Source organism: Pelobates fuscus, chromosome 13 (genome assembly GCF_036172605.1).
Source record: "Pelobates fuscus isolate aPelFus1 chromosome 13, aPelFus1.pri, whole genome shotgun sequence".
NCBI lineage: Eukaryota > Metazoa > Chordata > Amphibia > Anura > Pelobatidae > Pelobates > Pelobates fuscus.
The window spans coordinates 38,147,113-38,208,377 of NC_086329.1; the positions used below are offsets into that span (position 1 = coordinate 38,147,113).

The following is a 61,265-nucleotide window of genomic DNA, read 5'->3' on the forward strand; positions in this document are numbered from 1 at the left end:
AGCCGGAAGACCGTTTGCTTATGAGAAAGCACTCTGCAGGTTTCCAAACGCATTAAAAGAACACTTTGAGGTACATCTTACAGATGACAAAAATAAATAAATGGTTGATCACAGCTTATCCAATACATGCCTACTAAACTGAATTAAAAAAATGTGCCAATTATAATTTAGAGGGGATAGCTTATCTCCTATCCTCTTAAAGAGTGCCAGTGTGGAGGTGTATCCTGGTGCTCCCCCATTGTAAGTAGTTAGAACATTTTAGGTTAGTTTGCCTTCTTACTTGGGATCTGCTGGCCATTGATCCCTGCTCCCACTACCATCACTGCAGAGCCTGAAGTTCCTGCTTAGTACTCGCTCTCAGCCAATGAGCTTAGTCACGTATTGCAAGACTTACCTCTGGAGACTTAACAAGTTCCTCCTTAGGAACTAAAGATTCTGCTCTCTGTGTTTAAATGGCCTGATCTTCCCATTTTGATTCAAAATAGTGAAAATATAAATTCGTTCTTACAAAGGAATTGCTGAACCCCCACCCACATCAGGTATTTTTTTTTTTTTACTGGAGAAATACCATTGGTGTATGAGTTTCTGCTGTTTTCCTGCAGTTTGCCTAACCAAAGAAGGAGGAACCCTTCTGCTGTTTATATAGAGTCTGTATATGGCTCCGTATCATGTGAATTTGTTAACTAGTTAACCCTTTAAGACCGGAGGGCGAACAATTACGCCCTATTTTAAGCGGCTCTAAACGCCGCCGGGTGTAATTGTACGCCCTCCGGTCTTTTCTTACTTACCCCCGCGGCAGATCCGACGTCCTGGGAAACCCCCGGCCATGTGAGAGTGAGGTCCTTGCGAGGACCTCACAATCACATGGCCGGGATAGCTGGCTGAGGCATTGCCAGCAGGGGGACTAACTGTAATGACAGTCCCCCTGCTGGCTGGAAATAAAATAAATGTTAAAATAAGTGTAAAAAAATATATATACTTAGATCATATACTATAGGTCATACATATACACACACATACACTGTCTAGGTGTATTTTACTATTTATATATAATTATATATATTAATATCAAATTACACGTAGACTGATACTGATTAAATATATATAGTTATTGTTATATATAATTTAAAAAAATATGTATATATATACATATATACCATACATACATACACACACATATATATATATATATATATTAATATATACTAATTCTACACATATATTTATGTAATATTTTTACATAATTAGGTATCTTAATTAATTACAATTAGCGGGACCTGCCTGACAACCCATGCCGAAAGTATAGGGAATTTAATTTGCTAGCACTATATTTAACCCTATAACCTGTACATGGGGGGGTACTGTTTTACTCGGGAGACTTCGCTGAACACAAATATTAGTGTTTCAAAACAGTAAAATGTATTACAACGATGATATCGCCAGTAAAAGTGAAGTTTTTTGCATTTTTTTAAGCACAAACAGCACTTACACGGACGATATTATTGCTGTGATACTTTTTACTGTTTTGAAACACAAATATTTGTGTTCAGCGAAGTCTCCCGAGTACAACAGTACTCCTCATGTACAGGTTTTATGGCGTATTCAAAAGTTACAGCGTCAAATATAAGGCTTGAGTTTCATTTTTTTCACATTAAAATTCGCCAGATTGCTTACGTTGCCTTTGTGACCCTATGGTAGCCCAAGAATGAAAATTACCCTTATGTTGGCATAGCATTTGCAATAGTAGACAACCCAAGGTATTGCAAATGGGGTATGTCCAGTCTTTTTTAGTAGCCACTTAGTCACAAACACTGGCCAAAATTGGCGTTTTTTTGCATTTTTCCACACACAAACAAATACTAACGCTAACTTTGGCCAGTGTTTGTGACCAAATGGCTACTAAAAAAGACTGGACATACCCCATTTGCAATACCTTGGGTTGTCTACTATTGCAAATGGTATGCCATTATGGGTATAAATTTATTTCCTGGGCTACTATACAGTCTCAAAGGCAACGTAAGCAATCTGGCGAATTTCAATTTCAAATGGAACGTGCTATATTTGACCCTGTTACTTCCCAAAACACCATGAAACCTGTACATAGGGGGTACTGTTTTACACGTGAGACTTTGCTGAATACAAATATGTGTATTTTATTGCAGTAAAAGCAAACAGTATTATGACATTGATAGTTAAAATGTCATGTAGACCTAAATCAATAAAAAAATTCTTATTGTCTCCAATTTTTTTCATATTGAATTATGTTTCATAGCTAAATATTTGATATTAAATGAAAGCCCTGTTTCCCCTGAATAAAATGATATATAATAAGGGGCGGGGGGTGCATTTAATATGAAAGAGGTGAATTACGGTTGGACAGACATAGCGCAAATGCCAGGTTTTGTTTACGTTTTGTTCTGTTCACAACGTGTACATTTGGCTCCGTCCTTAAAGGGTTAACCACTACTGTATTCATTATATGGTGCTTTTTATGCAGCACTATGAATTTTTATTTCTTTCAATGTGTAAATGCCACGTGTTAGTGTTCCCAGAGCTGTGTAAGAGGGAGTATTTTTTTTTTTTTTTTATTCTTTATTTTTGTAGTGCAGAAGCTTTTTACAGACGGTTGTGAGGTACCCCAAAGGCATTCCTCCAACTTATTATAGACAGTTGAACAAAGAGGTACATGAGAGATAGCTAGCACTAATTTTATAATTAAGTAGTAGTTGAGTATGAACATGGTAGAAAGCAAGCTTAGGTAACATCATGCTGGGTGTCGCTGTTCAGTCGTTTAAGTGCACATCTGGGTGTATGCTTAGAGCGGAGTAAATTGCTATGCTAGGGTGCATATTGTGTATACATGCTAAGTCTAAACAAGATTCTCTTTAAGTGGTTTAAGTAATTTGAGTAAGTAGAATTAACATATCTAAGTGTCGTTTGTCTAGAGGTGTCTCCTGTTCCGTTTGTCTAAAACGGTGAGGTACAGAGTTAGACAGATGTATGGCAGTTGTGAGACCAAGCTAGGGTATATGGGGTGGCTGTGTGCCCCGAGAGATGTTGCTCGATTTTTAGTTGGGGTCGCTGGAAATGTGGACTGTTGGGGTCCCATACATTTAGAATAGTGGGCAAATTGCAGAGATCTGCTTAGGGTGCCCGGGATAGCCCATTAAGTGTGATGGTCAAGGGTCTTTATAGTGGGTTCAGTACAGATTTGACAGGCGCTTATGTAGGGCCCTATTAGGCCATCTCTCTGGGTAATCGCAGCTATGTGATAGGCATCAGGGCAGAGCATAAAACAACCAACAAGATTGAAACTAAACGTAGGGCATAATGGTTATGTACTGGGGGCCAGATTCAAACCGTGTGTGTCAAGTCCTGGATCTAGAGGACAGCGTTCAGCTTAAGCCTACTCCTAGGCTCGGGAACTTGTGGGTGAAACTTGGAGTCGCGCTCTTCTGCATGTCTGTGCGTCTCCACCTGCTCCCATGTCGTCCACTCAATTTCGCCTTATCTGCCGTCGAGTAGCATAGCCCTGGAACCGGACCTGGTCCACCGGGTCTTCTCTGTGTCAGTAAATGGTGCTGCGGTGTGTGGCTAGTCTGACGGTGTGGTTTGGGAGCGTGGGGTCGTTCCGTGCCAGATCGTTGTGCAGTGTAGCGGCAGCGGGATAGGGCGGCGGGTGTGCAATGGCGTCCTGCTCGGGTGGTTGTGGGTGCTGGGCGGCTGTCGGTTCGCTTGATAGGAGTGGGTGGGTGATGTGCGCTTTGTAGGAGTGGGAGGCCGTGGTGAAGCAGTTTGAAGAAGCTTACCCTCCAGCTTCCTCCAGAATGCATCGAAATGGCCTTGTATTCGCACGAGGATATCGTGCGAGGCGTCGCTTGCGTTGTCGGCATGTGTCTGCCATTTTAGGTAGGTCTCTGGTAGCTTTTGTTGGCGGTATTCCTTTTCTCAGCAGTCTCGAGGTCGCCACCCCAGGGTGGACCGGGATCAGGGCTTGTTTGTGCGGTGAGCCGCTTCAATGTGCCTCCGGGTCAGGGGAGCGGCCGCCTCCCCCGCCCTCAGCATACCAGGCCGCATTTTCGGTCGTGGGTTTAACTGACCCCGATCGGGTCGTATGACATCCCGTTGTGTGCCCACTGTCGTGGATGGCAAGTGGGTGTCTGGGATTCTCGTTTGTGTCGCTTGAATGGGCCATATTTTGGGAGCTCGTGGAAAACACGACTCTCCGCCATGATGGTCAGGCCCCGCCCCCCAAGAGGGAGTATTTTATTGATTATCAATTAATGCGGAGTTTATTCTTCACTCTTATTAGAATTAGAACAAAAGATCAAAGTGTTAGACAATTTTTCTCAGCCTTCCTTGCTCATATTTACAAAGGGTGCCATTATTAGTGGAGAGCATTGTAGATATAAACTTCAAACGAATGTGCTCAAGCTTTGTATATGGCAATTATAAGAATCTTAGCCAGCATATCAAATATATACAGTTTAATTTCTGAATTATTTACAGTGTCTCCAATGACTTAACAATTGTCCACTTGCAAGTTACCTGGCAAATCAGATCACAGCTTTCAGACAAGTAACCCTGTACGTTTTAATTACACAAAGCGATAAAAGATGCAAATTTTAACAAAGCGTTTAAGTTATGCAGGAATTTAAACCAATCCCCACAGACGTTAAAAACTGAGCATTTATACACAGACAGCTCTCACATGCCTACCTTTATACTCCTATTTAGCAATCAGAAATCTCCGATATTGAGGATGATATACGTAGGTAAGGAACCCTAGTAGCCAAAGGACAAAATGTAATTCCAGTCAACACTCCAGCAACAAATTTAAATAATATCCCCAGAACATTAACAGGGCTATTGAATAGTTAGAATTCAAACTGAATATCAAATTTAAGGTTACAATAGCCAAAGTGGAAATAGTCACTAATTCAGCTGTGCATGCAGCTGGATTAGTGAACATTTGGCCGTAAATTTAAAATTCACGTTAAATTCTAACTTTAGTGAAAAAAAAACCACGTGTAAACGTAACCATGCCTATCGAAGGATCATTGCTGGTAGTTCTAGTTAACATTAAGCTTTGAGGGAAGGAGTTTAATTAACAGCATTTTGTTGTTTGTAAAGGACCCATATTCAGATTTGTCGTGTAAAACCACTTTAAATATCCTTCTTGATCATGTCACATGGCATCTACATTGTAGAAGCCAGAGCTATATAGTTAAACTGGCTCTGAAGTTTAGTATGAACTGAAATTGGCAAGTTCCAGTTTCTTGGATCCAAATAACTGAGCATCAAAGGCTGAAATCTCCTGGTCAAGGTTCCAGGTATCCAGACTTTAACCTAAATAAGTGATGGCTAAACTTGACATACCAGGTGTTTGTGAAATATTTTTATTGGTGCTAATCAGTTAGACTTTAGGAAAACATAGTTGAGAAAAAGTTGCTTCAATTAAAAGTATTAATACATAAATGGCAATACAGTGCACGAGAAACAAAGGCAGAGGGGGGCTTTCACAACAAGCAATAAGTATAAAACTGTACAAATTATTTTTTCAGCAATATACTTTTTTGTTTGGATTGCTCACAACTGATTTGAGGTCATTTTCAAACCTTTGGAATCTCACAAAAAATTGTATCTCTGTTGCCGAGGTTAACCATCACTGATCTATTCAATAGTCACAAAATACTTGCTCGCAATTTCTTGCAGTATAACAAAAATAATGCCCTTCGTTTGAACTTTTCATGGGACTATTTGAACAATCTAAGTTATAACATTAAGAGCTAGACCAGACAGTGGCAAAGTAGATCTAGATTTGTTAAAGGGCTACAATCCCCATGATGCTTTGCCAGTCTCAAGTTATACTTGAGCCTTTTTTGGGTGCTGATGGACTGAAGTCCTTTCTATGGTTTAGATCACTAGTGTAAATCGAAAACCCAACTCTGCTCCTCAATAGACTTTTGCATTGCAGTGTCACGGGTCATGCACAACGTTTTAACAAAGCAGGGAAAAGGAGGCCAAAAAAAAATCTGTTCAACCTAAAAAAATGTAACTACCAACATACAATTATTCAAATTGTGGGAGCTGAAAATGCAACTCAGTATGATGTCAATATTTACATATATTTAAAAAAAGACAAGGCAAAGAATGCTGCACTGCAGCAACATAATTTAAACAAATCCCCCACAAAACGGCAAGGTACGGACAGTATGATTTCAGTTACGTGACAGCACAAGTGTTGTATCGATGTATACGCACCAAATAAAATTTGAATAAAAATAAAAATTGACAAAACAAGTAAAAGGGAATGAATGAGAAATACAAAATACCCTTTTACTGCCTTCCCTGTGGATTGAGGATTTTAAGGAAAAATAAATATATATTAGGTAAAATGTTTTTTGCGAGCTGGAAACTAGATGCTGTGTATCACATGATACAGTGGATTTGTCAGTATCAAAGTTGAAGACATCAGTCTAGTTTTTTTTAACACAGGAATACCATCAATGTATATTGGTCACCATGAAGACCATCTGGGACATTATGGTTCCATTAAACTGCTGTGTGTGTTCTGTTGTATCCTCACCTACATAAAATCTTAAATTTTGCTGCAATACCACTCAAAAAAAAAAAAGTGGAGAAATTAAAAAAAAAAATTGACATTTTTTGTTTTAAACCCCAAGATCACAAGTGAGAAAACAAGTACACGTATTTTGATGTACAGATATTGAACATTAAATGCAAACACATAGCGAAAAGTTGAGATTTTAATATATACAAGAGCACGGATGGGCAAAAACACAAAGGAGCCACTGTACAATTGCTGTAGTTTTTAAACCGTTCCAGCTGAGACACTGGGTTACTTTGTGGACAAGTTTGGTGATGAGTGAGAGCCTTTAATAAGGGAGAGATACGGGACAGAAGAACTGGAGAAGAAAAGGAAAAAAAATAGGGAAAAAAAGATGAATAATCACATTTTCTACATAAAAAAATATACAGATTTCACATGTCCCATGACAATTTAGAATTAACAACTTTGCTGTAACTTGGAACTGGAACATAAAAATCATGTTTCAGTTGCCCTGTACACAGCAAAGCCTTACAAGGAAAATAAATCACTTTTAAAAAAAAAAATGAAAACCAAAAATGTTAGAGCCACGACCTTATTGGCATTGACCAATACCAAATTCTATTTGCTTGGAGCAAAAGTGCTATAATATAAACCATAAACATATATATGAAATTTGCATTCTAAGCACATATTTTAGACCCCTTCCTGGGCATAAGGCATCATCCTAAATTTTCAAACAGACGCAGGAACTTTCTTATGGCTCTACTGTGTTAGCGACACCAATAAGCTTTTTGCGATCCAAAGTCACAGTGGTGTTCCGTACTTCCATTATACAGTGCTATGCAACACTTAAAGTCTGGGAAAACTAAAATTATTCAGCAGCACAGGTAGGACTTTGTCAAATTGATTAGCTCATACAACTGTCGCGAATACACAACAGTACTTTAAGACTAAATTAAGCCCGCCCGTTTGATCCCAATGTGTTAGGCTGAGTACATGGACACATATGTTACAAAGACCACATCAGAACATTGACATCGCTAATACAGATGAAGAGGAAAAATGTAAAAAAATTCCTGTTGAGTGCTTAAAAAAAAAAAAAAAAGGAAGGTGTATTATGCCAGGAAGGGATCTTCATAAACTAATTTATTTTTAATTATGCCACTCCTACACACAGTAACATCACGTTAGTGAGCGTGCGTGCATGCATGGAGGAGGTGGGCAGTGGCTGTAACATTTATTAGTGATAATTCCCCTTGACGCCATTTAATTTATAAATTAAGCCATTGTGCTCAAATTTACTTCACAAGACCGATCTTCTTTGCTTCCGTTTCATATATTAGTAATCGCCACATTTTCACTATAAAGACTTCGGCTTCTTCATCCAGTACCTGAATAGTAAACAATAAATAAAATAAAAATTAAAGAAGCTATAAGTACACCACTCCAACACATGAAGGTCATAAGGATTATTGTACTAGCACTAATCCTATCTATTCTGACCGTCAAACTGCAGAGAAAATCTGAGAAGCACCTTTTGCACTAAATCCTCGTCCTGTTAAAACCACTGCCATTCATAAAGCTGTGCTATATCCCGATTCCAGAATGGTCACCTAACCATTAAATGCCACTATCATTATAAGACTCCTGACACTATATCAAGCACAACCAAATAGTGTTCTAAAACATTCAACACCCAATAAATAGGGTGAATAAACCCTATTCAGCTGGCAAAACGTGTTAGTGTTTTACTGTGTTTTTACTATTAATAAAGAATACATATTGTTTTGGTTTTATTAATCCTGGACCTTCCTGTGCTGCCAGCTGCCTTCTGGATCCAATTGACTTGGTGGGGAATATACAAACAATATTTGCACTGTTTACTTAAATAATTTTCCATTTATTTGAACACATTTTTTCCAATGGTGTGCACTATAAAGTTCTGTTTTCTGCTCCATATCCACGAAGAATACCTGAACCATCCACATTTGACTCTACTCTGTATTTTATGAGCTACTTTAGGGCTCTGATAAATGTGAGTGTATATCTATTTATTCACACAGTAGTCTATTGCAGAATATACTACTCCATATTGTATTATTATTTCATTATCATGTGCCACTCTACCATGTATCGTATAGAATAACCATTTTTTTAGTGGTATAATCCCCACATAATAGCTCCTCAAAGTGTAAGTGCACTCTTTTCTCCTTATTCTATCAGTGACCAATACATACTACACAGATGTAGTGCCTTCTACCATTCTTGTGGTTTCATATTCAACAAGAAAATTTAATGTACTACACCAAACTGCCGCCCCCCCCCCCCCCCCCCTCCCACTACATTCATGTTATGTTTTTACTTGTATCTCAATGAATGACAAACCCTAAAGCAGAGCTGCAAAATCCAATAATTAGAATGACAGATGTGCTTTTGAAATTCCTAATTGTTCAATATATAAAATAGTGTTAACCAAACAGCTAGAAAATGTATTGGTCAACACAGCTAATATCATTGAGGTTCAGTCTGACATTGAGTTGGTGTCCTATGCACTCAACTCAGAAAGCAAATTATTTCAGATAGACATGGAGTAGAGGGGGTCAGGTGCACACTGAAGAAAGAAAACTATCAAAGTTCTCAATATCTGCCTGTATAAATCCTTATGCTTTTTGGCAAACAAACCATATAGATTAAATCATTTTAAGGACACGAAATGTGACATTTTATGAAGTCCCTTAAATGTAAGATTTCATACAGCAATTCGTACATTTAATGATCTAACATAGCTGAAAGTTGACAGTCAACTGAACAGAGGAGGATGCCTTGTCCACTTATTAATTCAGTTAATTATAGCGTATTACAAGCTGAGAGCTAAAATAAATGTAAAAAAAAAAAGTTACCATAGCGACATCATCAAGTATGCTCTGTGGGGAACTGTGTGCCATAACCTAGAATAGGAGAGAAAAAGATGGTCAGAAATGGCATGGCAATCATTATGGTTTATTGATAGCAAAAATAATTACCCAGGATGAGGATATGCTTTCTAGACTTATTTTTAATGTAAATTGTCCCACTGCCAGGAAGAAAAAAAAAAAAGAAAAAACAGGCTTACCTTGGAACACACAAAATCAACCAATGTGGCTTCTTCTTCACCTATATATTCTATAATTTTCTTGTTAATCCACGGCCTTATTCTTCGCTCCATTAGTGTCTGAAAGTTTATAGAAAGTTTATATATAAAAAAAATTTAATAAGCAGTAGACGCTGAACTCAAAATTAATTCAACCTAATGCAGGTATTCAAAAGGTATCCTCTAAAGCGCAATCATTTTAAACAATCTTAAAAATGAAGTGCCCTAGAATAGAGCAATGTGTACTTTTAGATATACAGGTCATTATCCTGTGCCGAATGCCATCATGCTAAAACATTTGAACCATAAAGACTACCAGGGTCGCCAACAGTAACATCCAGCAAACATGGGTGGGTAATTGGCTTTTGATGTATGCCAGAGGTATCAAGCTACAAAAATAATATTTTTTTTAAATATCAGGAAAGGTAAACCTCAAATTAAATATTCTGCAGATATGTATTTTCTGGCCATTCCTAGGAACCAACATCTACTCTATAATACATGGAATAGGCTATATAATGCTGTATATATACATAATTAGCACTTATCAGTATTCTTCCTAACCAATCATTTAGCAGTTTGATACAGCTTTATTTTCAGAGGAGGGCGGGTACAACAACTTACAGTGTCCACAATCGACCAGTCCAACGGATAAGCAAATAGCTCCGGCTTAGCAGTGGGGATTTTCTCTATAAGACTCTTGATATGTTTGCGTTTCTCTTCTGTGTTCACATTGTTTTTGGCTGAGGATTTGTCATCGTCCCCATAATCCAATGGCACCAGTTTCCTTTTCCGGGGTACCTCATCACTGTCTTCATCATCAAATTTATTAAAAACACTATCTACAGGCAGCTTCTTCCTCTTTGCAGCATTCGGTTGACTTGGACTACTGGATGCTCCTAGGTCACAAAAAAAGTTATTTGTACATTTGCTTTAACCCCTTAACACCGCAGCCAAATGTACAAGTTGTGAACGAAACAAAATGTAAACAAAACCTGGCATTTGCGCTATATGTCTGTCCAACCGTAATTCACCTCTTTCATATTAAATGCACCCCCCCTTATTATATATCATTTTATTCAGGGGAAACAGGGCTTTCATTTAATATCAAATATTTAGCTATGAAACATAATTTAATATGAAAAAAATGGGAGAAAATAAGATTTTTTTTATTCTACATGACATTTTAACTGTCAATGTCATAATACTGTTTGCTTTTACTGCAATAAAATACACATATTTGTATTCAGCAAAGTCTCACGTGTAAAACAGTACCCCCTATGTACAGGTTTTATGGTGTTTTGGGAAGTTACAGGGTCAAATATAGCGTGTTACATTTGAAATTGAAATTCAACAGATTGGTTACGTTGCCTTTGGGACTGTATAGTAGCCCAGGAAATAAATTTACATCCATAATGGCATTCCATTTGCAATAGTAGACAACCCAAGGTATTGCAAATGGGGTATGTCCAGTCTTTTTTAGTAGCCATTTGGTCACAAACACTGGCCAAAGTTAGCATTAGTATTTGTTTGTGTGTGAAAAATGCAAAAGACGCCAATTTTGGCCAGTGTTTGTGACTAAGTGGCTACTAAAAAAGACTGGACATACCCCATTTGCAATACCTTGGGTTGTCTACTATTGCAAATAGTATGCCATCATAGGGGTAATTTTCATTCTTGGGCTACCATAGGGTCATAAAGGCAACGTAAGCAATCTGGCGAATTTTAATGTGACAAAAATGAAACACAAGCCTTATATTTGACGCTATAATTTTTTAAAACACCATAAAACCTGTACACATGAGGGGTACTGTTGTACTCGGGAGACTTCGCTTAACACAAATATTTGTGTTTCAAAACAGTAAAAAGTATTGCAGCAATAATATCGTCCATGTAAGTGCTGTTTGTGCGTGAAAAATGCAAAAACCGTCACTTTTACTGGCGATATCATCGTTGCAATACATTTTACTGTTTTGAAACACTAATATTTGTGTTCAGCGAAGTCTCCCGAGTAAAACAGTACCCCCCATGTACAGGTTTTATGGTGTCTTGGAAAGTTATAGGGTTAAATATAGTGCTAGCAAATTAAATTCCCTATACTTTCGGCATGGGTTGTCAGGCAGGTCCCGCTAATTGTAATTACTTAGGATACCCAATTATGTAAAATTATTACATAAATATATGTGTAGAATTAATATATATATAATTAATATATATATATTTATTTTTAAATATTTGTATTTATATATAGGTATATATAGTGATATATACGTATATATTTATGTATATAGATATATATATTATTTCGTTCTACATGTATTTTGATATAAATATATATATTAATATCACAATACAGTTAGAACGAAATAAAACACATCTATATATTTAATATTTTATTTTTAATGATTTTTTTTATTTTATTTGTTTACGTATTTACATATTTTTTTATATTATATATAAATATATATATAACAATTATATATATGTTTAATCAGTATCAGTCTACGTGTAATTTGATATTAATATATATATAATTATATATATATTAAAATACACCTAGACGGTGTATGTGTTTATTTATATAATATATATATATATATATATTTTTTTTTTTTTACACTTATTTTAATTAATTTGAATTTGATTTCCAGCCAGCAGGGGGACTAACTGTCATTACTGGCATTGCTGCAGCCAGCTATCCCGGCCATGTGATTGTGAGGTCCTCGCAAGGACCTGACTCTCACATGGCCGGGGGGGGGGGGGGGGGGGGAGGGGGGGGGGGGGCTGAAGAGAGCAGACGTGCCACGGGGGGCTCCCTGGGAGTCCCCCCAACCGCGATCGCCGGCGTGGGATCGCCGGCGTCCGGGTAAGTTACAAAAAAACGGAGGGCGTACTATTACGTCCTGCGGCGTTTAGAGCCGCTTAGAATAGGACGTAATAGTACGCCCTCCAGTCTTAAGGGGTTAAGAGATCACAGATTAAATAAAGCAACTTTACAAGTTTTGTGTTCTAATATGATTGGCTGTAAATTATGTTAAGTTTCAATGAAAATAAAAGCAATAGTGGAAAATCAAACATTTTTGGGGAGAAATAAATGAGTCTAGAAGGGAAGATGTGCCCTATATGATAAAGGTGAAGTTAACATGCAGAATAAACTAATTTTCAGACTCACCTAATTTTAAGCTAAGTCCTATTTTTGGCCTATACTCCTCTTGAGGCTGCTGCTCTGGTGAGTTCTCATGGGGGATGATAATCCCACATGGAGACTCGTCTCCTGGAGAGTTGGGGGTCGCGTTGCCACTAGCAGACGAAACTGATGGGGCAGAACTGATAGGCCTCAGGGTAGGTTTAAGGCAGGGTTTTGGCTCCGGTTCTTCTTCCTCTTCTATAGGTTCTTCTACTTTCTCCTCTCTTATTGGTTTCACCTCCTCTTCTTCTTCCTCATATACTGGCTGTGGTTTAATCTGCGGGGGCTGCCGGCGTCGTTCTGCTTCCTGCTCCATCTGTTATGATGAGAAGAATGAATTAGTTTGTCTTATGGAATCTTTGGATTGGGTCGGAAATTCTGTGAAATTTCAATGTCTCCATCAGTAATCGAAAAGCGACAGAACCACTTTAAAACAATTGTATCTGGTTAAGCATGGCCATCTGTTAATGATTTCTTAAATCATCTCTTCAGTAATGAAACATATAATGGTTCACTAGGATAAATGATGGGATAGCTGAACAAAATTGTATTGCTTAAACTGTTGTCATAATTAATTATAATGTTATAATAATCAAACCATAACACACCAATGTACAAAAATTAGTTTAGCGCAGCTTAAGTGCATAGCATTAATGTGATAACACCATATTATGCAATTGTTGATGTATGTGCTAACAGAGCAAATTAAGTATAACCCTTAAACCCACCAATATTAAAGGAAACCAAAAACCCAACGTTTCGGGCTTGACACCTTTCTCATACTGTCTCAAGTAAGTTACTCACTAATTTGTCAATTTAAATATTGACACAAAGACATTCCCTTAGAACAGCTAGTGCTCTAGTGAGCTCTGATTATACAATCTTTTTATTTATATTCATATTCAATTGAGTAACTTATTAGATAAATATGGAAGCCAAACTAGTTCACAAAATGTGACTGGTGTCCAACTATAACATTTATAACTAGTTAAGCTTAAAAAAAAAATCATCTCACCCTCTGAAGCTCTGCATCAGGATCAGGGTGGCCTTCTGCTAATAAACGCTGTCTGATTTCTTCAAGTTCTTCTTTCTCGCGTTTCCGGTCACGTTCATCTCCTTCAATCTCCTTTTCTCGATCCCTTAATCTTTTCTGAAGTGCACTACCCCTGCGTAATGCAAAAAAATATTAATTTGTATAGGAAGGGCGGGTGTCATAGACTACATAACAACTTTGAGTCCATACCATTCCAAAAACAAGATGCTGCATAAAGTCCAGGTCATGGCAGAGCTCTTGGTATAAGTAGCTTCTGTTGTCAATGTTTTAGTAAAGCAAAATGCATGACCGGCCGAACCAATCTTAAACCATTTCACAATCCCTTTCCACATTAAAGGACCACTCTAGGCACCCAGACCACTTCAGCTTAATGAAGTGGTATGGGTGTCAGGTCCAGCTAGGGTTAACTAATTTTTTTATAAACATAGCAGTTTCAGAGAAACTGCTATGTTTATCAATTAGTTAAGCCTTCCCCCTATGTCCTCTAGTGGCTGTCTCATTGACAGCCGCTAGAGGCGCTTGCGTGCTTCTCACTGTGATTTTCACAGTGAGAGCACGCCAGCGTCCATAGGAAAGCATTATGAATGCTTTCCTATGTGACCGGCTGAATGCGCGCGCAGCTCTTGCCGCGCGCGCAGCTCTTGCCGCGCGTGCACATTCAGCCGACGGGGAGGAGAAGAGGAGGATCGGAGGAGGAGAGCAGGAGGAGATCTCTCCGCCCAGCGCTGGAAAAAGGTAAGATTTAACCCCTTTCCAGAGCCGGGCGGGAGGGGGTCCCTGAGGGTGGGGGCACCCTCAGGGCACTCTAGTGCCAGGAAAACGAGTATGCTTTCCTGGCACTAGAGTGGTCCTTTAACATGTCCAGGGAAATGATCACTTAATCAAAAACAACCCCCCTGACTTCCATTCCACAAAAACAAAAATTAAATGCAACATATTAATGGAACCATGTAACATACACCTATTTCTACAAGAATACACATTTAAACTTCACTACAAAATCTTGATTTCCTTTAGGAAAGCCTATGAAAAATTAATTTCTCTGGCCGGAAGTGCTTCAAATGCATTCCTAAACATCATATTTACTTTTAAAGGCATCACAAAATAACTAGCTGTTCTTGGAATTCTATGGGGCGATGCCTCCTGATTTGGTAAGCGTTGATGTGCCTGCAAAGCAGTTCCTAATATATAGGAGTAGGGCAGTGAGCTGGGTGTAGCACCTCGCAAATGAGCAATGTGGACAGAGCAGGTGTAGTTTAATAAAATCTAAAATAATGTAACACATCAATGGTAAGGTAATCTATAAAAATGTGGTCTATCAAGACAGGTTTACTTTAAAACTTTCTTATTTCGGTACTGAGCTAATATGGTATCTGCATGTAGAGTGCTGCATCCAAGATAGAGAAGAAACTCCAAAAAAATTCTATTTTTCAACTGAGCACAGTGTCTGGTTGTGTCTGGCATGGCACACATACAGACACCATACCATTCAATTTAAAGTGATTACCTGAGAAAATCCATTGCAGTTTTAAAAGCATCCACTAAACACCAAAACACCTTTGACCCATTGTAGCGGTTTATGGATCCTGCCCCCTTTTCAATTCTCTGCTATTAAGTAGTTAAATCACTTTGTGTCACACCTCCTTGCATGTAACGTGCACAGCCTTCCTAAACATTTCCTATAAAGTGAGATCTAATGTTTATACTTCCTTTATTACAGTATGCTGAATTGTTTTTTTGGGGTTTTTTTTTTTATCTCCTACATTGTTAATAGCTTGTTAGACATTACAGGAGCCTCCTGAGTGTGGTTAAAGTTCACATTACACAGCAGAAGATAAAAAAAAAAAAAAAAAAAAAAAAAAAAAAAAAAAACTTATAAAGCAAGTTAGCAACACCTTTTTCATGCAGGTTGCATGTGTCACAGCCAGGGGAGGGGTGGCCAGACAGAAACAAAGAGATTTAACTCTGAAATGGCAGAAAATTGAGCAGTGAGGCATGATATATACACCAAAACCACCTCACTAAGCTAAAGTTGTTTTTGTGACTATAGTGTTCCTTTCAGGCAAGTCTATCAGAAATACCTGACAACAATTAAATGCAATATGTTTATTCTCTAACCAGAGAACCAGATAATATCCAAAATGGAAAATTACTTAAACAGGCTGTCAATTTGGAATATTTCATAAAGTTAAAGGAATTACACTTTACAACCAGAGCCCAGGCTTACAAAATACAAAGCTTCCACCAATTTCTACCAATTACCTGCAGCTGTCTCTAGCTATGGGAAAAGGATTTTGTTGCGCATAGCACAAGTAGTTCTGTGGAAGATTGTGCCATATAGTGACTCCTAGCATGACCAAGATAAAACACAACAGAGAAATTGCAGCTTTACAGAATAACAGCATCTGTGAGTGAGAGCTTGATTGATGTGTTACCTTCAGTATGCTTCTCCCCTAGGCTGCAGCAAACCAAGACATACCATGGGTGCAGTAATCGCATAAATAACGATTATGCATCAGCTCTTCTAAATGTGAGCATACTTGCCAGCAAAATAATTTCAGGACATTTTATTTTACCTGTAATATTTGGGATCATCTCGATCATCATCATAATCCTCCAAAAATTCTTTTAGTCTTTTGGCTTCTTTGGCCTGATGTAAAAGCAAGTAAAAAAAAAAAAAAAAAAAATTCAAATTAAAACCACCACCGTAGAAGGCTACTTTACTTATACATGTTACACATCTGAATAATAAAAAATACAAACCATGTCCCTTCGCCTTTCTTCTTCCCGTTCAGCTTCCTTCTCATATTCTCTGGCCTTTTTCCGCTCTCTTATCTCCCAGTTCTTCAAACGCTTTGGGGGGAAAAAAATCGTTTACATTTACATAAAGCTTGAAAACACAAATGCAAAAAAGACACATAAATCGAACCAAAGGGGTGAAGCTTGTAAACCAATAAGTAAACAAAAACAAAACAAAAAACAATGCTGTTGTACTCTTTTTTTTGTGGAATTTCACTTTTTTGGAATACTTTATTTAGGACAGACACCAACAAAGCACTTAATTACACAGTGAACATCACCTGTAGTACCCCTTTGACAATGTAACAGTAGAAAACTAAAATATAAATCATAACATTGAAGTTACAACAGCAGAGGACATTATTAACTGGGCAAAAAGACTACCCAGTAGCCCGTTATAGGTGGAACACCACAGTGGCCATCCTGCCCTCTAACATGTCTGTATGTCTAAGGAAACACCCCAGTCTTTAGACATATCATAAGGCTGTATAGACATTGTAGGTTTCTCCTGGGATGTAGGAATAGGCAGTGGGCTGCCAACGCCCTCCATGTCTTCTGAAGTGAAAAGCTGGAGACCTGAAATAAAACTACATGTAACAAATAAAAACCAGACCCAATAGTTTCAATATAACCAATGTTTCCCATACTGTGGTTTCTGAACAGATGGAGTTACATATTAGTGATGTCAGACCACTCTGCCCTCTTCCCTTCTCAGGGGCTTTAAAAAACAAGTAGAGCTCTTTGCTGCTGCCTGTCTGATCCCGCATCGTAAAGCAAAACCTCTACGTTGTATATTTAGAAAAAATATTTTGGATGGACGTGGGATAAGTCTTTAAAAGACACCAGTTCTAAGTTTCTGTACAAATGTTTCATTCTTTGAAACTTTGCTCTCTCAAGGCCTACAAATTCACTAGGCAACATACCTGGAGGGAACTCCCTGTTCCGCAATATGGGAGTCATTGGAGACAGGTCAAAGCCCATCAACACGGACTCAAGATTCACTCAGTGTCGCACATCTGGAGGGTCATGCCAAAGTACCACATGTGCCATTTGGCCTATCACATAGTACATGTTTAAATTGTGGATACACAGCCCCAAAGTCTAGAGCATTACAGAATTTGCTTTGTTATTCTAGGTCTTTTTCTACCCCATATGAAATAATCAATAGCGGTCTGTAGGCTTGGCAGGTCGCTCTTTTAAGTAAAACTGGGAGGGCATGGAAAACAAAACAGAAGGTGTAGCATTACATTAATTTTTATAGCGTGCACAATCCCATTCAGGAAATTGGATTACAGTTCCAAATGGTCTAGATTTGCTTTAAGGGCGTATGTTAAGGGGCCAGAGATCAAGGGGAAAAAAGCCTTTTGGGATCTGTTGAATGCCCAAATATCTGAAGGGCTAAGTTTAAATATAAAAAACAAATGGACCGGAGCAGCACCACGTCCTGGGCGCCCATGATAAAAGGCATAATACAGAATTTATCGAGATTGACCTTGTATCCCAACAAGGACCCGAAATGATTAAGGAACTCTAGTTCAGCGACCCATGCTCCCTTAGTGTGGTAATAGTGGAATATAAGTAAGATGTCTCGCATTTGCTCTATAGAAGACACCCAGAGGGTGTCTGGTATTTCGGGGGTAGTAAGCAGAGGAGCCCCAGCACCAATCTTACATGCCTCCCTCGCTGACCTTCTCTGGAAAGCCTCGAAGGCGCAAGTTGTTGCAGTGGGACAGGTCTTCCATGGCCCCTTCTAGCTCCATGATCTCCATGAGCTGGGTCTGTAGTACAATCCACCATTTGGCTGTGGGCATCCACCACTTTCTCCAAACTCTTCCAGCTCTGCCTCTCTCTGGCTCACTGCTTTGACTTCCTCTTTGATCTCCTTTGCGCATTTGGAAAATAATTAAGCCAAAATGGATTTTTAATTCTCCCATCTGTTGGAGTATGTGCTGATGAAATAATCATCGCTCAGATTTGTGTGGATTACAGGTGTTCACAGTGGAGCTGCTCGTTCAAGATGCCATACGGCACAAGGTCCAAACCACTCTGCCATTTTCACACTTAGAAAAAGTACTTCAGCTTGCTTGATGGGTGAGGAGTATCACATTGCAATGGCACTATATAAAAATGGGTAAAAGTATTGCTGCTAAAAACTAAACAAGTTTTATCCCTTCAGAAAGGGTAGGTTTTGAGGGGACCAAAGCAAAGAGTGCAAACATGCACATAACGGCACAGGAACGTTGACACTAGAAACCATGCAAATATTTAATAAGCAGAGGCTGAAGTAAAGCAGCCTTTTGTGATGTCAGTTTCCAATTGGGTGGGCTTATAGCAGCAGCAATTGATTAAGTTAAAAGCAATTGTGAGGCGCCCTCCTTGCACCAACCTATGCAAAATATCACAGGTGGGTATGGTGCTTAGCGTGAGAGGTGGGGCTACTCAAGTTGTTTTCCCCTTCTCAGTGCCCTTACACCCACGTTTGACAATATAACGTGGAGGTGACTTTTTAGCCTAAAGTACTACTGTTGACATTTTTCCTATCTCAGGTCGAAAACCATTAAAACTCAAAGGTTACTCTAATCATCATAACCACTACCCTGGTGACATTCCCCGGTAATGGGGCAGACTGTTGCAATGGTTTGCCAATGCCACCAGTCATTCTATGGCTAAAGGCATCAGCTGATCGCGCCTCAACCAGTGAATTTGACGTTAGCCATTCTGAAACTTGTTCCAGGATGGCCAATGACTCTGCAGAAGGTAGAGTTACACCCCTTAATAAAACAAATATGTATGTGCAATGTTTCTTAAAGAAAGAAACACAGACTCCAAGAACAATAACCACTTCAAACCACTCATGGTGTTTAAAGTAACTTTAATGCAAATAATTACCTCTTGATATGCAGCTTCCTTCTCACGCAGTTTTCTTTCTAGCTTTCGTCTCTCATACGCTTCTTCCTCGTCTTCCTCCCTATCTCTCTTCTTATCCTTGTCTCTATCTCTTTCTCTGTCCCGTTCTCTCTCTCTTTCACGCTCTCGCTCACGCTCCCTCTCTCTATCACGATCTCTGCTTTTCTCTCTGTAAAAGGAAAAAGTAGACAAAAGCATAAAAAGAAAAGATCTCGTAAACAAATCCTCACAAGCATGCATATCCAAGCAGGAACTAAAACATCACGGCCACATTTCCATTGCAATGTATACTAGAAAAGAGGGAAAATTATACATGACTTATATCCATTATTTGTCTCAAACATTAAAATGGATTTAATTTTCACTATACTAACGGACTTCATGCTTTGTAGCAAAGAAAAATACTTATTTAGGACAAATTTAAAGTGACAGTATAGTCACCAGTACAACTACAGCTTAATGTAGTTATTTTGGTGAGTAAAATCATTCCCTAAAGGTATTTTCATGCAAACACTGCTTTTTCATAGAAAAAGGCATTATTTACATTGCTACCAAGGGACACCTCCAGTGGCCAGTCCCCAGATGGCCACTAGAGGTGCTTCCTGGTTCAGTGCTGCACAGTGTTCCTGTGCATAAAGATGTTGAACTTTACTCATAGGGAGGCATTGATTCAATGAGGAGGTGCTGATTAGTCAAACTGGGGTTTGGTTCCGCCCCATCCCACCTCCTTGATGATTTCAGCCAATCCAATGCTTTCAATATAGGAAAGGATACGGATTGGGGGTGGGGCCTGCGCCGGCAGACACACTGAGCTCTGAAAATAAGGTAGGTTTAAAGGAGGCTAAGGTAAAGTGGGGGAGGGGGTGACGGGAAGGACAGGCCACCTAAATGCTGTTTTATTTTAGCACTATAGGGTCAGGAATACATGTTTTTTGTTCCTGACCCTATAGTGGTCCTTTAATCTGATAAATCTAATGTAAAGTATACAAATCAAACTATTGTATGTCTGAATTCCAAAGTTAGGCGGTCAGAAGATGTTCTGCAGATAATCAGTGGTACAGAATTAAATGCATATTGCGATTACACTTAATGAACCAGTTTCCTTGACACAACGTGTGAGAAGCCAAAGCAATTCAACACAGAACAAGGCTCGCCAATAGTAGGCGAGAGAAGAACAGCCAATTCTTACAATTCATCTTGTAAGAATCTAATAAAAAAAACATGAAATGCTGCTTTCTTAATTTTGTTATAAACATTGAAAAGGTTACATTTAAAAACTAGGTGTCTTTAATTGAGATTTTAAGTATACAACACAATAGGACCAACTACACAATAAGGAATGAAGATAACGTATACCCCCATCCACTAGGTAGGCTAAAACAAGCATAACTAGGGATTTACAGGAAAACTATGAGCGCTGTTTTCGACAACTTTTTGTTTGTAGTTGTTATGGTGTTATAAGCGATGGTTGCAGGCAATCTGGATTTAGTCAAACCCTTTTTTATTTTATGATGTATCAGTCTTTGATGTCTAAGTTCACAATGGGCTCATGCATTACTATATAAATTTAAAGTGCACATAAGAAATTTTCCCAGTGTGAAGATGCTAAAGTAACACATCTGCTTTCTTTAACATGTTGCATCACATTACAAACCTTGATCGACTCCTGTCTTTACTGTGGTCTCTTGCTCGGTCTCTGTCCTTATCACGATCTCTGTCTCTATCCCGGTCTCTGTCTCTGTCGCGGTCTTTTATCCTGTCACGATCCCGCTCTCTTTCTTTCTCCTTCTCTCGTTCCTTTTCCCTTTCACGATCTCGCTCCCTTCTTTCTCGCTCTCGTTCCCTCTCTCGCTCTCTGCGTTCCTTCTCTATTTCTTGCCTCTCCTTTTCTTTTTTGCCTTTCTCCTCCTCCAGTTTCTAGAAAACCAACAGAATGGCGGTGTTAATATCACGTATAAAGAGACATTTTTCTCAAAACAAAAAAAAATTTAAAAAAAAGAAAAAAACTAAACAAAAACGGCAAAGAGTACAAATAGGTGTAGCAAAAAAATAAAGGCACAAGACTAATTTTCGTGCAAGAAGTACATATGGAAAGACCACTAATCTCCAACCATGGCATTTAAAGAGGTCAGAGTAACATTTCATGTGAGATTTGTCGGAAGTTCGGATCTCAAAAATCCCTTGATTACATCCAACAAGAAAGTAAGGTGTATATTTTTAGCCATCTAATACACCTTGCTACTAAATATGGAACTACAATGGACTGATCCCAAGGAAAGAATAAAAAAAATATAAAAATAAGTACTATTTGGATAAGTCTTTGTGTTACTGGGAAGTATACAAGACAGAGGCCCGGTCTTTACTTTAAGCTCGGAAGACTTGGGTTTAGAAGGTACCAAGTGCAAGTTTATAATTCAATGCAGCTTTAATAAAGATGGATCATGTAACAATGCACTGGTCATTAGAAGGACTTCATGGCACAGCAATATTTGCCTAAAACAAACATTTAGATGGGTCATCACTGTTACAGTGAACTATATAATATGGGCATGAAGATATAAAAAAAAAAACACTGAATACATGAATTTTGCAAGGGGGTAACAATATCAAATTTCACTGCAATGGCCAGAAAATTATTTAAAAATGAAATATAAAGAGAGAAAAAAAAAAAAAAGTGTCTACACCCAGAGTACCTTGAACACACTGGAATTAAAACATCCACAGATCATCCTCGTTAGCAATTGTTTTGAATTAACTTACAGATGTTGTGCTAGGACATGGACCGCCAACACTGGATTTACTTTGCCTACATGCTATGATTCTGGGAGGAAGAGCAAGTACATTGTTCAAGACAAAACAACACCAACACCATGTTAGGCTCACATATGCCCAAGTAGCACACGGTTTATACTGCATGGCATGTATAGATGATAAAACACATTAAATTCCCTTCAATGTCACATATATATACCATTGTTTGAAGTGAAGATTAAGTGTCAACTGCAGCAGTACATACAGTGCAAGTTTATTTTCTTCTTTAACAATACAATTAAGAAAAAAAAGTCAACTTTAAAAGCCATCTTACCTGGCAACAACAGCACCCGAATTCCAGGATGTAGAGGTCAGAGTGTGACAGGGTGTAATTAAAGAGATAATGTACAAGGAAACGTGTGAGCATCACTGCAGGAGGGTTTTAGCAAAGGGCTGTGTGTGCTGGGTACTGAGACAGACAAGAAAGCACAGAGGGGAGATATGTTTATAGGGACAGGAGAAAAAAACTGCACTATTGACTTGGTGGAAGAGACGTAATCTACAACTTACCTCCTTTGAAAGATTATAAAAGAAATGTTTATCTGCACAAGTGTAATACTTACAATACTCTCCTGAATGTCCAAAATATTTTACTTAAAAAGGGACAATTTAAAAATCTTGATCTCTAAAGAAGTAAAAAGTAATTTTTACAATGTGCTCATCCACCAATTAAAATACACAGGGGACATTTCATAATCCATGTGCTATGAAGCGCTTTTGATTGATGGGAAGAACAAATAAATATCAATTTTACTGCACTTAGACACAGAGGTGAGAAGACAAGAGGGAAATCAGAGAGAGAATATGTGAAAATTAAGATGGTAGAAACGTGAATTGCTTACCTTATGGTCTTCAGAATCATCAGTGCTGAAAATGGACACCCCCTACATTGCTGTTACCCTGACAGCCAGAAGGTGGCTGCAGTGTTAAATTTAGAAAATCCTACCAAAACACGCAAAGGTTTACTGTGCTCCACTGTCCAGTTCTGGCAAAACCACGTGGGCCAAGTAATTATGGCAAATTCATGTACTGTATAGAACCCTCATCAAAAGGATTTTCAAAAGACATGTAGGACACTGTAGCCAGTTTTTAGCTATTTTAGTGTACCCCAAATAATCTAAAAACACCCAAAAAGATAGGTCTGTCAAAAAGAAATGTTACAACAGAACTACCAAGGAAATACCATTGAGACTTTAAATACGATGGCTTAAAGTATTAAAAGTGTCACTGAATATTGGCACAATCTTTTTGTAAGAAACAAAGCAGTGGTAGCTTCCTCAAAACCAAATTGGTGGCACTTATGGCTACTATGAAGGGAGCAAATATTTGCACCATCTGCAAAGGTGGACTGTGTAGCATCAGAAAGGAGGCTTAAAACACAGCCAAAACACGGACTTGACCCAAAAAAAAAAAAAAAAAAAGGACACAACCAGCTCTGCAAAGGAAGCTACTGGTAGACATACTAGATGGCAAAATGCTGATCAAGCCAGTTGCCCCTTTGCATATTTTTCAGAGGGGGTATCCGAAATATATAGTAAAAAAACAGGAGCTCATACTTACATTGTATTCCATGTTACTTTCCAAGCTGTGAGATTCATCTTGCATTAGTCACCATATGATCTCTATCATAATGGTGGGGTTCAATGAATAGATTAGGTTTAAAGGGAATTACAATTTGTCCATGCATCTTAACTGTGGCACATGTGGTAACCACTTATCTATTTGGCTTTTCTAAAAGCACGTGTGAATGAAGATATTTGACTCCACTTGATTATATGGCAAAGTGAGGAGCAGTTATACTAGACACGGGTAAAACGTATTAGAAACACTAAGGGTTCTGGGTTGCAATCAGTTTCAAATGTAAAAAGGTGACAGGTGAAAACATTTGTTTAAAAAAAAAAATAAGGAAGACAGAATTAAGTGCTGACTGGTCAGCTCGGAATTTTTTTTTCATTTCTTCACATTACAGAAAAATTTATGGGTGTGCAGTAAGAGTCAACCTCTGGCTCGGCAGCTGCTACAAGTCTCAGAATCCTTAGCCACACAGAGGGAGACTAAAGATTGAGGGATATGGCAGTTTAAAGAGCAATGCAGGGTCACAGGTTGACCATAGCTGGTGTAGTGCCTGAGCCACTGGAATGATTGGTTTATTGCAATGATTTTATTATAGATCTTCTGACATTGGAGTGCTCAGTATGTTACAAGCTATGTGATTCTGTAGAAAGTTACTCTTGTACAGGGGAAAGATAAAACAGAAAGACTACCTTGTGCGTATCCCTGAATTTGCTGATTTCTCGGGAAATCAAGTCCCTCTTATCTTCCTCCATTTCTATTGCATTTATATCCTCCTGCAGTAAAAACATTTCTGATATGGATTTATCGTTGCGGAAACCTCGATCATGCACAACATCAAGCCTTGTGTTACACTGGAATTAAAGCGCATTCATGAAAATCCACAGTTCACACGCAGAAAGCCAATACATATAACAGTACACACATTAGAGTGCAGATCAGAGTTTTAAAAAAGCAACTGTTAAATACACACTATAATATACAACTGTGCAAAATCTGTATGAAACTTGACGTTAAAGGGGGAAAAAATTTAAACAATGCATTGCCACAGAGATTAAGGCGGACAGAAAATAATGGAGGATTGTGGTATTTGTATTTCTGGAACAAGCTTCCAGGAGAGGTATCACAGGGTACTGCCATACTCCATTATAAAGTTATACGCTTAAATATATCGACTTAGGGGTCAGTGGAATTTCCTGTCACCAACACATACTGGTTCACACAGAGCTATTGCCAACATGAGTTGTCCTGCCTATAAAACATTGGCATTACTTTGCAACCCTGCCGTCTTTAAATTTGCAAGTTATTCTCTTTTCTAATAGGATCTTTTAACACCATATTTAACGATGGCACGTCAATAACAGTCCTTAAGGGAATATGAAAAGGGTGGTGCCAGAGAGATAATAAAATGAAATATAAGCAAGTAGTAATATATAAAAAATAAAATAAAATAAATGACATTAATACAGAGAGAGAGAACAATCTTTTTGGACTGTTCTATATGTAGTGTTTATCCACTTGAGAAAGCCCTAAGGAGAGAAATGCGTTGTGGAAATTTTTAACTATTTTAATAAAGGTATTTTGGCCACTTTTTCTTTGTTGTGAGTTAGCCGTTTTATCTTTTTTTTTTTACCATTTTTATTAATTTTACTACCTGGCATCTGTTTTTTACTTGTTCCAGAGAGAGACTATGCCAAAGCATCCTTGGTGGGGATTATACCACTAACGCCCTATCATTGCGCAGTGCGTCTGCCCAATCAAATGTGAGTTACCATTTGGTATTTTTTTATACACTACTGGTTTTATCACAGTGAGCACCATTGTTTTTTTGTCGCCCATCAGACGAGATATCTACTTACAACACTCCCTCGCGTTTCCCATAAGTGGGGATTATAGCACTGTACGCTGTTTATACTGTATACTAGAGCTAGTTTTTAGCTCTCAAAAAAGTGAGTAGGACCATGTAGACCTCTTATCAGCTGCTACCCATTTGGGTTTTATAGCACTATTAGATTTTCTTTTCTCTCATACGGATCTCTCTACTCCAGACGTCTCTACCTCAGATAGAACTGTGATTGTTCTCTCATCCAAAGGTTTTACTGAACTCTTTTGGGACTGACATACATACAATATATATATATATATATATATATATATATATATATATATATATATATATATATATATATATATATATATATATATATATATATATATATATATATATATATATATATATATATATATATATATATTTTTTTATTATTATTGTTCTCTCTGTATATGTGTCATTGTTTATTTCTATATTACTTGCTTTTATTTTATTTTATTATCTCTGTGGCGCCACATTTTTCTCTGATCATTTTGTACACTATTCACGTACTTAAGGGAATACGAGCACACAGATTTAGAACAAAATTGCTGAAAATATACACACTCTTCTGTACTTGCAGAACACACAAAGCTGAATTATAGAATACCTCACAAAATGTTCAATTAAAACAGACTGCTAATAGCTGTTAGAATATATATATATACACACTTAGGTAAGCAAGGTCCAGGACATTTATAAAAAAAAAAAAAAAAAACACACACAGGGAGGGCACGGTTACCAGACCCTTTAGTGTGACTGACTATACTATGCAATATTGTACCACGTAATAACCCATAAATTAAGCTGAAAATTAAGCTAAAAAGAGTTATGAGGCATTGATACCCTGGGCACCATCATACTTTACAGTGTTAAACCACCCAAGATCTGTTCCTGGATGCACCTCACCAAACCACCTCCCTCCTCTCATTGGCTGTGCCAAGCCAATGGCTCCAAGGAAAAGACAAATTTTGTTTTGCAAATAGCAGAAAATACGTTTGCCATTATAATCACTAGGAAATGTATGGATTGCGATTTGCCCAGATAGTTAACCAAGTGTTATGAGAGCTTGTGCCAATACAAAAATTGTTCCCATTTTGATTTCACTTTGTTACACAAAGATTGCACTACAGCGCAAGATTCTGAATGTGAGCTGCAATAAAATATTAACAATTTGCATTTTTGTACAGACAAGACACACCAGATAGCTGCCAGAGTGGTGAGAAATGCTGCACCAGGCAGTTCCTCGCATGTGGGAGTAAGGCAGAGTGTGCCAACTGCCTATTTATTCCATATCTGTGGTCTATGGCAAATTATTGAAAGCTAAGGAAATCCGTACAAAAAATAAAAATTTACAATGGAAACAGGAGAACATGAGGCAGGAGGATTAGGCTATTGGGCTATTAAAATACTGCAAAATAAGTTGGCTCTATGTAAACGCCAATAATAAGCTATGGAGAAGACCCCCTTAGCCAATGGTTTTTCAATGCCATTGAATTGAATGCCAATTCTGTTTTGGACTCCAGGGGGATTCCTTGAAAATATAGATATCTATACAGTATACTTATATGAATGTATGAATTTTATAGTGATAATGGCACTGCATTTACATAAATGTTTCGCAACTGGAGGTGGCCTCTTACTCACAAATTAAAAGACGAGAGGCCCACAAACATCAATTCTGTAATCTATAGAAAGTGTTCCTGATACAGGATTCTATTCGCACAGGGATAGATTTATAAAGAAAAAAAATCCTGTAAGTTCTTACTTACAAGCTGGTTAATAAGCTCAACCACTTATGAGCTGTTTCTTAATAAATCCATCCCAAGCCAGCACTTAGCACACTAAACAGACAGTACACAAGAAAATTTAAGAACTCCACTTACTGACAACTCGTCTTTTTTATCCTTTTTTTTCTTTCGGGTGTGAGAATCTGAGTCTAGAGAAGGGGCATTTAGCTCACTGGAATATTCCTTTATTAGGACTTCAATAGCCCCTTTAATAATCCCATCCCGTCTCTTTGTCTCATCATCAATGTCATCATCCTCATCAGTTGTCGATTCAGGTTTGGCAGTCTACAGACATGGGAACCACACAAGATTAGTCAGTTGATTTTACAGCAATATTTCTTAATAAAAATGTGATTTTCAGCTAATGCAGGCAGCATGGAACGTGTCAATTATATAATCCATATCACGCTTGATTGAAGAGGCTTCACTGACCTGTGTGCACCAGCCAAACTCATCACTGAAGTTCCGGTACGTGACTGATAAATGCCGGAACCTCTAATAAAGCTGGTAAGAGCAAAAAGCGCAAGTAAACACTGCCCAAAGCTGGCCAGCCTCCTTAACCATAGAAAGTAAATAAGTGATTGCAGCTCTGATGCAGACCACACCAGCAGACCACAACAGCGATGTATACAGACATACCTCAATTCTGGGATCGATGGTGCTGGGTCGCAGTAAGGTAATTAGGGGGGTCACTGGGCTGGTATTAAGAACCCGGTTCTATAACCATAATTTTGCTGCACAAGTGCCACCGTTTTCATCTTTAGTGACTATGGATTAATACAATGTTCTAAAACTTGCAATAAGTACCCGGTTGCGTAATGTGGGATTAACCATACTTTAAAATATGCAGCATTAGTCAATTTAGTTCAACAGAAATGCCAATTTAAGGAATTATGCTGTATGCAGTTAAATGTACTATGTACCAAGTCTGGGGAGAATATTGGTGTAGAACTGGCTTTTGGTTGCTAGTGTAAATATATTTTGTTATGTATTCTGTTGAAATTGCAGGAAGACGTCTTCATGGATGTTAAATCTTTTCCTTAATAAAAAATAAATTGTTGGGATTGGGGAGTGTGTGTATGCCTGCAGCATATATTGTCTGTCATTGTAAGGAAAGAGGCAATCCAATTACAATCAGCCATTTATAGACAGATGAGCAGACTAAACGGTGAGTAATCCCAAACACTTGACTAACTTCAATGGTTGAAACATTTGCCAATTCTAATGTTGCTCTTAATGGTTAGGTTAAATTCACTAGAAATCCATTCAATTCTAATAATCAAACATTCCCAACACAACAAATAGAAGAAAATAGATGTCAGAATTTGCTGGCACTATATATACACACACTATATAATAGAATACATACCCCATTTGAAGCTTTTTTATTTGCTTTCCATTCATCTAGTTGTGCTTTAGTTTTGGCATCAACCTTCACAAGTAGTTTTTTCTCCCCAATTTCAAGGTCATGAAGCAAGCGTAAAGCTCTAAGGGTAGATTCTGGCTCCTTATATTCACAAAATCCAAATGCTGAGAAAGCGCATGAAAATGGTTAGAGAACCAGCACAATAATTCTTTTACAGCCTGCAAGCTTAGTGCCCCTGAAGAAGTTGCTCAGATCCATATATTAATTGGAAAAAATATACAAAGAAATTGGGCCTAATGGATTCCTGCAATTTCATATGGATCTCACTGCAGCATTGTATGCATTTTTTTTTTTAAATATAGCTCAACTGAAATGCAGACAAAATTTCCCTGGTACCATGGAGTAGGGGTTGGGGGATTTGCACTTGTAATAGTTCTTTTGGATTGCATCAGTGAAGAGAATATGGTTTAATTGGGTGGCGACAGTTTGAAAATTGAAAAAGTATGCTTTAGACAATAGGCACCAGAAGTACCAATTTTAGCAAAATACAATAAACAAGACAATGACAAGGGCCAGACTGAAACCTAACCTGTGCAAGTAGTATAGGGCCTAAAGGGGCTAACTAAAAAAAACTGTTTCACCAAGAGGGTGATTTTCAGAGAATTATCTAAAACCACAATTATAATGAATTGTCCTGTAGGAAGATCCACAATGTAAAAAATCCAACGAACACCGTAAATATTTATGGTGACACACTTGAGAAGGAAGACAACTTCCCCAGCACATAAATCTGAAATTGTTCTGTGTTAAACTGTGTTTAATATTCATACACACCCTGAAGTTTTCCAGATGCTCCTTGCACTCGTTTCCAGCTCAAAACCAAACCACATTTCTTAAAGGAAAAAAAAAGAGAAAAACACATATGAAACTGAATAGGGACTAGAAGTCTATTTCCACACATAACTGGAGCCAGTAAAGTTAATATTTACTGCCTAATGCTCATGGTAACAAAAATGGGCAACAGGCTATAGTTATACAATAATGGTGGTAGAGTCATACTGTGAAGATGCTTTTCATTTAAAGATACACAAACTGGTCAAAACTTTCAGTCTGCTAGAAGTGCAGGACCCTAACCCTAAGATACACAGCCCGAACTACAAAGGGCGATTTAAAACCAAGAACATAAAAGCTGTAGAAAGGCCCAGTCAAATCCCAGACCTCAAACCAACTGTAAAAGTGCTGTTCAACAATGATTACCATTTGGCCAGGGGATGAGCAATTTTTCCCAAAAAAAATATCAAACATTGCAGCTGAATCCAAGGTTTTTTTCCCCTTAATGGAACACTAATGGAACACTACAGGCAAACAGATCACTTCTTTTGAATGTAGTGGTCTTGGTGCCATACACTCCCATTTTAACCATGCAGCTGAAAACATTAAAACTATTTTAATTAGTTGGTGCGCATACACCCTATGCTTCAATTGCTTTGCTATAAGAAATAGCATAAAGAGATGATCTCAGCCAGAAGAGGAACAGGGAGAAAAGGCAAGTATAAATCGACTTTTAAAAGTTGTAGCACTGGCTTAGGCATCCAAATAAATAAATGTTTATTGCAAAGTCATCAGGCATTTTGCAATATACATTTATTTATTATCACCACTCGTAGCTTATACTGCAAAGCATTGATATATTTCTGTCTTCTTTTAAGCATATTTACCCAAGTATCAAGAGGAGGGAGTACGTCACCTATAAGTTACACAAACGCTAGAGATTTGAGCCGATCTTCTATAGGCGCTGTTATGGGAGTGTACCACTTTTGGATTTATACACAATATTTGAAAATTGAAATCACAGTGTACTGCCATGCATATTCTCCTTGTTATTTGTCATATACTTTTTAAGCATATTATATACTCTTGTACTCCTATATTTGTAAAGGGTGAATGTGCTTATTTTAAATACACACCCACTTTCATATACTGGTGTTGGCTGTCATCTTGTTACTTCAGTACATTGCTATCAAACCCTGGGATAAACAAGATTTATGTATCCAAGTCATATGTATAAGCAAGTTAGATCGCTTTTGAATATGAAGCAATGCAGATCACAAAAATGCAAAATAATCCTTACTGCTAGAAGTTGCCTGATGAGCATGTCAGATGCCTTTTCTGAAATATTTCCTACAAAAACAGTGGTTGTTGGACCACTATTTTCATCATTTTCCTTATTTTTTAGACCCATTAGGTCTTTTCGAGGTCCGAGATGTTTTCCAACCATGGATACTGTCGGTACTAAAACCTTTGGAAAGAGAGATAGGAGAAAAAAAAAAATTCTTGTTAAGATGGAATGCACATTATGTTCTGTTTTAAGAGATAATGGTCACTAAAAACGTCAATATCGTATAATATTTATGCTATTCCTATTATTTTTTTTAAGTTGGCTGCTTTCCTATCAGACAGCCATTATTTATGCATCTTGGGTTAGATTGTAGCTTACCCCAACCAGCACTCACTATTTTGAAGCCATCCATTGCATATTTAAAAAAAACCCTGAAAGAAAATACTGCACACATGAAAGGGAACATGGTTTTGAAAAACAGCGGCTGCAAATTAATAAGCACTGGCTGACTCAGATTGCATAACGATTTCTGCCAGAAAGGGGGAGAAGGGAAAGGCAGGCAATTAATTTATTCAAAGATGGCAATACATAACATAATATAATATTAAAAGGGACTTGCATTAAAGTAACACTAGAGTCACCAAAGCAACTTTAGCTTAATGAAGCAGTCTTGGTGTAATATATATCATGTCCCAGCAGTATCACTGCTTAAAGGGACTCTCCAGTGCCAGGTCCCCTCTCCCTCCCACCTCCCATCCCCAGTTGCTGAAGGGGTCAAAACCCCTTCATTGACTTACCTGAGGCAGTTACCTCTAGAGGTGCTTCCTGGGTCAGTGCTTTACAATGTGCAGCACCTACGTTAATGTTCCCTATAGAGATGCATTGATTCAATGCACCTCTACGAGGAGTTAAATTGGCGCAGTGGCATTTTGCCGTGCATGCGCAATAGTCTTCCAATGCTTTCCTATGGGGAAGCATTGGATTGGCTGAGATAGTCGAGATTGAGAATCTCAGCCATAGAGGTAGGGGCCAGCTGCAGCATCATCAGCACGGCGTGGGGGGAAAAAGGGGAGTAAAAACACTCACAGACAGACACACAGACATACAGATAGACACACAAGTAATTACTTATGTAAATCCACCCAGGTGCCTTACTTCTGGAGAGCTGGAATGATAAGACTTTCCCTGGGGTCCAGTGGGGCTGCTGTCATCTCCCTACTCAGCTCCCTCTCGCGCACGGTTTAGTGAGCCAGGGGCGTGAGTGACGTCATAACCCAGCTCCCAGCATCACTACAAGCCGCGCGAGGGAGAAGAGCAGGGAGATTACAGCTCCCCCGGCGCAGCATTAAGTCATTTGTCCGCCCACCTCCCTCTGCACTCCATTACCCGGCCTCCCCCTCCGTCAGCTGCCCGCCTCCCTCAGCTCTCCATGGGCTGGCCACCCCCTCCCTCAGCAATAAATGAGCCGGCTGCCCCACTCCCTCTGTCAGCCACCCACAGCTCTCCATGACCCGGTCTCCCTCCCTTACGTCTCAATGAGCCAGCCGTCTCCCTCAGTCAGCAGCCTGCCTCTGCCCTTAGTGATCCAACTGCCCACCTCTGCTCTCAGGGGGCTCGAGGGCTAAACATGCTCACAAATTCCAGGTGCCAGGACAAATTTCCTGGTCGCCATGGTGACCAGGATTTGTCGAGGCCTGCACTATAGGGCCAGGAATATACATGTGTATTCCTGACCCTATAGTGTTCCTTTAAGTTAAAGTTGTTTTGGTGACTATGTCCCTTTAAGAGATGGTATATGTTAAAGATTTATTTTTTTTTTACACTAATTTAATAGGATGAACCCAAATAGCTAAATACTGATATATTCTGTATTCTGACTTACGGTTGGTCCAGGAGCCATTAAACCCATTGGTACAGGAATCATTGGTGTCCCTGAAAACAAAACACAAGAATAAAAAAATAGCTTTTTTTGCCCTAACAAAAGGAAAAGGTCTAAGTGAAATGTTAATTTCACTTTTTTAAAATAAGGAATGAAATAGAAAGTATAGCGAGCAAAAGAAAATAATCATGAGAAACATAAGGTGAGGAAAGGTCCACAAAGTAACATTTTCATCTATCAGTGATAAACTTGGGATAGTAAAGACAACGTGCCACTGGAAAATTAGATAGATGGCTGCTGAAAATGGGCCTCTGTACACATTTGTAACTATTACATTAAAATCAGCTGTTTCCATCTACAATAGTAATTTACAACATTAACGTCTACACTATATTTCTGATTGAGATAGTGTTATTTCATTATTATATTTATTTATTTTTTAAAACAAGTAAATTTCTAAGTGACCCCATAGTGTATATGTTATCTTTTTGTAAATTCAGTGAGCACTAGTATTTACAGTCTTTTTCTAAGACAATGTTTGCATATGAACTCGTCTTGCACATGAATCAGAACTGTGGTCTACATTTTATGGAAGAGAGGCAGTTAACTAATTTTCCCAGTCTTCCAATATTTAGGAAAGACAAGTTATTTGGGACATAAAAAAAAAAAATATATAAAAGTCCCCATAAAATAAGTCAATGAAGGCCAATGTTGAACTATCCATGGATTATCCAAATAAACAAAACAGGTTGTATGTATAATTGCCATTATTGAACTGAAGCTTTCTTTCTACTGCACCTTACAAAAAAAATAAAAAAAATTCCAAGCAAGTCCTATACACAACTAACTTTGTCAGAACACCTGCTTTGATTCTCTTTTTTATGAGAGCTCTCTATGTCCAATACAGAGAGGAAAAAAAATGTGCCAGCAAATCGAGTCATACTTCAAAAGAAAGGATAAGGGCATTCGAAAAGGTTCAATTTCAGACAATTTATCGTCACCAGAATGTGCAAAAAAATGTTTCAACCAGTGTGGTCTTTATCAGATTGATAAAGACCACACTGGTTGAAAAATTGTTTTGCACATTCTGGTGACAAATTGTCTGAAATTGAACCTTTGGAGTGCCCTTATCCTTTCTTTTGAAGTATTACATTTGGGATTTGGTGCTGAACCCAGATATGGTTGCACCCTGGTTCTAAGGTTGGAAGATTGAGTGCAGTTCCTGTGTTACATTGAGCAAATCCGGTCATGACTGACCTGTTGAGTAGCCAGGTTGTATGTTCTTTAGTTCAGCAACGAAAAACACTAATCTTAACTATTATAAATGGCTTTGATTTCCCCATATCGAAAAATATTCAAGCAGTTGTATTACAGACTGACTTAACTTACCTGGTGGTGGGGGAAAGCCTGGGAACTGAGGGGGTGGAATCCCAGGAGGAAGAGCAGGGATCCCCATAGGAGGGCGGTTCAGATGCGGAGGGTAAGACATATTTACAGTAGCAACCTAATGAACACAGGGCAGAAAAGTGTTAGAATGCCCACTGACCCAAAGAGGGTGTTTGATTGTCAAAGTAAAAGACAGCGAATAACAAGTCAAGAATTAGATCACTAGGCTTCCTTACAGACTATTCATATAGTGTATTTCCAATATCCTTGTATGCATGCAATTGAAAACTTTAGAGGTTCAAATCGAAACACCTTCAATATATGCTGTTGAAACATTGAGGTCTTATGGTATCTTTCGATTACATTGGAATTTCAGTGAAACTCTAACGCAGCCTTTATCTGTAATTCATAAAGAATATATCTTTATGAAATACTGAAAAATGACAGATCTGCTATAAAATGCCTGTTTGTCCCAACCCAAAAATACAGTCTTTGTAAAATGTTCCTAAAGACTGAGTTGAAATTACACTGACCTTCCAACTCAGTCAGAAGATATAACACAAATTAGGGACTACTTTATCTTGTACATTTTTCCAACACTTAACAAGCCCACAGACATCACCAGAGACTAGCTGTAGGGAAAAAAAGGGCTCTTTCTATGAAATAATCAGCAATCTTGCAGGATTCTCCATAGGCAGTGTTGTACTTTCATCCGACAAAATGTCAGGCGCTAAAGAGGACGCTTTCCCCTGCAACCACCATAATGCAAGCGGAGCAGTCACCATCTGACCAGTGTCACAACGGTCTTCATTGCGGATATGTACCCTGATACACAGGCTCACTTCTACATCCCCATCAGTTGACAGGTAGCATATTTTAAAGATCATTAGATCAGTGGGGGATTTTAGATACTGTATTATTAAAAATAATGAACAAAAATATTTATTTGGGCACAGATCCTCTAGTCTAGGAAGTAGAGGGACTAAGTCAACCGCTGAATCCAATTCATTTGAATGTGAAAAACTAATGTAAACTACATTAAATAGAATGGCAGCCATTCATGTATGCACGAGACACCGCTCAAAGGGGATCTATTTATTTTTCTAAAGGGAGAAAAGTTTGGGTAGGGCGAGACATGAAACAAACAGACATGCATATCCCCAGTACTGGTCTCCTCAATGGGGATGGAAAGTGTCTAAATGGTAGGTACAGATCGATGCACCATCCAAGCATTTTCATAATTAATTTTGCATGGCACTCTTATATGCAGGATGATGCACGTACACAAGCAATGTCCTTAAAACATTTACTTATTATGGATAAATATGCAGTGTGTGATACTGTTTACAATTTGCTCTAGGTGGTCAAAACTGCAAAACCACTCCATTGTAAAGAGTAAAATAAGCAAATATATCCCTATGTAAAACAAAACAAAACAAATTAGCACCTGAACACAATCTTAACTGATTGTAATTTAAAACTGTTCTTATGCAATTTGCAGTAAATGTTAAACCGATGGAAACACTGAATGTCAAATTCCAGCAACTGCTCACAATAAATGGTCTAAGTTGGCAACACTGCTTTTCCAGTGTAATGGAATTGGGAAGAGTTTAATGTACAAAACATTGGTGTTTTGTTAAAGTCAGAGTCACTGTGTGCTCCTGCATATTAATGATTCAGATTTTCTCTCTAGTGATATATTGCTAAAGTCCTATTCACAATCCTAAGAAGAGAAGTCCAAGAAAAAATAAAACTGGGAGGTTCAACTTCTTTATTGATCTGTAGGACATTCTCCATTGGCTGTGAAAACAACCAATATTATATATCAGACTCACACCGGTGTGATAAGTATTTGTAGAAGTCAGGAAGTAAACTGAGTTGACTACCCCTTTAAGAACCTCTGATCTAAACCATAAAATGCTTTCAAACCATATATTATTCCAATTGTTTCCCATGTAAGCAGAAGAATTACAAGTCTGCTCCACTCTTAATAGTAGATAAAGAAGCTACCACTGTGTATAGCAGGGGTGCCCAAAAGGTAGATCCCCAGATGTTTTGAAACTACAGCTTCCACAATGCTTTGCCATTCTAAAAGCATTCCACATAAATGGAGAGCATCATGGAAGTTGTAGTTCTATAACATCTGCTTATCTACCTTTTGGGTCCCGTTGTATAGCATGTTTCGGCATTGAGCCTTTACTTACCACGGGCAAACCCAATGATTACACAAGACAGTTACACTAAAACAGACTGACTGCTGAACAATTTAAAAAACAATGTATATTTACTATAACATCAAACAGGAAGGAATTACATATAAAAAAAGTTTTCATACTCGTGTCGGCAAATAAAAAATAACGAAAGATTATTCTATTTAAAACCCTCTTATTCTATACTTTGATTTGTACAGTGCATTATAAACACTAAAGTCACATTGTCTAATGTACCCATAAGATGCAAGAAAAATGAAATTTTTACTTTTGATGCACCCATACATGTCCAAAACTTTGTGTAATTTATGTAACATAGGGTATAAAAGTTTTTTTTCCCCTTTTCGCCTAGAGGCTCAACTGAATAAAAAGTCACAGCAATGCCCACACAAACTGTAACTGGGCCAGTTTTTTGTTTGTTTTTAATAAACTTTGATATGAATATGTTTCTAGCTACTTTTAATTTTGGTCCTGAATTATATCCAATCATTAACAATATGTCTAAAGCTCCAACATGCTATAAAATGCAGTTTGAAAACAAAATGTAGCTAACCACCACTCAAGTTTAGACATTGTACAAATTAGGTTAAAATAAAATGTCATCTGTCCTGAGCACTTTGAGAATACCGTAAATTAAAATGTGTACTTTGGCGTTACAATATTTGATATATCGACAAATTTAAGTTATTTAGAATTATTTGTGAATTCTAGCATCATTCTAAATTATGAGACTGCAAAATAAATTAGAAATATATAGATGAACTACATCCTCTTAATAAGGAAGCCTTTACTTTTTGCCAATATTCAATTGCACGTATTTCTGTAATTTTAGTACTAATCAGTAAATCTGTTAAGTGTTTAATTTATTTTGTGCACAAAAACAAAAGCTTATTTTTAAGAATTTTTTTAAGCATGGCAGAAAAAAAATACATATCAATATAGGAAAAATGGTCGTAATGGATATTGACTTTAGTTTCATATCAGGCAACAGACTAGTGGTAGCCATCCCTCAACTGTTGTGGACTTTATCACGCAGTCAGCATGGCATTACCAACAGTAAAAATATAAATTGACATAATAGCTAGAGTGCCACAAGTTAGCCCATCAGCGAGGCCAAATTACAACAATTATCCCCGAACCATTCTTGTGGTATGACGGGGAGGGCAATAAAGAATATATAATAATATTTTTAAATAGAGTGCACTCAGGGGGTCTTCCAAACAAACTGAAGTTATTTCACATACATACATATATATATATTATTATAATTTTTTTTGGGGGGGAGGGGGGGGATTGTTTCACTGTTGATCTTCAGAAAGACCCTAACGGTTCAAAACATCCCGAAACAAAAAAAAAAAATCTACATTTCTCTTTGTGAATATATAGTTTGTTTGGAACACCTCCGGGTGAGTGCGCCCTATTTTACGATCGGTGTTTATATAGCGCCAACTTATCCCGAAGCGCTTTACAATAATTCAAAAATATTAAAAAGCATTAACGAGGCTCTGCACTTAGGCTTTAATTATTTTTTGCGCTTCGGGAGGCGAGTGCCAGCTCTCCTTAAAAATTTCATATATGTACATACAGATGATATTTTGATATATCATATACCACATCACTCAGTAAGGGAAGGATGGGGTTTAACCCTTAAAGTGCCAGAAAAGGGGGGGGGGTGTCCAACCCTGGCCCCCCTTACCCCGGCACAGAAAGGGTTAACGTGTTACGGCCTCTACAGCCACACCATAGCATTAATATGAAGAGTGAGATAAATAATATGAAATAAAAAGTTATGAGAAACAATAATCACTTTATACTTCCAGAGGGGAGGGAGTCCCGCCATGGTCCCAGCCTTGGGAACGTGCTGCTGGGCCGGTAGGTTGTCTCTGCTTGGTACCGGCCGCTTCTCCTCCTCCCTTTAGTGATGAGGGAAGAAGGGAGGTTGGAGAGATTGGAGTGAGGTGACCCCCCCGGATAAAGGATTGGATTAACAGTCCTACCTCCCCCCCAGTCAACCCCAATCACAGACACACAGATAATGGGGGGCTTGGGGCCCTGTGTCCGGCTCACTCACCCGCCCCAGCCGGGAAGGGGCCGCCTCGCTGCCGGTTTATATATCTAGGTAAGCTCCTGGGTAGGCCTCGGTATGCCCGCTGTTTGCTGCCCCCCCGCTCGGCGAGCTCTGCTGCACGACTGGCAGGCCTGGACGCTTCTGCTAGGCCGCACTCACGCCGCAGCGCTCGATACACCCAGCATGCAAAGCGGCACACACAAAAAAAAGGGGGCGTGACGCTACGGCCGTAGGAGGTGGCCTGGAGAAACGTGGGCGCGACGCCTGCGCCATCTTGGTAGGGAAGAGCCAAGATGTCTCCACTGGGCAGACATCTTGAAGGAGGAAATAGGACTGTTTTGTGTTTTTTTTAAAATATATATATATTATTTTTTAAAGGTATTACTGTAATATCTTCTCTAGGAGATTGGCTAGTTCCACTCAGCCCCTGTATTTTGGTTTATGTTGATCAGAGTAACTCTTGTAGAATGGGATTTAGTAGCGCTGGGAAAATAAAGGGATCACACACACACCAAAATAACTTGAGTTAATGAAGTGGTTTTGGTGTATAGTGCATGTTTATGTAGCCTCACACTTCATTTCTCTGCAATTTAGGAGTTAAATAAGATTTTATGCAACCCTAGACACATCTCACCTGACGTAGACTCCCACAAACTCCATGAACAAATTTCTATTTTCTGTTGGACTTTACAGTACAGTGTGTTTAATGAGAGATTAAAGGCATCAAAACAACTTTAGTTTAAATGGAGCCGTGTATAATGTATATATCATACCCCTGCAGTCACATTGCTCGATTCTATGCCATTTAGGAGTTAGATCACTTTGTTTCGGTTTATGCAGCCCTAGCCACACCTCCCCTGGCTCAGACTCACACGGCCTGCATGAAAAAAAGTTAAATTTTCAATCAGATGTTAACTATATTTAGATGTCTTTATCTACTGCTCTGTAAATTGAACTTTAAATCACACACAAGAGGCTTCTTTCCGGGTCTAGAAGGCTATTAACAGAGCAGGAGAAAAGAAATTGTAAATGAAACAGACTGCGCAATAAATGGCGTTTAAACATTAGATGACTCTTTCAGGAAGTGTTTAGAAATACAGTGCAACTCACATGCAGGGAGGTGTGACTAGGGTTGCATAAACAAAGCGATTTAACTCCTAAATGGTAGAGAGAACTTAGCAGGAACTGCAGGGGCATGACATAAACTGTAACCACTGATACTTCTATTTACCACTAAACATCTTAAAGCATAGAATTTAGCATGGCTGATCATACAGATATCTTTAGCCATAATGTTATATAGTTGATAAGAGTTTCTCTATTTAAAAATATAAATAATTGAGAATACAATAGAAAATAGGGAATGTTTTGGAAGCAATTTTGTCTTTTAAAATATTTGTATTGAATGTAATTAAATATAGGCATATAAAAACGTAATAATACATTGTAATAAAATAAAGCAGCGTGTATAAGATTAAGTATATGCTTGCAATATAAATAAAATAGAATAACATACCCTCTCAGTCTTGTAAAATGTAGCAGCATCTCTACTTCCAAATTCTCCCCTCTGTCTTTAATATTAATAAGTACACATATTTAACCCCTTAAGGACCAAACTTCTGGAATAAAAGGGAATCATGACATGTCACACATGTCATGTGTCCTTAAGGGGTTAAACCCTAAATTTTCAATTAGGTTAGGAAAACCGAAAAACACACCTATTCTACCTTATCCTGGCAAGGAGACTAGGCCATGGTCATTAAATGACATAGCCTTGATTTGTTCATTACACATAGGAAAATTAAAGAAAAACATCTCAATAGGTCTGTTGCACATGACACCACCTCCTGAACCAGATCGACATACATCCAGTTATGAACCCATGTTCCTTTATGAGCGACAGGTCTAAAATAGTCTTCCTTATAAATTACCTCTCTGATAGGGCTTTGGCCTGGGCCAATCCCATATGGGAATCAGGTCCTACCATGTCGTACGCCGGTTTCCTGTCTGCGTTTAAAAGAACGTTTGATATGCCAGGCAGGGTTACATCCACTGGGAAAGCCTTACTTAGAATTAAACAGGGATCTAGATCTGTAGCGGATTACGCTATTGAGTTCCGTACACTAATGGCCAAGGTAGTGTTAAACAATGACATCCTAGTAACCGCCTTTCAAGAGGGTTTAGCTGGATATCTGTTAGATGTGATAGCCTCTAGAGAGATACCCTTGTAATTGGACGATCTCATCGACAACTGTATAGTAATAGATAACCACATCAGAAAAAGGCGTACCCAGCGAGACGCCTATAGCAGGGCGTACGCTCACCCCTTACCTGCATTACCCTCGACACTTTTGCTTCCTTTGCCTCCACCTAGCCCTCTGTCAGAATCAATGCAACTGGGCTCTGCCAAATTGCCTGAGGAGGAAAAGCAACGCAGAAGGAAAGAAGGCTTATGCCTTTATTGCGGAAAGAAGGGGCACTTAAGAAAGACCTGTCCCGATCTTCATGGAAACACCAGTGCCTTAGACACAGCGAGGGGCCGGCCTTGGGTGTTTTGACATTATCCCCTCATGATAAATCCACCCGACCACTTATAACTGTTGTTTTGTTTGTTAATGGTAAAACCATCACCACCATGGCATTGATCGATTCAGGTGCAGCAGGTAATCTTATGGTCTAATCCTTCACTGAGACCTCTGCCCTGACTCTGATCCAAAAAACTACACCCTTGGCCGTTGAGACCCTCAATGGTAGACCATTAACGAGACCGAAGATTACCCACGAAACCCAGGAGTTGCACATGTCCATATAGGCTCTACATAAGGAACACATTACTTTCCAGATACTGTTCCCCTTCCTGTCCTATAGTCCTTGGTTTCCCTTGGTTGGTGAAACACAATCCTGTTATTGACTGGATTAACCTGGATATACTATCGTGGAGTGTTTATTGCCACACAACTTGTCTTGAGCCTATACGCCGATACTTTGAATCTGCCCTCACCCCCTCCTCTGTCTACTTCGGTGCCTCCTCAGTATACTGACCTGGCACAGGTATTTGAGAAACGAGAGGCTGAGAAACTCCCTCCTCACTGCCCATATGATTGTGCGATTGATTTGTTACCACAAACCATGCCACTTAAAGGCACGGTATATCCCCTCTCTGAGCTTGAGAGCAAGATTACAGAGGAGAATATTGAGGAATCCCTAATGAAAGGTTTTATCAGGATTTCCACATCCCTGTCAGGTGCTGATTTCTTCTTTGTTTCAAAGAAGGAGGGCGATCTGAGACCCTGTATTGATTACAGAGGTCTCAATAGGATCACGGTACGCAACGCGTTCCACATTCCACTTATCACAGAACTCTTTGACCATGTGAAGGGTTCCAAGTACTTTACGAAGTTGGATTTTAGGGGGGCTTACAACCTGGTCAGAATAAGGTACCAGGATGAGTGGAAAACCGCATTTAATACTTTCATGCTCGCTTTCCTCTGAAGTCTTTGGCTTCCCGCTCCCCTGACGGTCTCGTCGGGGGGGAGGACTGTTACGTCCCCGGCCGGAGCCTCAACGCAAGCGGCGGCATCTAGGTCCCGCACACTGCTCGCGGCAACATCGCTTTTCCCCTCCTTCTGGACCTTGCTTGTGTCACGTTCACATAGAGTAAGATGGAGCTCAACTGCAGATTTCAGTTTAAATAGATGTGAATGTGATATATTGAGGAAAATAAAGAGATGACAGTTCACTTGAGAATTCAATGATACTGTGTCTTTAATATTTTGATTGAAGAAAACATAGGTACTGTATCTTTAAATACTTCAGTATTGGTGAGTGGATTCTTAGACTATCTTATACAATTGAATTGCAGCAATAATTCAATGAAGGAAGGTAATGGAGATTAACTTGCAGAGATTTGTTTAAGCTTAATTGGTAGAAAACATATCAGCTGGAGACTGAAGGGTTAATGAATAGGAATTACTCCTATAACGATAGGAGAACGTGCGAGCAGGCTAAAGCTTGAGTGCTCAGAAGTCAGTGGGAAAAGTTCGTATCACACAAGTAAAGTAACTTAGCTTCCAGAGGCTTTAAGTTGGTCCCAGAGTCCCCTCCGTGGAGGTTCCGTTGGAGAGAGGTCGAGAGGAGTCAAAGTACTAGCCGTGATCGAGGGAAGGAGAAGGAGGTCAGTCGAGTACAAGTCCGGTTCGGTACACAGGAAAATTGTAGAGAAGAGTGGCAGCCGGTTTAATTCCGCGGTACGCTGTTCATTAATCCAGCGTCTGTTGTCTGGCGCGGTCGCATTATGTAGCGTAATGAGACCGCGTCCCCTGACTACTGAGCTCAAGCTTTAGCCTGCTCGCACATTCTCCTATCGTTATAGGAGTAATTCATATTCATTAACCCTTCTGTCTCCAGATGAGAAGTTTTCTATCAATTAAGCTAAATCAAATCTCTGCAAGTTAATCTGCATTACCTTCCTTCATTTTATTGCTGCAATTAATTGTATAAAGTAGTCTAAGAATCCACTCAGCAATCCTGAAGTATTTAAAGATACAGTACCTATGTTTCTTCAATCAATATATTAAAGACACAGTATCAGTGAATTCTCTGGTGAACTGTCATCTCTTTGTTTCCTCAATTTATCACATTCACATCTAATTAATCAGAAATCTGCAGTTGAGCTCCATCAAACTCTATGTGAACGTGACACAACGTAAATATTGTTCTCGGCATTGGTTAACTCTTTCAGTTTGCCCGTTGGTTTGAGGATGATAAGCGGAAGATAGTTTACGTTGAATACGAAGAGAAGCACATAATGCATTCTAGAATTTGGAGGTAAACTGGGTTCAGCAGTCCGATATGATTTCATCTGGGAGTCCATGAAGTTTCACAATATTATCGAGAAATGTTTTTGAAAGTTCTGATGATGAAGGTAATTTCTTCAAAGGAATGAAATGGGACATCTTTGTGAATCGGTCCACTACTACTAAAATGGTAGAATGGTGTTGAGAAGGGGGAAGTTCCACCAGGAAGTCCATGGAAATAGATTGCCAAGGTCTTTCTGGAACCGGTAGATTCAGCAACTGACCAAAGGGTTGATGATGGTCAGATTTGGATCTTTGGCAGGTTGAACAGGTTTTCACGTAGGATTCGATGGTGATGTCCTGGCGCGGCCACCAATAATATCTTTTGGATAATTCGAGGGTCTTTTTTATACCTGGATGACCTGCCAGAGGAGAGTCATGAATTAATTCAAGTATTTTATTTCTAAATGGGGGAGGAATGTAAATTATATCATGAAAATAATAGAGACCGTCTTTCAGCGATAACTTAGTTGATTTAGGAAGTTCAAGAGCATCTGGATGAAGGCCTTTGATGTCATCTATAGGGGATGTGGCAATTCCGATGAGTGCATGTGGGGGTTCTAATTCAGGTTCTTGGTGAATTCTGGAAAGGGCATTCGCCTTTTTGTTCCTTGCCCCAGGTCTAAAAACGATTTGAAAATTAAACCGGGAGAAGAAGAGGTTCCATCTTACTTGCCTCGCAGAGAGAGTTTTGTTGGAGTGGAGATATTCAAGGTTTTTATGGTCAGTATAAACTATTATAGGAGTTTGTGTTAATTCTAGAAGATGTCGCCAGTTTTCTAAAGCTGATTTTATGCTTAATAATTCTTTTTCTCCTATAGGGTAATTCTTTTCAGCCGGAGACATGGAACGGGAAAAAAAGGCAACAGGATGAAGAGAATCTTGAGGAGTTTTGTGTTGGGAGAGGACAGCTCCGATGGCAGTTTCTGAAGCATCTGTTTCAAGGACATATAGATATGAGGGATCAGGGAGTTGAAGGATAGGAGCAGTTGTAAATCTTCTTTTTAATTCATCGAAAGCCTTTTGGGCCTTTTCATTCCAATTGAAAGCATGTTTTTTGCTGTTAAGTGAATTAAGGGAATGAGTTACATCAGAGTAATTTTTAATACATTTTCTGTAGAAGTTAGCAAACCCCAGGAACCGTTGTAATTCTTTTACGTTAGAAGGAATGGGCCAGTTGAGGATACAACTGATTTTCGAGCTATCCATTCCAATCGAATGAGGAGTGATAACGTAACCTAAGAAGGTTATTTAATTGACGTTAAAGAGACATTTTTCTTGTTTAGCGTATAATTTATGAGTTCTAAGTCGGGATAACACCCATCTCACGTGTTTTTTGTGTTCCTCAGGTGTATTAGGATATATAAGAATGTCATCTAAGTAAATGATAACACAGACGTCCAGAAGATCCCTGAAGATGTCATTTATGAAATGTTGAAAAGTGGCAGGGGCGTTGCAGAGGCCAAAAGGCATCACAAGATACTCGTAGAGACCATATCTAGTTCTGAAGGCAGTTTTCCATTCATCGTTAGCTTTGATTCTAACGAGATTGTATGCCCCACGGAGGTCAAGCTTAGTATAGATAGTGGCTGTTTTTAACCTTTCAATCAGCTCGTTTATCAGGGGAAGAGGATAGCGATTTTTCACTGTTATTTTATTTAAAGCTCTGTAATCTATGATGGGACGGATGGTCTGGTCCTTATTCCTCACAAAAAACATACTGGAGGCAGCAGGTGAGCTGGAAGGTCTAATGAAGACCTTCCTTACGGAGGTTTTCCTCCAAGTATTCCTTGAGGATTTTTAATTCAGATTCAGAGAGAGGGTAGATGTGCCCAAAAGGTATGGGGGCACCAGGTATGAGGTCGATAGGGCAGTCGTAGGGACGATGAGGTGGGAGTGTTTCAGCTTCCTTTTTACTGAATACATCAGAGAACTCAGAATAGCAGGAAGGTATAGTTGGTTCTTCAATATTTTGGAGGAGTGGAATATGTTGTAAGCATGTTTCCTTACAGTACTCAGAGTTAAAAGCGAGAGAAAAGGGAGACCAGGTAATTTGAGGGTTGTGGTCCTTTAGCCAATTGATTCCTAGGATGACCGGATAAAGAGGAGAAGAGATAACATAGAATATAAGATATTCGATATGAGTGTTAAGGGTGGTTGTTCGTACAGGAATAGTTTATTTTGTGATAGGACCCGAGGCTATGAGGGAGCCATCAATTTCTCTGACAGAAACAGAAGTGCTTTTACGGACACAAGGAATTTTATTTTTGATTACAAAGGATGAATCGATGAACACCCCGTTAGCCCCAGAGTCAATGATGGCTTCAGTCGTTATTCTTTCTTTGTCCCACTGTAATATGCGAGAAATGGAGAAAAATTGAGTGGTTGATTTAGAAGGGAGTGCACTCAGTATAGAAGTGGTATGAGCATGCTTACCACTCCGTGGTCTTTTCAATAGAGGGCAGTCCGGGATTAAGTGATCTTGTGAGGCACAGTACATACAAAGGTTAATGTGGCAAACCTAGCCACTGCTGGACTATGCTGTACCAAGGTTGTCCGTAGGCTGTAGGGGGGGACTGTATATATTGTGTTATGTGTGTATTATACTATGGCCGTTCGCGTGCTGGCAGCCCTAAGCTACCAGCCTGCAAACACTTCGTTCGAAGAATCGCGGCTATCCGGGCCGTTCGCCAAACGAATACGGGCTCCCCAGGTGGACCACACACTTAGAGTCGTGTGGCGCTCATTAACCGATTGCAACAATGTTGCAATCGGTAATTAAAGGCTCTCCTAGGTGGCCGTCGTTCGACTACCGACCATGCGGCGGTCGGCCATCTTGGATCCTTTGTCTCTCCAGCGGTGTTCGGTCGTCGAGTGCCTGGAACTAAAAACGGCTACTCGATGATACGAACACTGCTGGACTTCCAGAGCGTTCGGGAGTTCCGCTCTCATCACATTTTGTTCCCCATCGGTGTTCGGTAGTTTTAAACCGAACTCGATGGTTAAATGTATTTCATGCGGCGTTCGGTCAGTTCAGCTGGGAGCTGAGCGGTATTCTCCCAAAAGATGCGCTCAGACCCCAGCTATCTACCGAACGTTAGGTCACATTAATCTACCGAATAAAACTCAAAAACTGTATTTTAATGTAGATTGTCAGTTCTGCTGACAAAAAATGTTCCAGAACTGCTGAATGATGCTGGAGAAAGTCTCACTCTGCACCTGACTTCCTCCACTATAAATGTATGCTGCGCTCCTACAGTCTGGACCTTTCCTCTGCAAAAGTAAATTACTTCAACTCCCTCATAAGCACACTGTCCCGCCAACACAAATGCCTATTTCGCACTTTTTTTTTTCATTTAAAGATTTTTATTGATTTTCGTCTTGTCAATGCCATAAACATAATTCGTAAGTCTGCCTATTCCTTCGTTTTGTCTCTGTGTTGTATTGTTACTCATCTGTCCATCATTATCTGGTGATTGACCCTGGGAGCTTAGCACGTCTAGTGGCTTAGTCATCGGGGGATCTCCTGTACTTCTCGCTTCCCACAGCTTCCAAGCCTCAGCTGCTGTGTCTGTCAAGGGGAGGACCCCTCGATAGCAGGTTTCATATAGGTGTTGTGTATCAATGTCTTTGCAGACCTCTGCCACTTGTGGTGGTCTCTGAGATTTCCATAACCTAGCTATTGCCCTCTGGGCTGTCAAAAGAATGTGGAAGGCTAGTTTCTGTATCTCTTTAGGTGTGTTGTTTGGCATGTGTAGTAGAAGGCTCGTTATGGGTTTGAAGGGGAGCTTGGTGCGTGTAGCGTCTCGGATCAGGCGGTTTATGTCTCGCCAGAAGCTGGTAATTTGTTCGCATTGCCACCAGATGTGAAGTACTGTACCCTCTCCCTTTCCACACCTCCAGCACTCTGGAGATGAACCTGGGTACAGCTTGTGTAAGCGAACGGGTACCATGTACCACCTATATAGGTTCTTCCTATATTGCTCCAGTAGGGTCTCTGACTTAATTAGTTTTTTGGTCATCACTATAGCACGCTCCCAATGGTCTTTACTTATGTGACACTGTAGGTCTTTTGCCCAGTGCTTGGCTGGGTTGGAATCTGCAAAGTGTTGTGTGGGTCGGATAAGTTGATAACACCAGGATAGTGGCTTAAATGTTGGTGCCCATGAACCACTAGTGGTCGTCTGTTCCCATTTCGACATACCGAGGGGGTTTTCGCCTGGGGTTAAAGTCTTCTCTGTGTGTTTATGCATGAATGAGCTTAATTGCATGTGAGAGAATTGGGAGGCCACTGGTATATGGAATTCTTCCTGTAGAGCTGGAAAAGTTTTTAGTTTGTTATGCGCGAGTATTTGGTGTAGATGTGTGACCCCGTTAGCTATCCATGGCTTGGCATTAAAGGTTGGGATGCAGTATGTGATAGTATTGAGCGGGGTGGCTGGTAACAGGGGGGTATGGGTTACTAGTTTATGTCTAAGCTTGTCCCAAGCCTTGACTGCTATTTTCAGCTACGATGGCATCTGTGGAATTTGTCCATAAAATTTTTACTTTTGGTTTGTTAGGGATTATTTTTCCTAAAATTTCATCCTCCTTCAGTAAACCAAAAGTAATATTCAGAGGAGCTCTTAATCTTAAAATGCATTTAACAAAAAACTTTACAAAAAATAGCCCCAATAAAATTAATAATTTTATGGACAAAAAAGGTTTTTATAAATGCAATTTACAACAAACTGAAATGCAGTGGGTATACCAATTAGATACCCTACACCCCAAAGGGTTGAATGTTGATTTCGATTTATTCAATTTTTTATAATATTTATTTATTTTTTACTATATTCTACTTTTTAATAATACTTTTATTTACATTTTTAAATATATATTTTTATATATTTGGCATACTTTCAACATTCTTGTCCATCTTTTTTATAATATACCCCAATATGTATATATATCAATTGGGTTCACCTATTTTCTAATATTTTTAATATTTATTATGTCTTATGGCTGCTAGTTATTTTGATTATTATGTTATATTTTTGTATATATTACTTTTATATGCCATCTTCATTGATCTACTATTGAGTTATTTTTCCCATAGTAGTGTTGTCTCTTCTTCTTTGCACATACTTATTTTTGAATATTTACTATGGCTGCTAGCTATTTTAATGATTATGTTCTACTCTCTGTATATATTATTCATAAGTATTATCCTTTTTTAATTACTGACTTATTATTGTGATATGTACACCTTAGTAGTGCAGCCTCTTCTCCCTTGTACATATTATCTGTACCAATACTATCATTATTTAATTGTTATTTCCTATATATGTTTATTTTGTTCGATTTCATTTCATATATTTACTGTTGCCCTAATCAAATATGGCCGCTATGCCATATTTGCATAATGATATGCCCACACTCTATTTCATTGGAGACTGGGGTGGGTGACGCTCGGAACGCTACGCACACCGCTTATTGGTGATGCGTGCGTTCCAAGGCACCAGAATATCACATTCCCTTCTAACTACGATGCCGCGGTCATTTCCGGTCTTGACGCGAGCATCGCATTACTTCCGGTATGACGCGGGTGCCGCGTCATTTCCGGTATGACGCATGCGTGTCAGCACCAAGCCGGAACAAGGTAGTAAACACACCAGGATACCATTTCTTCATTAATAAGGATATAAAAACGGACTTTTAGGACATTATACCACACTTCTGAAGAAGCCTATCAGGCGAAACGCGTTAAGTGGGACTATATCTTATACATTTTATCCTTTATTATTTTGTTTGTTTATATTAAAGTATACTTTTTTTTTTTGTCAATATTTCTTTTATTGAAGCATTATTGATGGGGTACAGAAGAGAAGGAGGGAAACGCATAGTTTGATTACAGTAGAGGGTTTAAACATTGTCAGCTTTAAACTATTACATTTCTGGGATAGCGATGCTTCGTTTTTTAATAAATCAGGTTGAGAAAACAGGTTCATAAATCAGTCATAGAAAACGGGATTTCAATACAGGCGTTTAAATCAGGCTTTTAAATCAAGATATTAAATCAGGCTATTAGATCAAGCTATGAAATCAGGCTATTAAATCAGGTTATTAAATCAGGTTATTAAATCAGGCAATTAAATCAGGTTATTAAATCAATAGATGCACTACAGCGAATAAAAGCTTTACATTAAAGAGTATTATCATGTGGAACATCGTTAAGGTAGGTGATTCAAGCTAAGACTGAGCCGTGTAGGCCAAGATAGCAACACGTTAAACTGAGACCGCATTATTAAGACAGTTGTATTGTTCAGTTATGCTAACAAATAACAGGTAGGTCAATACATTGTACAATATGCCACTTAGTGTCTCGTGCAGCTAAGCCTAGATATGATGTTTATCAGCCTATGTCAGCTAGACCGGGATTGAGGGCTTATATAGGTTCCAGCGGCCTATTTACAAGCCGGTTCGCCAGTAAGGGTACCGCTCGAGCGGCCTATGGTTATTGCACCGCATGGTGGTAATTAGCACTAGGATGCATGTGGGCTATGAGCCTAACAGAATGCACAAGCATAGTTGCACTAGTGAGAGCAGCAAGCAGCTAAAAAATATCGCTGGGCAGGACTGGCTAAAGGGTATTCATGAGTCATTGGACATATTGAGGAGACATGTCGCTGAAATATAGGACAGAATGCATGGAAACTGCCTGGATTAATAATGTCCCGTCTGTTACTACATATTGTCCAGTGAAATATGCCTGCTGTGCTCCGGGGTATATAGGGTCTGTCCGCTGAACCATGGATCGAGTGTGGTCAGGCTGTCAGGCAGTCCAAAGCAGCCCATAGATAGGTTCCTGTAGGCGGTATCAGGGTCGTGTGGCCCAGAACATGGGCAAGCTTTTAGGGAGTCCATTGATGGTGGTCGGTGTGTCCGGTCATCTCGTTCATATCTCACGGCGGGTGTGCCGTGATGCCGCAGCTGCTTGGTCATAGGATTTCCCGTCGTTGTGACAGTGCCAGCACCATGGGTCACCAGCCCTCGGCCTGGGGCCTTCGCAGGCGCTCGTGCCCTTGCGCCATTGATCCCATCAACAGGATCGTGGGCCCCGGGTTCCGCCGGGTTGTGGTCTGTCCCCGGGGGATATGGCAGGCTGTAGAGGGGATCCTCTTGGTGAGCGCCCAGCCCAGAAGAGGGGTGTGTGGTCCCACAGGTAGCTCCGTCTACAGGAGTAGGATGATGCGTTTCGGTGAGTTACCGGATTTAAGTGTTGCTGTACGGTATGGGTCACCACAGGTTTGCAGCTTTGTATTCCATGCTGGGTTCTGTCTGCAGTTTGCCTCAGGGTCTGCCGGTCTGGCCCAGTACACGTGGCCGCCGCCATTTTGACTGCGGGTCTCAGGCCTTCTTGGTGATCAAGTAGTGCCTCCGAGTGTGGTCGTGAGGCTTGGACCGGGATCACCCCCCCCGGTCCGGTGGGGGGGGAACAGGACCGGGCCAGCCGATGTGCTATGTGCATGTTCGGCTCCGTCGGGCAGGATAGCGAGGTGGCGGCCGTCCACCTCACTCACCGCCAGGTCGGGTCCCGCTTGGTGCTGCAGGGATCCCGCCTCCGGGGGACTGGAACTCCAGGAGCGAGCCTCACCCCGACTTCGGTAGCCCGCATACGTTACGGATCAAGGTTGTTGGTCGCTGGGTGCCTTGTAAATCGCGGGTTATAGCGTATATGTTTCTCAGTCTGCAGCAGAGGCGGCTCTCTAATTAGGTGGTTTAGGCGGCCGCCTAAGGCCTCGCGCTGGCGGGGGCCTCGCGGCCGCCTAAACCGCCTGTTGGCAGAGTGTGTCAGGTCCTCGGTCACTGACCGAGGACCTGACACCAGGAGGGGGCCCGGCGGCTTGCCCGGTATGCCGCCGGGTGCGAGGCCCCTCCTGGCTGCCCGGCCACCATCGCAGACACTGGTCTGCAGCTCCGCAGTGTGCAGAGCTGCAGACCATGTGACTCGCGAGAATTGGCCAATCAGAGCGTTGCCGCGGGTTACCACGGCAACGCTCTGAAATCTCGCGAGATTACACGGTCTGCAGCTCTGAGGAGCTGCAGACCGTGAGCAGTGGCCACCGGACCACCAGGGAGCCCACTGGACCACCAGGGAAAGGTAGGCTCTCCCACCCCCAGCTTCACCCCCCACCACCATCACCCCCACCACCCTCAGCCTCACCCCCACTACCACCATCACCCCCACCACCCTCAGCCTCACCCCCACTACCACCATCACCCCCACCACCATCACCCCCACCACCCTCAGCCTCACCCCCACCACCATCACCCCCACCACCCTCAGCCTCACCCCCACCACCATCACCCCTCCCCACCATCACCCCCCACCACCATCACCCCCACCAGCCTCACCCTCACCCCCAGCTTCACCCCCCACCACCATCACCCCCACCACCCTCAGCCTCACCCCCACTACCACCATCACCCCCACCACCCTCAGCCTCACCCCCACTACCACCATCACCCCCCACCACCATCACCCCCACCACCCTCAGCCTCACCCCTCCCCACCATCACCCCCCACCACCATCACCCCCACCACCCTCAGCCTCACCCCCACTACCACCATCACCCCCCACCACCATCACCCCCACCACCCTCAGCCTCACCCCCACCACCATCACCCCCACCACCTTCAGCCTCACCCCCACCACCATCACCCCTCCCCACCATCACCCCCCACCACCATCACCCCCACCAGCCTCACCCTCACCCCCACCCCCAGCTTCACCCCCCACCACCATCACCCCCACCACCCTCAGCCTCACCCCCACTACCACCATCACCCCCACCACCCTCAGCCTCACCCCCACTACCACCATCACCCCCCACCACCATCACCCCCACCACCCTCAGCCTCACCCCTCCCCACCATCACCCCTCCCCACCATCACCCCCCACCACCATCACCCCCACCACCCTCAGCCTCACCCCCACTACCACCATCACCCCCCACCACCATCACCCCCACCACCCTCAGCCTCACCCCTCCCCACCATCACCCCCCACCACCATCACCCCCACCACCCTCAGCCTCACCCCCACCACCATCAGCCTCACCCCCACCACCCTCAGCCTCACCCCCCCACCACCATCACCCCCACCACCCTCAGCTTCACCCCCCACCACCATCACTCCCACCACCCTCACCCCCACCACCATAACCCCCACCACCCTCAGCCTCACCCCCCACCACTATCACCCCCACCACCATCACCCCCACCACCATCACCCCCACCACCCTCAGCCTCACTCCCCACCACCATCACCCTCAGCTTCACCCCCCACCACCATCACCCCCACCACCCTCAGCCTCACCCCCACCACCATCACCCCTCCTCAGCCTCACCCCCACCACCATCACCCCTCCTCACCATCACCCCCCACCACCCTCAGCCTCACCCCCACCACCCTCAGCCTCACCCCCACCACCATCACCCACCATCACCACCCTCAGCCTCACCACCATCACCCCCCACCACCCTCACCATCACCCCTCCCCACCCTCACCCCCACCACCCTCAGCTTCCCGCCACCACCCTCACCCCTCACCACCATCAGCCTCACCCCCCACCACCCTCAGCTTCACCCCCACCACCATCACCCCTCCCCACCATCACCCCCCACCACCCTCAGCCTCACCCCCACCACCCTCAGCTACACCCACCACCACAGTCACCATCACCCCCCACCACCCTCAGCTTCACCCCCACCACCATCACCCCTCCCCACCCTCAGCCTCACCCCCCTCAGCCTCACCATCCCCCATAACCCCTCCCCACCCTCAGCCTCACCCCCACCACCCTCAGCCTCACCATCCCCCATAACCCCTCCCCACCTTCAGCCTCACCCCCACCACCCTCACCATTATCCCTTCACCCTCAGCCTCACCCCCACCACCCTCAGCCTCACCATCCCCCATAACCCCCCACCACCCTCAGCATCACCCCTCACCCCCCTCAGCTTCACCCCTCTCAGCATCACCCCTCTCAGCATCACCCCCCTCAGCATCACCCCCCTCAGCATCACCCCCCACCACCCTCAGCATCACCACCCTCAGCATCACCCCTCACCACCCTCAGCATCGCCCCTCACCACCCTCAGCATTAATCCCCACCACCCTCAGCATCACCACCCTCAGCATAACCCTCTGTCACCACCCTCAGCCTCCCCCCACTCACCATCACCCCCTCCTTCTCACATCACCCCCTCCTTCTCACATCACCCCCCTCTCACTCTCACATTACCCACTCTCACATCACCCCCCTCTCACTCTCACATTACCCACTCTCACATTACCCTCTCACTCTCACATTACCCCCCCACTCTCACATTACCTCCTCTCACTCTCACATTACCCCCCTCTCACTCTCACATTACCCCCTCTCACTCTCACATTACCCCCTCTCACTCTCACATTACCCCCCTCACTCTCACATTACCCCCTCTCACTCTCACATTACCCCCTCTCACTCTCACATTACCCCCTCTCACTCTCACATTACTCCCTCTCACTCTCACATTACCATCACCCCCCGCTCCCTCTCACATTACCATCACCCCCCGCTCCCTCTCACATTACCATCAACCCCCTGGTCCCTTTCACCATCACACCCCCCGCTCCCTCTCACCATCACACCCCCGCTCCCTCTCACCATCACACCCCCCGCTCCCTCTCACCATCACACCCCCCGCTCCCTCTCACCATCACACCCCCGCTCCCTCTCACCATCACACCCCCCGCTCCCTCTCACCATCACACCCCCCGCTCCCTCTCACCATCACACCCCCCGCTCGCTCTCACCATCACACCCCCCGCTCCCTCTCACCATCACACCCCCCGCTCCCTCTCACCATTACACCCCCCGCTCCCTCTCACCATCACACCCCCCGCTCCCTCTCACCATCACACCCCCCCGCTCCCTCTCACCATCACACCCCCCCGCTCCCTCTCACCATCACACCCCCCCGCTCCCTCTCACCATCACACCCCCCCGCTCCCTCTCACCATCACACCCCCCCGCTCCCTCTCACCATCACACCCCCCGCTCCCTCTCACCATCACACACCCCCGCTCCCTCTCACCATCACACCTCCCCGCTCCCTCTCACCATCACACCCCCCCGCTCCCTCTCACCATCACACCCCCCGCTCCCTCTCACCATCAGCTACCCCAAACACATAGGGTCTCAGACAAAAACGCAAACATGCTCACAGAGACATACATTCGCACACACAAGGATACTCTCTGTCAGACACACTCTCAGGCACATACACAGGTAGACAGTGCATCAATGTGTATATGTGACACTTTTTTGTTAGTGGGGCCTCATGTTTGCGTTTCGCCTAAGGCCTCATAAAGTCTAGAGCCGCCTCTGGTCTGCAGGAGCTGTTCTTCCCTGCGACCGCTCGGCTCGGCGGCCCGGCCCCGCCCCCCCAAAGTATACTTTTTAAGTTACTTTTTATATTTACTATTTTTTTATTTCCTGGATCCTGTATATCCTTGGTGGGGATTATACCACCTAAGCTGTTTATACTAGAGCAGGTCATATTGCTCTAGAAAGTGTAAGTACAATACTATTTACTATCCATTATATTATTAGTACTTACTTCACCATATTGCTGCTATCTTTCTTTTATATCTACTACGCACAATGCACTTTGAAAACATCCGTGGCAACTACTACAAATCCAAAGACGGGGATTGTACCGTCCAAGCGCTTCACAGCAGAGCTCTGTTATAGCTCATCCAAATGTGAGTGGACTGTACATAGCCATAAACTACCTGTTTTCAAGATAACATTTACTGTAATGCACTATTATTTCTTAATTCTTTTCCGAGGTTACGATTAATCGGAATATTCAAGGATACATGTATGTATTTTCTGCTTATATAAATCACTAGGCGCGGTATACGCCCTCTTTTCTGTTTTTCTAAAGTTCACTATTTGTCTGCACTAGACCGAAAATATTGATAAAAACCACCTTAACACCACCCACACTTAAGCATATTAATATAAATATTACTATTTTAATGCTGCCACCACCAAGACAATTTATAAATGGGGTACCTTGGTCTCCCAGGTAACTTTATAATAAAAACCCACCAAACACAACTTAGCACAATATCTTAGCAATTGAAAACACTAGGGGGGCGGGGCCTGGCTGCTGACTGAACAGGACACAGGGTGAGGAAGCTCCTCAACCCTAAAGCATATCTACGCCAAAAAACGACAATGTGCCCCAAAATTTCACCCATCAAGGTCATAACTCGACTCGGAAACACGCAGGCAATACACTGCTGTAAAAACCCGATGGCGAAACACACCCGTGGTGAAGGGGGCGCCTTGCGGCCTACCAACAGAAACCGGGTGGGAGGTGCGACCGGTCTCCTGCCCACTGCCCGACTTGCAAGCAGCCTTGGTCTCGCTTTCCACCCCTCTGGGCCGGTGGGGGTCATCCCGGTCCCCGCTGGCCCCACACTAAGGTCCTCCCAGGTCGTTGTGAGCTGCCCACACGACAAGCAGAATGCCTCGCAGTGGAACCCAAGATGGCGGATGCGCCAGCGACACAAGCATGGGTGCAAAATCATGATGGCCTTCCTGACTCACTTGATCACTTTGAAGCAAGACTGGATGCAGCCTTCGAAAAATTCTGGGCTGACCTAACGGAGCGGATGAACCGAGCGCACCCTGCGGCGCCGCCACGGGTGAGAAAACAGACACTAAGAGAGATGAAGCACGAGAGACCCCCAAAGACAACCCGACCGCATCAAAGGCACACCACGCCACCTTACACCTTTCTGGGCCTAGAGCCACCCTGGGACCACCCCCGAAGCGCAGACCACACATGCAGGAGAGAACAACAAGCTGAAACCAACGTGTTACAGCTCCCTGCAAACTCCCGGCTGGGAAATACTTGGACTCAAAGAAGACCCAAGTTTGTGGCAACAAGGTACAGGCTCTGGAACAGGCCTGGGGCATGGGGAGTACTTCGCTCTTGACAAACTGCAGGGCTCACCGCAATGGACAACACACGTATGTAATAAAGAAGCCTAGCCAGGGCATCGGCTAACTTTCTAACTCTGGGATATCGCTGCAGGCCAAGACAAGTCACTGAACAGGGACTCAGAATCCAGACTGCTGACCCAGCGGCATAAAAGCATAAAGACATAACAGCATGAAAGCGTATATGTTCTGTTAAGTATCTCAGTTATATACCAGCTTACACCATAAGCAATAGATAGCCTTTTAAAATATTAATCTATGTCTTAGCTAAAGTTACATTACCTACTTTATGGCTACATAATTAACTAAGCCTGTTCACGTTATAAGCTCCATATTAGTGTTGATGTTCTGGAGATAAATGTCCAAGCCTGTTTACAGCTTAAACTCACTATTGGTGATAACGCTTTAGTTACATAAATATTGATGTCATACCTCTCAGGAGCATTGCATGCTCCATATCTAAAGCCTACAAACCACAAGAGTACCATAGCTATAGACATCACTCAGCTTGTATTTCATGTGTTTTATTAACTTTAACGCAACAGCTTATAATCAACATACGTGCGACTTAATACGCAGTAACCTAAGACAATGCAGTCAGAAATCGTTTATGTTCTCCTACACGTATGATTATTATTTGTTGGTTCAACTACCATAAAAATGCAGAATGTGACACGGCATACCGCCATATCTTGTTCTTAGGGTATAGTTAGTGAAGACCTGGTACCTGCATTAGCATAGCTTAAACCTGACACACTTGGTTACCTATACGTTAACGAATATACTGTGTAGTAGCTTAGCAAATGTCATGACACTGTATAATCTGTGACCATATCAAAAACCTGTCTATGCTGACTCATATAGCTATGCGTGCTTAGCTTGAATGTACTGTAAATCATTACTATACCATGCCCTGTTTTAAATGTGTTCCTATCTTGATATCACACAAAAAAGAAATAGTGCGGCATATCTTGACTACCCATACCAAATGTCTATGACGACCTAATCTGATGAACGAGTCTTTGTTTATGCCTATAACTTACCCGGCACTTTCCTTCTTTGTCACTCCTCTGAATACTCCTACCTGACGTATGCATCTTGTTAAATCTTGTTAAATCATTTAAGCTAAACGAGAACCTAAGCTGTCGAAATATTGATCTCATTAATCTAAAACTGTGCCTTGACAAACGAATGCCACGACTTGTACTGCAAATGTCTATCAATTTTTCTTGATGTCGCTGTTGTGGCGCACCAAGGCTTTTTGTTACTTTTGTGCACAACAAAAATAAAGAATTTAAAAAAAAATTAAACAGCCCTTTCTATTGTGAAAAAAAACCCAAAACAAACAAAAAAAACCCACTAATTAGTCTCTTCAGGTAACGTGATTCTTTACCAGACTAAGGCAGAACTTAATAAAGGAATATTTATTATGAGCAAAAAATAGCCACATTGCATACAAAAATTAGATGATAAACAAATTATTTACACCAACAGATAAAAACAAAAGGGATAAAATAACAGAAGTCCTAATCACTTACTCAGGTTTTCAAAGTAAAACTTTTGCCCAGGTGGTCTTGGGTAAGGAAGATGGTGACTCACTTAGAATTAGATTCTGGCCCCCAAGCAAGTACAAACACATTTCAGAATCATTAGACATACACCCTGTGGATTACCAAGCCTGGCCTAGAGGTGGAGATAAGGTATACCTATGGTAACTATAAGTGACCACCCACTTGTGTTCCAGGCCGACATCAATCCAAATGGAAACATTTGGTTCTATCTCCTCTTATGTACTTGCCACAGAAATAATAACCATCTATGAATTTGTTACCATTTTTCCACTCCATATATATGTCACATTCCCTACTTGAGACCCAATATAGCGGACATCACAATCCCTTGTCATATGGTTAAGTTACGCAAATCATGTTTAGGCTTGATTAGAAGATTGTGCTTCTTCCATTCTAAATATAATAAAAATGAGGCTTAATTATTATTCTGTGGATAAATATTAATGTTTCTTTTGGATATGATACTTGAACACAAGGCTAATGATCATTAACATATCAAAGAAATTAACTCATCAATTAAGAGGTAGAGGCCATATGGCTGAAGTCAGCTAGTTTACATTGTAACTAGACATCCAGGCATCTCAAGTGTAGAATCTCACACCCTGCAGAGCCTTTGATTAATCAAAGGATCAATTCATGTTGCAAACCATCTGCCCCCTTTTACATTCCTATACTATTTACATTACCCCTTCTGTCATCTGACCTTGCAACCAATGCATATATTCACTACACAAATTACATTAAATGACAATATTCTATTGTGCAACAAAAAATCATGCACCCTTGGCGTGACAGCCTTGACTACTGCAATCCCCTTCTCAGTGGTCTTACGTGTTTCCAGTTTGCACCACTGTAATGCTCATTTTCCTGTCCGCCCGCACCTCCCCCCTCTGTCAGTCCCTACATTGGCTTCCAGTTGGATATAGGGCTCATTTTAAGATTCTGGTGCTTGCTTGCAAGTCCCTACATAATACTGCTCCAACCTACATATCCTCCCTAATACACAAATATGTCTCGTCGAGGCCCATGCGCTTTGCCTAAGACCTACGCCTATGCTCTGTCTGTACTCCCACATCTGATGCTCGCCTCCAAGACTTCTCCTGGGCTGCACCTTTTCTGTGGAACTCTGTAAGACTTTTACCCAGTCGCCACTCCTGCAACTGTCCAACATAACCTAATAAGTTCTCAGTGAATACCGTATTTATCGGCGTATAACACGCCCCGGCGTATAACACGCACCTCATTTTAAGAAGGAAATTTCCCCCCCTCCCATAGTGCTCCCCCACCCTCATCCTATAGTGTCCCCCCCCTTTCCATAGTATTCTCCCCCCCCATAGTATTTTCCACCCCCTCCCATAGTGTTCTCCCCCCTTCCCATAGTATCCCCCCCTCCCCTTGTCCCATAGTGCACTTTCCCTCCCCTTGTCCCATAATTACTTACCTGTCTTGAAGCGTGGGCCGGCTTCACAGCGCGCACCGCGGTACAGGAACTTAAATTTCAGGTTCCGGTTTCCGGCGGGACTGAAATGAAGTGTGCACACTGAGTGCGCACTTCCTTTCAGTCCCGCCGGAAACCGGAACCTGAACTTGAAGTTCCAGTACCGCGGTGCGCGCTGAACACCGGCCCACGCTTCAAGACAGGTAAGTAAACCTTCACATTCGCTCCATAAGACGCACAGACATTTCCCCTCCCTTTTGAGGGGGAAAAAAAGTGCGTCTTATGGAGTGAAAAATATGTATATCGGCGTATAACACGCACACATCATTTGCCCCCTATTTTCAGGGAGAAAAAGTGCGTGTTATACGCCAATAAATACGGTACTTTTCTAGCAACCTATTTCATTACCCCTACTTATACCCTTTCTGTCACTGTACCACACTCCCTCTAGCTTGTAAGCCCATTGAGCAGGGCCCTCCACCCCTCTGTTCCTGTGCGGTCATTTGTCTGGTTACAATTACGTGTCTGTTATTCCACCCATTGTACAGCGCTACGGAATCTGATGGCGCTATATAAATAATAAAATAATAATAAAATTAAGTTGTGAACCACTACTCCATATATTGCCACCAATTTATTGTTGCAGTTTGTGGGAAGGATTAACCATAATAAAATACATGTTTACTGATGTAACATGACTCAATAAATTCAGCTCAATCATCCCTGTGTTTATAACCAGGGCTATGTTGGTGCTGCCCTTACATCCTCTCCTGTACTGACTGCCTCGCGCAGAGCATGACGGGAAATGAAGTCTTGTCCCGCCTTCTACCGCATTCTAAACGAATCACCTTGGACTGCATCTCCCGGCATGCCGTGCGCTCACCTTCCTGTGACGTCCTTTGTTTTGTAATTCAGTCTCGGTAAAAAAAAAAAGGCCGAAGTTCAGAGCGATCAGCTGATTCGAGCTGACAGGAGCGGTCGGTGGGAAGCCGGGCGATCAGGGATACGGGCTCCCCCCCCTCCCTCCCCAGCTGATACTGCCTCCCCGGCCAGCCACGCTCAGTCCCTGCTGCCGAGACCAGGAAGTGCCGCTTGGTCATCCCTGAGTCACCGCCTGCCGGTGCCGGCTGCTCACACAAACAATAGGTCGCCCGGCCCCCCTGGAGGATCCCTGGACTGACTGCCGGCCGCCCTGGGGGATCCCTGGACTGACTGTGTGGACCCAGAGCCTCGGGCAAGTAGGCTGTCTGAGCTCCATGGCTCCTGTGATTAACCTCTATCTATTTATTATCATATAACTGACCCTCTGTGCCACTAACCTCTATTTATTATCATATAACTGACCCTCTGTGCCACTAACCTCTATTTATTATCATATAACTGACCCTCTGTGCCACTAACCTCTACTTATTATCATATAACTGACCCTCTGTGCCACTAACCTCTACTTATTATCATATAACTGACCCTCTGTGCCACTGACCTCTACTTATTATCATATAACTGACCCTCTGTGCCACTGACCTCTATTTATTATCATATAACTGACCCTCTGTGCCACTAACCTCTACTTATTATCATATAACTGACCCTCTGTGCCACTAACCTCTACTTATTATCATATAA

General features: G+C 41.3%; 1 protein-coding gene across 6 annotated transcripts; it reads right to left on the bottom strand.

Moving 5' to 3' along the window:
- Window positions 1-6,752: 6,752 nt before the first annotated feature.
- RBM25 (RNA binding motif protein 25) lies at window positions 6,753-38,935 on the bottom strand. 6 transcript variants are annotated; one of them, XM_063439482.1, is made up of 20 exons: window positions 38,726-38,934; window positions 38,462-38,567; window positions 34,448-34,562; window positions 33,062-33,111; window positions 31,192-31,359; window positions 29,895-29,952; window positions 29,064-29,224; window positions 27,791-27,979; window positions 24,727-24,810; window positions 21,306-21,568; window positions 19,634-19,820; window positions 16,709-16,798; window positions 16,522-16,595; window positions 13,907-14,057; window positions 12,877-13,207; window positions 10,329-10,603; window positions 9,687-9,785; window positions 9,475-9,522; window positions 7,877-7,965; window positions 6,753-6,929 (listed from the first exon to the last, which is right to left on the bottom strand). In XM_063439482.1, the coding sequence occupies exons 2-20, from the start codon at window positions 38,492-38,494 to the stop codon at window positions 6,863-6,865; spliced, it is 2,532 nt and encodes an 843-aa protein (XP_063295552.1). In that variant the 5' UTR covers window positions 38,495-38,567; window positions 38,726-38,934; the 3' UTR covers window positions 6,753-6,862. The 6 variants fall into 6 exon arrangements, with proteins under 6 accessions (XP_063295552.1, XP_063295551.1, XP_063295547.1 ...); XM_063439481.1 differs by having other exon boundaries at window positions 24,727-24,813; XM_063439477.1 differs by having other exon boundaries at window positions 24,727-24,888.
- Between the last annotated feature and the right edge of the window lie 22,330 nt (window positions 38,936-61,265).

Excerpts from the sequence above, each read along its gene's own strand:
- RBM25 (XM_063439477.1), bottom strand. The coding sequence starts at position 38,494 with ATGGCGGGACTCCCTCCCCTCTGGAAGTATAAA. Across the intron at positions 16,596-16,708 it reads AAGAAAGGCGAAGGGACATG|GCCAAAGAAGCCAAAAGACT; the intron begins GTTTGTATTTTT and ends CTTTTACATCAG. Across the intron at positions 14,058-16,521 it reads GATGATCCCAAATATTACAG|GGGTAGTGCACTTCAGAAAA; the intron begins GTAAAATAAAAT and ends TGCATTACGCAG.